Source organism: Pseudophryne corroboree, chromosome 4 (genome assembly GCF_028390025.1).
Source record: "Pseudophryne corroboree isolate aPseCor3 chromosome 4, aPseCor3.hap2, whole genome shotgun sequence".
NCBI lineage: Eukaryota > Metazoa > Chordata > Amphibia > Anura > Myobatrachidae > Pseudophryne > Pseudophryne corroboree.
Window position 1 is genome coordinate 541,207,612 of NC_086447.1, and position 72,089 is coordinate 541,279,700.

Sequence of the window (72,089 nt, forward strand, 5' to 3'; positions counted from 1 at the left end):
CACGCCTGTCAGCAGAAACAGAACGAGTGTGGAAGTGGGTGAAAAGAATTGAATACTGCCCACTAAGGAGTGTCAAATGGAGTATATCAGGTTTCCATCCATTAAACCAGCTCATAAAAAATATTTATATAAGCAGCATTATGCTCATATAACAATGCATTATGAACGTATTTGTTGGTATAACTGAGAGAAGTATGGATTTTGGTAATTGTTGCGTATGATCAGTTGGAATGATCTTCTTCCTTCATTTACCTATCTCTGTGCTGCTGGTTCTGGATCTTCTTGGGATGAGATGTTATAATGTACAGTAGTGACGACATGATGATTCACTCCATGTCACACAACCACTAAATGTCGGTTTTAGTCCCTAAAACACAACATTGATTTAGAACAATTTGTGTAGAACTAAAATTGCTAAAAAATTGATTACAAATTACCTTTAGTAAATATACCCCCTAGTGTTCTGTGTCAAGGAAACAAATTTGTATTTACTATTTTTGTGTAAACTGAATTCATTTACTTGTATCTGGGTATATTACGGTGGTATTTTATAAGAAATTGTCTAGTTGTTTGTTTATATTTGTGTATAGGATTGTTTAGGGTAGGTTATATAAAGGGCTTTTTGGAAATTTCTCTCTTTACAGTTTTGGATTCCCCCCTGTCCAATGCTCTTTGTTTTTGTTTGTGTTCTTTGTTGGAAGCACTGCTATCAGCAGCCATATGTGCTTTTCCCTAGCTGTAATGCACTTTTCCCTTGCAGTGTCAGCTACAGTACAGAAGATAGTCTGACCTTTGCAACTTGGTGACTCAGTGGGAGGATGCAGTTCTTACTTTAGTAAAGCTGTGACCACTGCTTAAAGTGGTCCTAGAGATGTGGTGGTTTAGTCCTCCTGTCGTTTAGCCCCCAGTGGTAATGGCCCCTGTAGTTTAGCCCCCATTAGTTATGCCCCCTGTAGTTTAGCCCACAGTAGTTATGTCCCCTGTAGTTTAGCCTCTGTAATTATGCCCCCAGTAGTGTAGCTCCCTCTGGTAATGCTTCCTGTAGAATCCACTTATGCACACAAAAAACAAAAACACAATACTTACCAAGCCCTGCTCCTGCTTCCAGACCGCTGCCCTCTGCCTGGCCGCCCACTCCTCGGAACTATGGGAGAGACGTCATGATTGCTCTCCCATAGTGCCGCATAGCCGCACACTGCTGGAAGCTGGAGCTCAGTAGTGAGATCCTGCCTCCGGCTGCCGGTGTGGAAAGGAGCCGGGCGCCCACTGGTAACACAATCTCAGCGGGCACCCGGCATCTCATCGGGTTAGGGGAGCCGGAGGAGGCGGAACTGTATTCCATCTCCAAATGGAACAGACGGAATGCAGTTCTGCCCTGTTTTGGCTCACTTTAACCCCTGGCTATGATTATTGGGCAATTCTGGTGTCTATGTATTTATTTATTTGTTTTAAATCTATTGTATTAATATTTAAAGTTGTTTAGTTTGGGTACATACTGTAGGTGATCTATGGAGGCATCAGCCAGTAAGAGGCTTGCAGAATCTACTGTTTGGTAAATAAAATCAGTTTCATTCTTTGGTATTTATTTGTACATAAAACTGAGACTTACTTTAAAACTGGCTGCACATTTTGTGACAAAGTATGTTGCTCAGAGTACAGCTGTTAAAACTGAAATTAGTGTATGTTGCCAATTCTATTCTCAACACATTGATTAATGAACAAACTTCAATTTTTCTCACATCTACTTTGATCTGTCAGAAGAACTATCTGTTCAATACACAGAGCTGTTATTGGGATTTTAACAATAACATGTTTATTTTTCCTTTATTTCCTACTTATTTAGTTAATACAAAAACACATGAACTTGTACCATTGTTCTTTTCATGTTTTTTTGGTAGCTGAAACCTCCACCGCATAAGAAGAAAGGTTAGGAACAAATGGAAATTCATGCGGAATACAGCAAAAATGTATAACAATAATTTGTATTTTGAAAGAATTGGTTCTATCTTTTGATTTTTTATTGTGTGGTCTTCCATTTTACAAATTTAGTTTGATTACTTTCCCAATCTGCAAGAATCAGTTCCTTTACATGTGCATACAGTTCACTTGTATTGTTTATTTGTCCTTTGTGACTATTGAAAGAATGAGGACATAAGGTGGCTCCTTTTATTTTACTAATTTTAATTTTAATATTTTAAGCCTATTGGTTTATTTGACAGATCTTGACAGCAAATTCAACTATTAAGATTATTATAAGTGTAGATAACACCAGCTCCAAGATGATAATATAATCTGAGCCTTTGGCATTACTAAAAGCTTGGCAGCACATTGGAATTGTGTTGCAAATTTTGACAACATATGTAAAATGATATCTTATTTTAGAGACTCTGTCAATAATCACACCCATACTCTTTTTAAAAAGCATGCTGACGCCATCCATAACTATCCATCAACAAAAGAAAATAGAACATACTGTATGCAAAAGAAAACATCTTGCCATGTTAAGCCATGTTTGAGGAAAATACAACGAAAATAGTCCAAATATACAAGAGACGTATGAGTTTTCTAGTGGTCTTTGTTAGAATTATAGAAAAAAGGGGAAAAGGAAAACTGTTGTGCTGAAGGATAACTGCAATGAGTTTGTATTTGGAGATGACACTCTATCTCCGGTAGGTGGTTACAAGAAAAATAAAAATACAACCTGTTTTGCGCTACCTTACACAATAGATGACAATAAACATGTAAACCACAATCAATGGTGTCATATGACCATGAATAGTCCAATTAGAAAAGTGTTGGGAAAAGTTCCATGTTCATATATGGATGCTTCCATCATCAACAATTTCTAAATGGACAGCAGAATTCCTAGGTACGCACCGTACTCACGTAAAGGGTGTGTGTCTGTTACTGATAAAGGTATCTTTTCCATGGGGTCTTCATATGGATTGAGAGTCATCGGTGGTCTTCTATGTAGGATTTTTCTCTCTTGTGAAATGTAAAGAGAAAAAATAAGATCCAATAGTGTAGTAATTTCACAATATGGACAGCGATCTGTGCAAGAAGGGAGGGTGTTATCCTTATCCTCTAATTAGTGATTGTTAATGTACCAAACTTACATGGGTACGTGTATGGATCCTCTTATAAAGGTATCTTTTGGGGAGTGAGAAAGAAAGACCCCGTGTTGGCGCACTCTGTCTTTCTTTCTTGTTCTTGGTGTTGTGATTATCAGTAGGATTCTACTGTACCCTGATGCACCACCAACCAATTATAACTGGCAATTTCAACACTTAGAATACTCAAAGTTGGCCTTATTAATTTAAACATACACATTTATTTTGATTGTTTATTGGTGCGGAAACATATCTGCATTCTAGTAAATCTTTTGGGGAGTGCAAACTTCTAAACACAAAGTGATGGCAAATGGTAAGGCATACCCCAAAATCACATGAAATTGGATGTCAATTTGCCCGTAAAGGTTTCTTTCAGAATCCTTCTCCTTTCAGTGTCATCTTCCATGGTCAAAACTACGGATCCTCATGTACCAAAGCCAAATAGTGAGAAAACATAAAGAAGGACTGATCAGGGGTAGTTTAAACAATTAATTTATTCAATAAAACTCAATAAAATAAAAAATAAAATACATAAATGGAGGGAAACCACTCAACTTGAGGGAAAAGCTTTAATTCATACACAGAACCTGGAGTGTGGTAAAGTCCGGACTGCCACGCTCCTGGGATTGAGACCCTGTATGGTAGAGTGTCCTCCTTTAAAACCAAAGCATTTCAACGTACTGTCTTTGTCAAGGTAGAGCTTACATACTAAACAGTCAATATTTAAACCCTAATTTGTAAGCCAGCTCTTGTAGGGGGCGTGACTGGGAAATTAACTAGAATGATTGAAAAATACCTTAAAAACTGGACTGGGGAGACTGTGTCTAATAATCAAATAAACCCCTATGTACCAGAAAAGAAATCCTGTGTTTAATTAGCCACATATATCTCTAAAAACACCTTTAAAAGTTTCTAATTGCCGTTTGCGTTCCAGCACCCTTGGATATCCGGTGGTGTCTTCTTCCAATCCCGGAAGTTACAGGCTGTAAGAATAATGCGCCTTTGTGTCTCACATATCTGACACGCTGGCACACACAGCGGTGCTTGCGTTCCAAAGCTCCGGAAGTGGAGGGGTCATCCGTTCCCAAGAAGGGGAACTTTAGTTTTGATGGACCTATTAGCACTTGCATTGAGAGGACAGGAAATGGCACTTAAAAAAACTAGGCCCCAAACAGCACATCATGCAAAGAAGTAAAAGAGGTACAATGGGGTAGCTGTATGACTAAGCTAAGCGACACAAGTGTGCGGCACAAACATCTGGCACATCTAGGAGTGGAAAAGAAAAAGAGAAAAGAATGTCTCTTTGCTGGCGCACAATTGATAATTTAAAAATTAAAATTAAACTATTTTTAGCATTCAGCTCATAAATATCTCCTTCATAAGGAGATACACTAGACGTTTTTCTCTTCTCATCAAAGCTGTCCCCGGTAACCATACTGTACTATATTATAATAAGAATAGTTACTGTAGGGAATCACATTACTTGGCTTAGAGTAAGGGAAATTATTGTAGAATGCTGAAACTATTGCCAGATTCCTGATCTTTGATAAATGAATTATGAGAATATACTCAATTAATACTATACAGCGGTCAGTATTTCAACACTAGATTAACTGATACATTCATTTTGGACCAAATAAAATACGACACAGGTAGCGTACCTTGATATTAACAGATTTATTTCCATTTACTATATATGGTAATTATATTTCATAAGTACAACATATATCTTATTTCGTGTTAAGACAATTTTAATGAATTTATTAAAGGTTAATTTTTAAATTATCAATTGTGCGCCAGCAAAGAGACATTCTTTTCTCTTTTTCTTTTCCTGTATAACACAATTTGTCTCTGGTAGCACCCCCGAACGTCCTATAATTAATATATAATGTAATTGATGGACATTTGTTGGGGCCTCTTCTCATAAATACCCAGGATTCAATAGCTTGTGCAGAGCATATCCCCTTTCCCCCTTTCCCTGGATATCTACATCTAGGAGTGGCACTGCAGTTGCAGACAGGATGGCACTTAAAAAAACTAGGCCCCAAACAGCACATCATGCAAAGAGGTAGCTGTATGACTAAGCTAAGTGACACAAGTGTGCAGCACAAACAACATGGGACATGCTGGAATTGGACCAGAAGTAATACATGCACAATATTGGTGGCACGTGGCACAGGACAGCATACCCCTAAACCACACACACACACACACACACACACACACACACACACACACACACACACACAGCAGAGCCTGTAAAATTAATTTGGATAATAATAACCATTTTATTTGGAGCTATTATAATGATATGCAGTACAGGCGAGTGTACCCCTACACCACACAGGGCAAACCCTGTAAAAATTATTTGGATAAGAATATAAGTAACGTATATAACCCTTTTATTGGAGTAAATAATATACAGCACAGGACCCCACCACTGGACTTATGACAGCACAAGACACCACCACTGGACTGATGCAGCACAAGTTAGCACCACTGGACTGGACTTATATGTCAGTACCTCTGGAATTATACGGCAGGATCAGTGGACTTATACGGCAGGATCACAGGACTTATACGTCAGGATCACAGGAATTATACGGCAGGATCACAGGACTTATACGGCAGTACCACAGGACTTGTTCGGCAGTACCACTGGACTTATACGGCAGTACCACTGGACTGGACTTATACAGCAGTATCACTGGACCTATACACCAGTACCACTGAAATTATATGGCAGTATCACTGGACTTATACGCCAGTACCACTGGAATTATACGGCAGTATTACTGGAATTATATGGCAGTATTACTGGAATTATACAGCAGTACCAGTGGAATTATATGGCAGTACCAGTGGATTTATATGGCAGTACCACTGGACTGGATTCATACGGCAGTATCACTTGACTTATACGCCAGTATTACTGGAATTATACGGCAGGATCAGTGGAATTATACGGCAGTATCACTGGAATTATATGGCACAACCACTGTGACTGGACTGATGCAGCCCAAGACACTACCACTGAACTGATGCAGGACTCTAATGGCAGACACTCGTCCTCTCTCTACACTCTCCAATGCCGGAGTGAAATTGGCGGTGACGCACAGCTCCTTATATGGAATCCAAACCCTGCGAGAATCTGACAGCAGGATGATGAAGTTGTGCCTTGTTCTCATTTCTGAGTCAGGTAAGAAACCCAGAGCTTGACTCGGATCCGGGCTCAGGTAGTAAAGTACGGGGGGGGGGGGAATTTGGTTCTCAGGGAACCACACACGCTCATCTCTACCTCAAACCTTCCTTTCTAACATTCCTGTGAGCAAACATGGTGTGTGTGAGGTGCAGCAGTTTTCCTACTTGAATGACTTATATGATGAATGGAAAAAGGGGAAAAAGAAAACTGTTGCACTGAAGAATAGCTGCAATGAGTTTGTATATGGAGATGTCACTCTCTCTCTGGTAGGTGGTTACAAGAAAAATATAAATACAGCCTGTGCTACCTTATATATGACACTTACATATAATTTCTGTCACAAGTGCACGTAACAGTATCTTTGGTTCTTCTAATCACAGAAACGTTGATCCTCATAAGGATTTTTTCAAATGAATTTAATAACAAACAGGGTTCCACATAAAATCACAAAACAGAGGAGCAGAGAATGTCAGTGTGTGCCAGATCCCTTGGAGCGTAATTGACTCACACATACGTCCCGGCTGCAGACTCGGATTCGTAGTGAAGAGGACGAGAAAAGTCCAAATCCTTCTGGGTATTAGTCTGATACACATGTTCCTCCTCACACGGACAGTTTCAACGCGTTTCCGGGATCACTATCCCCTTTGTCAAGAAGTGCTGTCCCACTAACAGAGCAGGGATTTTATCCCTCCTCACTCCTGTCACATGACATCCTCCAATTAAAAACACCTGATCATATCATCTCGGCACCATACAAATCTCGTTTTAGCTTCTTTTCAAACCCTAGTTTGATTTGATGCCAGTTTAATCATTATTTAAAAATGAGAAATACTCTGTAGTTAACCCATTAAAATCATAGATACATTAATATTCCCACTTCTAGTAAAAATAATATACTGCATCCTCCTACATTTATAACAGGAGGTGTAGAGAGATTTATTAATACTATTATAAAAGTTTGTTAGGAAAAAAGTTTTTTTGTTGTTTTTTTTAATGGTAAGTCTGCGCCTGATATAATGCTCGGGAGCCGATACCACATGACAACTGGCAGCCAAATCATCAGGCTTGAAAAAAAATTTACAGCATCAAATACACAGTATAAATACAAGTAAAACATAATGTATCACTTTTAAACAAATTACATTTTTTTATTCATTCCACACATATCCAAATATACACCTGTGTCGAATTAAAAAACCTGCCCACATAGCAGGACTAGGGGTAGTTCATCGAGTAGTCAAAACAGCCACCCGTGAGTCTCCCCGGGACCGATAGTAACATTAGTCCCGATCCACTTTACTGATGGTATAAAGAAATACTGATTCCCTATTCAAAAACAGGATATCCATATAACATAACCTGATTTCTTTCAGATGTGTATTTAATCCGCCAGCCTGCTACAAACTTAGTATGTTCTTCATAATGGACATATAGTGTCCCAAACAAAAAACGGTTGATTTATAAATAGGGGCCAAAAAAATATATGCCGTAAAAAAATCTATATTTTTGTTTTAGCTGGCTTGAGGAATACATATCCATACATGATATTGCATATACAAACATTAGCTTGGATATTACATTTTCAGGATATATGATCTTAATATCCTTTTCCAAATATGGCGTATCGAGTTCTCAGTCCATTAGAATGATGCACCTGTAATTAGCTCATTTGAGCATGAAAATATTGACAGACATACATATAAAAAAATTCTGTTATTACACAGTGGTAAAATAAATTCATACAAAGAATATTTTACAAGACCCATTTTGTCTCAAAATCCATGTTCAGGTCATGCGGTGTAAGTGTCTTTAACTCATAAATAGTTTGCATTTCTAATTTGGCCAATGTTTCTTCTGAACTTTTAACCCTCCAGTTCCCTTTAGCAATTTTGATCCCACAAAAACTGATTAGGTCCTTTATATCGCAATTATGTTTCTCTCTAAAATGTAGATAGACACTATGTTGCTCTAAACCTTTTTTAATATTTCTGACGTGTTCACTAAGGCGCTCTTTGAGCATCCTCCCAGTCCTGCCCACATATTGTGAGCTGCATTTGCATTCTAGTAGGTACACTACATTTTTACTCCCGCAAGAGATAAATTCCTTAATGGGAAAACTTTTTTTTTTGTTTGATTGGATGTAAACTGAGTGATTTTACTATCTGTCATTCTTTTGTCAACTGGTAGGGCGCTTTTAACCAAAAGATTTTTTAAGTTGTCTGCCCTTCTATAAACAAATTTGGGTTTATCTGTAATATGGTCCTGTAATAAAGGGTCCCTTGTCAAAATGTTCCAATGTTTTTTAATATTTTGTTCTAATTGTTTGTATTGCGATGTGTATTTGGTAATGAATAATACCCCATTTCCTTGTTTTTTATTTTCTTTATCTTGATTCCTCAAGATTACATCTCTATTTGTATCATGGCTTATTTGTCGTGCATTCTGTACTATCTGTGGATCATACCCTTTACTCAAAAATTTCTGTTCCATAATATCTGCATGTTTGTTGAAAGAATCTGTATGTGTACAATTTCTTCAAAGTGAATGAAATTGACTGTTGTTGATGCTCCTCACCCAATTGGCATGATGGTTACTATCATAATTGACAAAAGTATTACTATCAGTGGGTTTTATATAGTTCTCTGTACATATAATGTCTCCCAAAGGGTATATTTTTAAGTCTAAAAAATTCACCTCCGAATGACTAATTTGGAAGGTAAGATCAATATTTTTATTGTTTGAATTGAGATATCGGCAAAAAAGATCTAGTGAAGTTCCATCTCCCTTCCATATAAATACAATATCATCAATATATCTAACCCAGAGCACTAGTTTGGCACCCCATGGGTGTCCCATCCATACGGACTGGTCTTCCCAATGTGCTATGAATAAATTAGCATAGCTGGGTGCCAACCTAGTGCCCATAGTTGTCCCAAGGAGCTTTTTGGTTTGGGACAGTATATGTCCATTCTGAAGAACATACAAAGTTTGTGGTAGGCTGGCAGATTAAATATACATCTGAAAGAAATCATGCTATATGTATATCCTGTTTTTGAATATGGATACTATCGGTTCCGGGGAGACTCACGGGTGGCCGCTTTGAGTTACTCGATGAACTTTCAAGAGTCCTGCTATGCGGGCAGGTTTTTTAATTCGATATAGGTGTAATTTTGGATACATGTGTAATGGAATTTGTTTAAAAGTGATACATTATGTTTTACTTGTATTTATACTGTGTATTTGATGCTGTAAAGCTGTTTTCAAGCCTGATGATTGGCTGCCAGTAGTCACGTGGTACCGGCTCCCGAGCATTATATCTGGCGCAGATTTACTTTTTTTTTTTTTTTAAATACCTTTTCCCTCTACACCTCCTGTTATAAATGCAGGGGGATGTAGTATTTTTACTAGAAGTGGGAATATTAATGTATCTATTGATTTTAAAGGGTTAATTCTGGAGTATTTCCGTTCTAGCTTGTCACAAACTGACACTACAGTAAATCAAACTAGGGTTTGAAAAGAAGCTAAAACGAGATTTGTATTATGCCGAGATGATATGATCAGGTGTTTTTTTTTTGAAGGATGTCATGTGATGGGAGTGAGGAGGAATAAAATTCCTGCTCTGTTAATGGGACAGCACTTCTTGACAAAGGGGATAGTGATCCCGGAAATGCGTTGAAGCTGTCCGTGTGAGGAGGAACATGTGTATCAGACTAATACCCAGGAGGATTTGGACTTTTCTCATCCTCTTCACTATGAATCCGAGTCTGCAGCTGGGACGTATGTGTGAGTCCAATACGCTCCAAGGGATCTGGCACACACTGACATTCTCTGCTCCTCTGTTTTGTGATTTTATGTGGAACCCTGTTTGTTATTAAATTCGTTTGAAAAAATCCTTATGAGGATCAACGTTTCTGTGATTAGAAGAACCAAAGATACTGTTACGTGCACTTGTGACAGAAATTATATGTAAGTGTCATCTATTTATGATATCTTCCTGTTGTATTCCAAGTGTAGAAGTTTTGAGCTGAGTGAAAGATACCTTTATGTGCATTCGTGGAAGGAACGCAATGTAAGTTCCACTCCAATAAGAAAAGAACACAGTGTTTGTCAGCTAATGAGGATAATTGAATCCACTTCTCCATCTCAGTGTGACTCATTTCTTCCACTTTGTATCCAAAGTTTCTTATAGATCATTAGCCTCATTATAGCGCTAGTTTCAAACTTTTTTGTTTTTCAACTTGTTCTTAGAGTTTCCGGTGTACTCTATTTTTGTTTGAAATCTGCTGCTTTTGTTTGTTATAGGGGCGCAAGGTTTTTTCCATTGTTTTTGTGAATACTGAAATCCCAGAGCAATATCCTCCACACCTGGTGGCAGTGGATGCATTGTTACTTTTTAAAAATAGATAATTATGTTGTACTTTGCAGGCAGACTACAGGTACCAGTAAACCTTTCCCGGTATGCTGGCACTTGTTGAACAAGGATCCACTGGCACCTGTAGCCAGTGTCAGACTGGGGCATGAAGGGCCCACCAGGGGAACAGAGAAGTATCGGCCCATGGTTAGGGGTGTGGCCAGTCTCCAGGGGTGTGTGGCCAGCCACCACATTTTGCCTAACCATTAGAAAGTGCATGAGCTGGGCCCCTGGATAAAAAATAAATTATATATATATATATATATTTATGTATACAGTATATATACATATATATCATGTATGATGTATAGTTTACGAGCATAGTCTGAAACCTTATTCCTAGAGGTGGAGGTTGGGCCTTAGGCAGTGGGGCCCACCGAGGGTTTTTGCCTGTACCCCTGTGGGCCAGTCCATCCATTCCTGTTGCCCAACTGTAGAGAAAATTTGAAAATAAACACAGGTTGTTGACACTGAAGGTAGTAGTCTTATTTTTTTTTTAAAAATCACACTCCCATTTGGGGACACAGTCATAGGACTGAATCTGGATGCACTGAATGGCTGAGAGAGTGTTAAACCCTTTCATTGCCTTTTAAAGTAACAAAGTCTAAACAGATCAGTATAGAGAAAATGTGAGGTTCCACTGACTTTATTACTACTATTATTTAGTGCATGAAGAATTATTAAAACCCTTAGAATTGTTTATTTTGCCTCCCCAAATCTGGTGTACATGTTCATGTGCACAAATTACTTAAATGGGTGATTCTACTTAAAAAAAAAATATATATACAACAAATATTCATCAAGAGATCTACCCACCCAGAGCCGGCCCTAGCCAATTTGATGCCCTAGGCAAAATTTTGTCTGGTGCCCCCTAGCTCCGCCGCTAGTTCTGCATCTGTACCTGCAACGCTCAGGTAGTGGGGCCCACCGGGGGGGTTACCCTGTGGGCCAGTTCAACTCTGCACAATGCCACACAGTAATGACCATAATACATATAATTCCACACAGTAAAGGAACCTTACACATATGCCCCACATTAGTAATGCCCATAATATACATAATGCCACACAGTAATGCACCTTACACATATGACCCACATTAGTAATGCCCATAATACACATATACTGCCACAGATACTGCCACACTTGCTGGTTATACAAAAAGACCAGTATCAAACATGTAGAAACTGTCCATTCTCTTCACTATTCAGTGTGTTTGCTGGTGTCTGTTACTGCATGCCCTTTACTTTATACTGTGGGAGTGATATGCTCTGCCCTCCAGTCTGATGTGTCCGAAAGTCACGCTGCACTGATGTTTCATATAGAAAAGCACAACGCAACTTACTGACCACGTTACAGTGCTGGGTGGCAGGGGAATTTTACAGCATGGACTGACTAGGAAATAAAGTGTGGGGAGAACACTGCCCATGTTATGTCCCTGCAGACACCTGGGAATTGCACAGGGATAAGGGACACAGGATAACAGGGTCCCCCTCCCCTATGTGCACAAGCAGTATAGGTGATGTCAGGTTTCTGTGAAGCAGTCTTCCAAAATACACATGTGTTATAGAAGCCATCCAGTAATAACCTTATATAGTCAGTGAAAATGTCACAGGTCCAGGAATTGCATTTACTTGGCTTCTGCTGTCTGTCTGAGGTCTCACAAGTCAGGGGCATTCAAGCATGTCAGAGGAAGTTTAAGGCACAGTGTGCATTTTTTTTTTACAAATGTAAACAGCAGTGTATACAAGTACTGATTGAATACATTTGGAAAGTAAGTTAGTTTGTGGACTGTCCCTCCCAGCATGAGATACTGCAGGGACATGCTTGGATGCCCCTAGACATGCTTGGATGCCCTAGGCAAATGCCTAGCCTGCCTATTGCTAAGGCCGGCTCTGTACCCACCACTCAGAAAATGCTTCTGCAGTTCCTGCCACAGTATATAGGATATACGTGTATCAATTTGAGAACCTAAACACAGAAACAGAGAGACAAAGCTGGAGACCTAATATTTATAACAATGTTTAACACATTACCGCAAGATTATAATCTTTGGTCAGGGTTCACGAACCATTATACACAAAGTCTTTTAAGTAATTGAAGGATGCTAGACCTCTGGGATTTTCCATCCTGCATCTTAGGAACAACCATTAACTTGGATGCTTTTTTATTTGTTGAATTTTCATCTTTATATCTTATTACTTTGTATCTCTGAAAAAGAGGAAACTTCTAGACAGGTTCTTCAATCAGGTAAAAATGAGATAAGCTCTCATTCAGTGCCAAGGGATTTTAACACATCATTCATTTACCAGCATTGATTCACACAGCTAGAAAAACTTTCAGAGTGCAGCAACAAATACTGTGGTACTCTAACAGTATACAAACATTTTGTTTGTATACTGTACATTTTGTGACCACTATAATCCATCGTGCAAATGAGTTGCATGTGTGGTCGCAATGCAATTGAGACTAGTCGCACACGAGTGCAACCCATTCACGGGAGCATATGCAGCCATGCTATCCTATGGATCATGGGTGCATACACATTTGCTATTTTAGACCTGATCGCTGCTGTGCGTTTTTGCACAGCGGGCGAATAGATCTGAACTGCACATGCATAGGCACTGCAGTGCACCGGTGCATGCCGGAGATGCGATCGGCATCTCAGCCCAGCGATCGCCTCTGCCTGATTGACAGGCAGAGACGTTCACTTGGAGGGAGGGGGCAGGCCAGGGGCATTGAGCCGCCGTTTTGGGGTCGCGGTCTGGGCAACACAGGCGCTGCGACCCAGAGAGCGATGGGTAGCTCCCCGCCAGCGCGCAGGTGCTGCGTTGGTAGGGAGCTACTCTTCAGGTACAAAAGCATTGCCGCCGTGAAATGCTATTGTACCTGTGCGTGGGGGGGGGTGTAGAACCAGACATGCGTGGCGGACTAGCCCTGTAATGGGTGTCCCCCTGCATGTCTGTGAAAGTAATCGTAGATTTGCTAAATTTAGCACATCTACGATCAAGTCTGAATTACCTCCACAGTCCAAATGGGCATGCTAGCTGCGGCAAACAACTTTTGTTTGCTGTGGCTATCGACAAAAATTAGGTAACATAAAAAAACATAGTAACATAGTATCTGAGGTTGAAAAAAGACAATTGTCCATCGAGTTCAACCTATTTGTGGTCTCCTATGCATGATGATTTGACTAAAATTTCTGACTGATGCTGCTGTCAGCCGTTGCATTTTATCCCTATTTATAGTAACTATAATGCATGACTATGCACCATACCCCTGGATATCCTTATCCATTAGGAATTTATCTAACCCATTCTTAAAGGTGTTGACAGATTCCGCCATTACAACTCCCTCGGGCAGGGAATTCCAAACACGTATTGTCCTTACCGTGAAAAAGCCTTTACGCCGTATTGTGCGGAATCTCCTCTCCTCTAACCTGATCGAGTGTCCACGAGTCCTCTGTGTTGATCTAACCAAAAACAGGTCCTGTGCAAGATCTGTATATTGTCCCCTTATATATTTGTAGATGTTGATCATATCCCCTCTTAGTCTCCGCTTTTCCAATGTAAACATGCCTAGTCTTTCAAGCCTTTCCTTGTATTCCATCGTCTCCATGCCCTTAATTAGTTTGGTCGCCCTCCTGTGTACCTTTTCTAGCTCCAGGATATCCTTTTTGTAGTACGGTGCCCAGAATTGTACACAGTATTCAAGATGTGGCCTCACTAGTGATTTATATAACGGGAGTATAATACTCTCGTCCCTAGCATCAATACCCCGTTTTATGCATGCTAATATCTTATTAGCCTTCTTTGCTGCAGTCCTACTTTGGGTACTACTGCTTAGCTTGCAATCTATGAGGACACCTAAGTCCTTTTCCAGTACAGAATCCCCTAATTTTACCCCATTTAGTAGGTAGGTGTAATTTTTGTTCTTGTTACCACAGTGCATTACCTTACACTTGTCTGTGTTGAAGCGCATTCTCCATTTGGCTGCCCATGCTTCTAATTTAACTAAGTCGTTCTGAAGAGACTCGGCATCCTCCTCTGTATTTATAGCCTGACACAATTTGGTATCATCTGCAAAAATTGACACCATGCTCTCTAGACCTTCTGTTAGGTCGTTAATGAAAATATTGAACAATAGCGGTCCTAATACTGAGCCTTGCGGCACACCACTTAGCACTTCAGTCCAAGTTGAAAAGATCCATTAACCACAACGCGCTGCTCCCTATTATCTAACCAGTTTTTGACCCAAGTGCATATTGTGCTTCCTAGCACTGATTCTTGTAGCTTCTACATAAGTCTCATGTGTAGTACAGTATCGAATGCTTTGGCAAAGTCTAAAAAGATTACATCCACGTCTTTACCCTGATCTAGGTTTGCGCTTACTGTTTCATAAAAGCCAAGTAAGTTGGTTTGACAGGATCTGTCCTTCATAAACCCATGTTGATTCCTTTTAATGACCTTATTGACTTCAAGGAACTTCTGAATACTATCTCTTAGAATACCTTCCAATACTTTCCCCACTATAGATGTAAGACTAACTGGTCTATAATTACCTGGTTCAGCTTTACTTCCCTTTTTGAATATAGGCACTACTTCCGCTATACGCCAGTCTTTGGGAACCATACCTGATATAACTGAATTCTTAAGGATCAAAGATAGCGGTTTTGCCAGTTCAGAGTGAAGCTCCATTAGAACCCTTGGGTGAATACCATCGGGCCCTGGTGATTTATTAATCTTTAAATTTTTTTATCGGTCACAGACTACTTCCTCGCTTAAATAAGTACCTATCAGTGGGATATTCTCATTATTGAGATTGTTTGTCAGTCCCTGAATTGGGTCCTCTCTAGTGAATACTGTTGAAAAAAACTCATTTAGTGTGTCAGCTATGTCATTATCATTTTTGCTTAAGACTCCCAACTTTTAAAGGGCCTATACTCTCCTTCTTTAATCTCTTGCTATTAATGTATTTAAAGAATTTTTTGGGATTCGCTTTGCTTTCCTTTGCTACTAGTTTTTCAGTTTCTACTTTAGCCGCTCTTATTTCCTTTTTGCAAATTTTGTTACATTCCTTATAGTACTGAAATGACTCTGCTTCCCCGTCAGATTTGTATTTTTTTAATTCTCGCCCTTTCTTGCCCATAAGTTCCTTAAACTTTTTGTTAAGCCACATCGGTTTATGATTTTTATTCCTTTTTTTGCTGCTCATAGGAATAAATTTGAGTGTATTTTTAGCTAGCAGGAATTTTAGTACCTCCCATTTCTCCGTAGTATTTTTGCCTAAAAACAAACCTTCCCATTCAATATCCCTGAAAAATAGCCTCATCTTTTCAAAATTTGCTTTGCTAAAGTTTAAAGTCCTAGTTGAGCCAGTATAGGGCTGTTTATGGAAACTGATATTGAATGTGACCATATTGTGGTGGCTGTTTCCTATGGGTTCCCCTACTATAATACCTGATACCAAATCCCCATTGTTTGTTAATACCAGGTCTAAGATTGCATTGTACCTAGTTGGTTCCTCAATTAGTTGGACTAAGTAGTTATCATTAAGTGTGTTTAAAAACATATTGCCCCTAGCAGTATCACATGAATCGTTTTTCCAGTTTATCTCTGGATAGTTAAAATCTCCCATCACTACTATGTCTCCTACTCCTGCTGCTCTTTCAATTTGCTTTAGTAACAATTCCTCATCAGATGTGTTGATACCAGGCGGCCTATAGCATACACCCAATACTAACTTTTTTATTCCTTTTTCCCTGCATGCAATTTCTACCCATAATGTCTCGACAGTGTCTACAGTCCCCTCCTGAATATCTTCCCGTATATCAGGTTTTAAAAATGGCTTTACGTAAAGACACACCCTTTTTATTTAGTCTGTCTCTCCTAAACAGTGTATAGCCCTCTAGATTGACTGTCCAATCATGAGATTCATCCCACCAAGTTTCAGTAGGTAAGACATATATGTATATAAAACTTCTGTCTTACAGTTTATGATGGTATCAATCAAAATTATTCTTAGTCTCCATTTTAATGTTATATACTGCACTATTATGCATTGCTTATCTGAAACAAAGGAAAGACTATAAAATCTAGTGGGTCTTTGGTTTAACTGAAAACAGTATTTGTTTGTTCCATTGCTTTTGCACCTGTTTAAGATTGTGGTTAAAACTAGTGATGTGCACCGGACATTTTTCGGGTTTTGTGTTTTGGTTTTGGATTCGGTTCCGCGGCCGTGTTTTGGATTCAGACGCGTTTTGGCAAAACCTCCCTGAAAAATTTTGTCGGATTCGGGTGTGTTTTGGATTCGGGTGTTTTTTACAAAAAACCCTCAAAAGCTTAAATCATAGAATTTGGGGGTCATTTTGATCCCATAGTATTATTAACCTCAATAACCATAATTTCCACTTATTTTCAGTCTATTCTGAACACCTCACACCTCACAATATTATTTTTAGTCCTAAAATTTGCACCGAGGTCGCTGGATGGCTAAGCTAAGCGACCCAAGTGGCCGACACAAACACCTGGCCCATCAAGGAGTGGCACTGCAGTGTCAGACAGGATGGCACTTCAAAAAAATAGTCCCCAAACAGCACATGTGCAAAGAAAAAAAGAGGCGCACCAAGGTCGCTGTGTGACTAAGCTAAGCGACACAAGTGGCCGACACAAACACCTGGCCCATCTAGGAGTGGCACTGCAGTGTCAGGCAGGATGGCACTTCAAAAAAATAGTCCCCAAACAGCACATGATGCAAAGAAAAAAAGAGGCGCACCAAGGTCGCTGTGTGACTAAGCTAAGCGACACAAGTGGCCGACACAAACAAATGGCCCATCTAGGAGTGGCACTGCAGTTTTCTAGCGAGAGGATGAGTGCTTCCATCCTCATGTGAATCTGAACCACTAGCCATGAACATAGGCCAGGGCCTCAGCCGTTCCTTGCCACTCCGTGCCGTAAATGGCATATTGGCAAGTTTACGCTTCTCATCAGACGCTTTCAATTTTGATTTTTGGGTCATTTTACTGAACTTTTGTTTTTTGGATTTTACATGCTCTCTACTATGACATTGGGCATCGGCCTTGGCAGATGACGTTGATGGCATTTCATCGTCTCGGCCATGACTAGTGGCAGCAGCTTCAGCACGAGGTGGAAGTGGATCTTAATCTTTCCCTATTTTAACCTCCACATTTTTGTTCTCCATTTGTAAATGTGTGGAATTATATGCCAGTATCAATAGCAATGGCCTACTACTATATATACTGCGCACAACTGAAATGCACCACAGGTATGGATGGATAGTATACTTGACGACACAGAGGTAGGTACAGCAGTGGCCTACTGTACCGTAATGCTATATATTATATACTGGTGGTCAGCAAACTGTGCAAAACTGAAATGCACCACAGGTATGGATGGATAGTATTCTTGACGACACAGAGGTAGGTACAGCAGTGGCCTACTGTACCGTAATGCTATATATTATATACTGGTGGTCAGCAAACTGTGCAAAACTGAAATGCACCACAGGTATGGATGGATAGTATACTTGACGACACAGAGGTAGGTACAGCAGTGGCCTACTGTACCGTAATGCTATATATTATATACTGGTGGTCAGCAAACTGTGCAAAACTGAAATGCACCACAGGTATGGATGGATAGTATACTTGACGACACAGAGGTAGGTACAGCAGTGGCCTACTGTACCGTAATGCTATATATTATATACTGGTGGTCAGCAAACTTTGCAAAACTGAAATGCACCACAGGTATGGATGGATAGTATACTTGACGACACAGAGGTAGGTACAGCAGTGGCCTACTGTACCGTAATGCTATATATTATGTACTGGTGGTTAGCAAACTGTGCAAAACTGAAATGCACCACAGGTATGGATGGATAGTATACTTGACGACACAGAGGTAGGTACAGCAGTGGCCTACTGTACCGTAATGCTATATATTATATACTGGTGGTCAGCAAAATGATGCACTGTACTCCTACTATATACTACAATGCAGCACAGATATGGAGTGTTTTTCAGGCAGACAACGTATACTTGTGGTCACTGGTCAGCAAAACTCTGCACTGTACTCCTCCTATATAATACTGCTGGTCCCCAGTCCCCACAATAAAGCAGTGTGAGCACAGATATATGCAGCACACTGAGCACAGATATGGAGTGTTTTTCAGGCAGACAACGTATAAAGGTGGTCACTGTCAGCAAAACTCTGCACTGTACTCCTCCTATATAATATACTGGTGGTCCCCAGTCCCCACAATAAAGCAGTGTGAGCACAGATATATGCAGCACACTGAGCACAGATATGGAGTGTTTTTCAGGCAGACAACGTATACTGGTGGTCACTGTCAGCAAAACTCTGCACTGTACTCCTGCTATATAATACAGCTACTCCCAAGTCCCCACAATTAAGCAGTGCGAGCACAGATATATGCAGCACACTGAGCACAGATAAGGAGCGTTTTTTTCAGGCAGAGAATGGATAAAACTGGTGGTCACTGATCAGCAAAACTCTGCACTGTACTCCTCCTATATTAATAATACAGCTGCTCCCCAGTCCCCACAATTAAGATATAAGCAAGCACAAATATTTGCATCAACAATGAATAAACGGAGAGGACGCCAGCCACGTCCTCTCCCTAACATTTCCAATGCACGAGTGAAAATGGCGGCAACGCGCGGCTGCTTATATAGAATCCGAATCTCACGAGAATCCGACAGCGGGATGATGATGTTCGGGCGCGCTCGGGTTAACCGAGCCATACGGGAGAATCCGAGTATGCCTCGGACCCGTGTAAAGTGGGTGAAGTTCGGGGGGGTTCAGTTTCCGATGAACCGAACCCGCTCATCACTAGTTAAAACTGCTGAAAATGTTTTTACCAAATATGTACATGTTTTTATCACCCGGTGTCTTTTTCAGGGCTATTTAAGCCAAAATTCTCCTTTCCAAAGTAGTTTCATTCTGGGCTGTCTGTAGCTGTGCCAGCATTTTGATGTGATATTCCAGCTTGTGAAATCTAGATCAGGACTCCTGAAATATGTAAACTGACCATGCGGTACAGCATGACTACCTGTAGCTAAGTACCCATTATTTAAATGAATTATTTTGCACGTTATTAACAAATTGCTGTTTGCTTAGACTTCTGTGTTATGCTTCTGTGTTATGCAGGCCATAAACCAACAGATCTATTGTCCAATCTGGCTGGTTGGAACAAAAGTCTGGTAATGGATGGGGGCAAATTACAATTGACAATTTGCTCCAAACACTGGAAAACAAACAAAAATGGTCAATCAGACAAATCGGTTAAATCCATTTGATTTAACCAATTTGTCTGAACGACTGTTTTTATCAGTTTTCCAGCATTTCATTTGCTCCCATCCATTACCAGATGTCAGTTGCCATTTGCTCCCCTCCATTACCAGATTTTCGTTCCAGCCAGCCAGATCGGACAAAAAATCTTTAGGTGTACGGGCAGCTTAAGTCTCCATAATTGACCCATGTATCCCAAACCTGGCTCCACCATGAATACAGATGCTAAAGTTCTCTCATTTCCTTCTAACTTTCTACATCTACACCTGCTGGCATGATGGGAATTTCAGGAAATGGTAGGAACCAAGATAGTGGATTCAACAGAAGTGGTTTCTAATGGCACAGAGCTGCAATCTGAAATAAAAATTTGGGAGAGAGATGTATCAAAGCTTTGAGAGAGTAAAAGCAGAGAGGGATAAAGTACCAATCAATAAGCTTCTATCTGTCACTCCACTTTTAAAAAGGGGAAAGTATTAATATTGAGCATACTCGGTGTGTTATGTTCTAATTATGCTAAGGGTGTATTTGGTGATTTGCAGAACCTGAAATTGCCCTTGTCCTGACAACCCAACTGTCTGGTATCTTAAGTCTGTATGGGTGTCAGGAGAGCAAGGAAGCAATCAAATGTTCCTTCATAAGATTTATGATGGCTAACAATTAAGGTTTTATAGGCCTTAACTGAAACACAGACAAGACAATGCACTCTTTTTGGTGAAAAGCATTATTGCAGACATATTCTATCATCAAAACATACTTTCGTGCCTGTCTCCAGCGTCTAGTAAATGTCCCTCACAAAGGTGCTGCCGCCTCCTCCAGGTGGAAAATTTTCAACAGTGTTCCATACATGTGGTCAGTCCGCATGGAATACTGTCTGAAATAGACAGTGGCCATGGCCGCAGGAGCCCCATGCTATTGCAGTCAGACTAAGACCCCGATTCGTGACATACCCTTTCTATTCTAACATCTGTTGCCACCCTGGTTCAGAATAAATCACTGGTAATAAAGGCTTCAATTGTTCTTTAAGAGTTGATGCAAACTGACAATTGTTAAAGTCATTTTGGCTATGAGTTGTATCTCAATAAGCATAGGTTTCAACAAACTTGTCCAGAAGTCACACTGGCTTCAGAAATTCTAAGTACTATGATTTGGAGCTGCACTTTTATAGGGCAATGTCACCATCAGAAGTTCTTTAGTGCTACACTTGGCAAGACCTCAATAACAGATGACTAACTGCAGTCCAAGAGAGCTAGAGTTTTTGCTTCTTTTATAGATTTTAAAGACTGTTGGGCAGCAATGGACTGGTTCAAAGCAGTTCCTTGTTGGTCAGTGTTTTGCACTGGTGTGCGTTGAGCTAAATGGCTGAGGAGGCACTAGCTAGTACCAGAGGCAGATTTACACACAATATATGAGCCCAAGCATTTATGTGGGCATTATTCAAAGGTGCAGCAGTATATACTGCTGGAAATTTGGCTAATTTTTCCAGAGTTTTGACTATAAAAATGATTAGAATAACACAAAGAAGATATTTATTAGAGATGAGCGGGTTCGGATTTACTTGGTTCTTTACGCCAGAATTATCGCCATTTCTTATTTTATGGATTTTTCTTATTGGCTATCCAAAACACGTGACGTCCGATAGCCAATAAGGAGATTCGAGTAAATCCGAGCAAAACCGAACCTGCTCATCTCTAATATTTATAATATATTCTTTGTATATTTCATATCATTTTTATAGTCAAAACACTAAAGTATACTGGAGTATGACAGGAAAGGCTCTGCCTCACCCCACTGCACGTCACTGGTGTATTTGCAGATATATTCAAATAATAATTTCTACAGGAGTTACTTATAAAACCCATGAAGTGATGAACTGCTTCTAAATCTTTCTGTACTAACCATTGAGCAATTGCTTTGTTTATTGAAAGGTCAATGTAATGGAATATGCTGCACTATATAAGAAACTATTAATAATAATAATAATAATAATAATAATAATGTGACAATTCTAGCATTTTTTCTTGATGGCAAATAGGTTATGCTGTCTGAGAAGTCCCAAAACTGCATGAACATTTTCTCTAAAGTGAATAGATAAGTACGTATATCATTATGTTAAATTACCAAAATTGGTCCAAGAAGTTTAAAAAATATAATTAATTAAATATTGTAACTAGTGATGAGCGGGTTCGGTTTCTCGGAAACCGAACCCCCCCGAACTTCACCCTTTTTACACAGGTCCGAGGCATACTCGGATTCTTCCGTATGGCTCGGTTAACCCGAGCGCACCCGAACGTCATCATCCCGCTGTCGGATTCTCGCGAGATTCGGATTCTATATAAGCAGCCGCGCGTCGCCGCCATTTTCACTCGTGCATTGGAAATGTTAGGGAGAGGACGTGGCTGGCGTCCTCTCCGTTTATTAATTGTTGAGTTGATGCAAATATTTGTGCTTGCTTATATCATTGTGGGGACTGGGGAGCAGCTTTATATTAATATAGGAGGAGTACAGTGCAGAGTTTTGCTGATCAGTGACCACCAGTTTTATCCGTTCTCTGCCTGAAAAAAACGCTCCTTATCTGTGCTCAGTGTGCTGCATATATCTGTGCTCACACTGCTTAATTTTGGGGACTGTAGAGCAGCTGTATTATATAGCAGGAGTACAGTGCAGAATTTTGCTGACAGTGACCACCAGTATACGTTGTCTGCCTGAAAAACACTCCATATCTGTGCTCAGTGTGCTGCTTTATTGTGAAGACTGGGGAACACCAGTATAATATATATATATAGGAGGAGTACAGTGCAGAGTTTTGCTGACCAGTGACCACCAGTATATAATATATAGCATTACGGTACAGTAGGCCACTGCTGTACCTACCTCTGTGTCGTCAAGTATACTATCCATCTACATTCTATACCTGTGGTGCATTTTAGTTTTGCAGTTTGCTGACACAGTGACCACCAGTATATATAGCAGTACGGTACGGAAGGCCACTGCTGTACCTACCTCTGTGTCGTCAAGTATACTATCCATCTACATTCTATACCTGTGGTGCATTTTAGTTTTGCAGTTTGCTGACACAGTGACCACCAGTATATATAGCAGTACGGTACGGAAGGCCACTGCTGTACCTACCTCTGTGTCGTCAAGTATAATATCCATCTACATTCTATACCTGTGGTGCATTTTAGTTTTGCAGTTTGCTGACACAGTGACCACCAGTATATATAGCAGTACGGTACGGAAGGCCACTGCTGTACCTACCTCTGTGTCGTCATTAAGTATACTATCCATCTACATTCTATACCTGTGGTGCATTTTAGTTTTGCAGTTTGCTGACACAGTGACCACCAGTATATATAGCAGTACGGTACGGAAGGCCACTGCTGTACCTACCTCGGTGTCGTCATTAAGTATACTATCCATCTAGATTCTATACCTGTGGTGCATTTTAGTTTTGCAGTTTGCTGACACAGTGACCACCAGTATATATAGCAGTATGGTACGGAAGGCCACTGCTGTACCTACCTCTGTGTCGTCAAGTATACTATCCATCTACATTCTATACCTGTGGTGCGACCTTGGTGAGCCTCTTTTTTTCTTTGCATCATGTGCTGTTTGGGGACTATTTTTTTGAAGTGCCATCCTGCCTGACACTGCAGTGCCACTCCTAGATGGGCCAGGTGTTTGTGTCGGCCACTTGTGTCGCTTAGCTTAGCCATCCAGCGACCTTGGTGCACCTCTTTTTTTCTTTGCATCATGTGCTGTTTGGGGACTTTTTTTTTTGAAGTGCTATCCTGCCTGACACTGCAGTGCCACTCCTAGATGGGCCAGGTGTTTGTGTCGGCCACTTGTGTCGCTTAGCTTAGCCATCCAGCAACCTTGGTGCACCTCTTTTTTTCTTTGCATCATGTGCTGTTTGGGGACTTTTTTTTTTGAAGTGCTATCCTGCCTGACACTGCAGTGCCACTCCTAGATGGGCCAGGTGTTTGTGTCGGCCACTTGTGTCGCTTAGCTTAGCCATCCAGCGACCTTGGTGCACCTCTTTTTTTCTTTGCATCATGTGCTGTTTGGGGACTTTTTTTTTTGAAGTGCTATCCTGCCTGACACTGCAGTGCCACTCCTAGATGGGCCAGGTGTTTGTGTCGGCCACTTGGGTCGCTTAGCTTAGCCATCCAGCGACCTCGGTGCAAATTTTAGGACTAAAAATAATATTGTGAGGTGTTCAGAATAGACTGAAAATGAGTGGAAATTATGGTTATTGAGGTTAATAATACTATGGGATCAAAATGACCCCCAAATTCTATGATTTAAGCTGTTTTTGAGGGGTTTTTGTAAAAAAACACCCGAATCCAAAACACACCTGAATCCGACAAAAAATTTTCAGGGAGGTTTTGCCAAAACGCGTCCGAATCCAAAACACGGCCGCGGAACCGAATCCAAAACCAAAACACAAAACCCGAAAAATGTCTGGTGCACATCACTAATTGTAACAAGACAAGACCATTACAAAGTCCTCATGTCCTCGTGGGATCAACAATTGCAGGAAAACACATAGTCAAACTTGAGGATGAGAGCTTGTAGCATCTTGTATTTGAGAAAAACAAAGTATTTTGGATTCCAAAATAAAATGAGTATTGGGAACTAATTGTTTTTCTACCTATTATTTTGGACTTCTTTTTATGAGCAGACATGATGATAGACACTGACACTATAGAAACAGAGCTTCTCTACATGGGTTTGCTCATAGTGTTTTAAAATGAGGTTTGAAAAGTAATAATGGATTATATCGTTTAGGGGCTTTGTAGGCAAGGGTGTATTTGGATTATGAATGATTGTGAAAGCCAATTTATCTATTTGCACAGTAGTGTAGTGGACATGGATCAACATTAGAGACAGATTCATTTTGCTAAAGCATTTATAGTGGATTCACAGGTGAGTGGATGGCCAGATAATACGACTTTGCAGTAGATGAGGCAAGAGATGATGAGAGAATTGATAGGATTTTTTCTTTCTGTAAGTACAAATGTGTCCTCATGCACCTAGCCTCTTTTTGCCATACGGCGTGAGACACTCGGAATAACTAAAAAGAGTAGCAAACTGTATTTTTCTTAAAATCACAGACACACCAAAATGCCGCTCACTAGAGATGCTCGGCTGAGACATTAACTGCATAGAAATTGCTTTTACACATGTACAAATTTGGAAAATTAAGCACAACAGAACTTTGTGTGGGTCCTTTTTACAGATTCAGGGGTCTAGCCTTTGAGAGAGATATAGTGGACAGAGCTAAAGTACCAGCCAATCAGCTCCTGACATTTTTCAAACACAGCCTGTAACATACTGTAGCAGTTATGAACTGCTTGGCTGGTGCTTTATCTCTGTAAAGTTTATCTTTCTCCAAGGCTTATTCCATAGACAGGTGCACAAATTTCACACATCAAATTGATCAATCTAATCTAGCAATGTAGTTTTGTCACTCCCAGTTGTTTCATTTATGCAAATTAGACGCACATTTTGGAAGAGAAAGATACTCGGATCGGTGCCAATTTGGTGCAACTGAAGCCACAGTGTACAGTATAAAAATACATCTGTAGAGCACTGCCCTCACTTTTGTGAGGGCAGTGCTCTAAGATTCTTATACGCTTTTATTTATGAGGTTCCACAAATTCCAACTGAGTAAAAGGATAACTGAGTAAAAGGATAACAAATATACCTAGTAGCAAATGTGAGCATAATACTGAAACATAATAAATGTACACAAATACATGCACATAGATTCAAGTCTGGGAATCTCTTAACAAATATGGGCGTAAAACCGATATATAATGAATGTAGCTGGAACTATTTTATCTACGGTTGAAATGAGTATGTCTTTGTAGAAAGTGAATCAAGATCAGAACTGTGAGGAGTTGTTTTAGAGAAGCTAAGAAACAGATAAGACTAGGAGTATATAGATGTTCCTCTGTGCAAGTGGATTAAGGTGTAATGGGGAGGCATGAGGTTGAAAGTAAGTAGGTTGCTTAGACAGGGAGAAAAGGAAAATTTACAATAATTAGAGATTGGAAGAAAATTAGGTCAAAATTTTATCACACTATCATGAAGTCTACTAGAGAGATCAAAGGAGGAATCAGGTAAAAAAAAGTTGTTTGTCATTAATGGGAATGTTGTAATCACCTGGTATGTGAGTAGGTAGAACAAATGATAGGAATTATTTAGATAGTCAGGGCAGTTTTCAAGATATTGGAGACAACCTCGGTATTAACAAATGAGAGCAACACAAAGGTAGAATGGAAAAAGAGATTGATGGTATGAGCTTCAAAGAAATAGAAGGAAGGGCAGGTTACGGATGTAAGACTCAGAAGTTGATGCATACAGAACATAAGTTGCCACCACCATGGCTGTCTTTGTATCTGAAAATGGTTGAGTATGTTTCCCCCATAGAAATACTGGGATTAAAGTGTGAGAGAAGGTAAAAAAGGTTTCAGTAATGGCAGGAAGTTTATGACAAAACTTCTGTTCTACAAAGCATCAGAAAAGACAGTGCAGAAATCTGGATCTGGTTGGAGGGACTGGAATTATGTAGTGCAGTGGACATTTTGAGTGCAAAGAGGAACATGGGTAGTTTGGGGATTAAATGTAGCCTGTATTGGAATAGATGAGGCAGTAATAAGACTGAGCAGGACGAGAAAGTAGATAAGTGGTGGGTGATGGGGGGATGATTTGTCAAGGTTTGTTTGTGCTTCTGTAGGTGGGTGAGTGAGGTAAGTACAGTAAGCAATAATTAAATGATATTACATGCAGCAAGGGAATTTGTGTTGGGCACTGTACATAATATAGAATAAATAGATAGATGATGCATGCAGGAGATAGGAGCTTGAATAGAAGTGCACGTAAATTGAGAAAGTGCATAGGGGGTGGGCTATTAGATCTAGATTAATGTGTATGTGTTTTAGATGGGGCAGATTTCAAGAGGGTGGGGTGGAACAGTAAAATAGGTTAAGACTCGTGTCATCTTAAATAATAGAATAGCCATCCTCCGTTTGCCAGCAGTTGAAAATGTGGAGTATTTTCCCTGACACTGAAAAAGGGCACATGAACTTTGAAATATAAACTGCACAAGTATGGCAATTTGAATATATAATTTCCTGCCAAGAAGAAGAATGCTGTATTTAACAGCTACAGAACATCGTCATCCAGGAGTGAAGTTGTCTCAAGCAGAGAGAAGCAAGATAAGAGACTATCCCGATGTTGACAAATACTTAAATACTTTTTTGTTGTTATTATGGGATGTCCAAGAAGATTTGAGCAGACAAACACCCATTTTACAGACACAAACAAGAGTATATTGGTTCTTTAATGATTCATACCATTCACAAAACTGACATCAGTATGATTGAAGGAATGGATGTGTTGTTTAGGAAACAGGAATGTTCATGCATATGCAAATTGGTGTTTAGAGCAGACTGTATGTATATATGCTTTATTAACCAGAGGGTGGTAAAAGCTTGAATTTTTTGGGAATATTTTCTGGGTTTTTTTTCACAAAAACACACAGTTATGATAAGATTGTTCTGTAGAAATGTTTAGAAATAAAAACAGGAAGAAGAGATATTAGTAGTAGGATAAAGAAATGTTTATTTTGTTTTAATGTGATGGTTTATCTCACACTGTCTATTGTTCTTAAGCCAACAGGCTGATTACTTCTACACTCGTTGAAAGAGGAGATGAGAGGACTTCACTTGAGAGGTGCCTGTGATGACTATGGCTAGAGAGAAGTTTCTTATACAAGAAAGAGACCATGAAGATAATACATTTGCACAAGATGGATGACACAGCATCTACATAATTATGGAAAATTGAACTTGAACCATATATTGCATGGATTCATACATTCAGCAATATCCCAAGACTTTATTGAACTAGACTTTACAGACATTATTTACCCTTTGACAGCCCATATCAAGCGAGTACCAAAGTTAAAGGAGGAGTAAATAAATACTGACAATGATCCAGAATATGATATCCTGGTTTAATACAACAAATTGATTCTCTGGATTAAAAATGTTACTCATAGGAATCCTACATCTAAAAGGATGCTTTGCTTATGTTTTTTAAAATAATATTTGGTGATTTAAATGTGGTATATAGTCAATAGGTAAATGTTGTTCTTGTTTAGAAAATGTTAAGATGATAACTGATACAGGATATAACTTGCAAGGTATATGGTGCAAAACCACTGAGAGCAGGGGATGGAGTGTAAGGAGTGATACAAAAATATAAGTTTCACTATTATCAATCTCATCAAGATCATGCTCTCATGTGTTTTTAGCACCAAATACAAAGAACAGAATGAGTAAACATTCTGAAGATAGTACTTGTTACCCATTACATGCCAGGTTGCATACTGACTATATACAATTCATGTTTTTAACTTCATTGGATTATAGGAGTGCTTTATTTTATATCTTTAGAATGGTGGTTGGTGTTTGTTATGAATATAATATGGTGTTTTTAATAGGACAAGAAGGGGGAAATATATATATATATATTTAATACAAGGGATATATATACATATTTATTACAAACTATGTTCTGTGTGTGTCAGTATTCCTGACACAGGTATATTTTACAAGCAAGGGCAATGTCCATTGTCTGGTTATATGAGACAGACAAAAACAAGACAAGTGTTTGGAGTTGGACATATGTCAACATTGTAATGTTTGCGTCTTCATATTAAGACAATGGTGTTTTCACCTTGTGTGTTAATCTATATAATCCATGTTACACATTGGTATTTTTATGTTATTTCTAACACTCAAAATTGAGGCAACAGTGCCCCCTACTGTTTCTTAGCATTTATGTATATGTCATAATATGAACTTTGGACACATGAAATACCCTTACTCAGGAGTTCTTCAGCCTATATAAGATAGAAATTTTCAATGTTAAAGTAGCCTAGATAGCCTGGATGAACCAGGATGATCTGAAAATAACTCAGCCACTAGACGAAGAGGGCGAGGCTCCTGAGTATGATGATGTGATTGCTGTATCGAACTGGATCTACTGAATTCATCAATAACCTTAGCTAAGTATACAATAAGTTCATATTTATATATTCAAGTTATTTTGTTGAAGTACTTTTCTGGGAATCCACCCATCTGGGTCTCCTCGAACTTAACCCACCTGTAACATACACTGTGGACACTTTTGGAGTTTTGATTTAAATAAAACGGTACAGTGGTGTGGAATAAGTTTAAATTAATAAAGCATAAGTGTTTGATCAAAATAACTACAACGGTACAGTTTGATAATAACAGTGGTGCAGGTTTAAGCCTTATGTAATTAGCCATATGTAACGAGTCCCACTCATACACATAATTGTGAGAGGACAACCACATGATCTGTTCTATGGAAATTTTGAACAGACCGCAATAAAAGGGAGTACATACAAACTCCAACATTCTATAATTGTTTTACTTTTATTGTAATTTTTGGTGGAGGAGACAGAGTGACCATATCCCTAATACACCTATTGGTAGGTAAATCTATGTCAGGGATACCCGGATACGGATATTTATATTGAGATCTTCGCTTGATATTTGGTAATTTTTTATGCCTGATTGGATTAAATTATGATAAAGCCTAGAATTTTTTAATAGTGACCAATAAAGATTTACTTTTAATTACAACAATCATTTCATGAAGCGTGCCCCAGAAAAAGATAAGGTCTTCTTTTTCTCAGTTTTCTCTGCAGTTGCAGGGAGAACTTTTCCCTATCACGCCACTCTCCTGTCCCCTCTGTCCTGTCCATATCCTCTCTGTCCTTGCCCTGTCACCTCTGTCATGTTCCTGTCACTCCTCTCTCCAGTCCCCTCTGTGCTGAACCTGACACCTCTGTTCTAGCCCTGCCCATGTCACCTCTGTCCTGGCCCTGTCACTTCTGTACTGTCCCTGTTACCTCTGTCCTTCCTTTTGTTCTGCCATCACTGTCCTCTCCCTTTCACCTCTTTCTTGCCCTTTCACCTCTGTCTTTGTCCTGTCCCCACTGTCATGTCCCTCTCACCACTTTCTCCGGTCCCCTCTATTCTGTCTTGTCCCTGTTCCCTCAGTTCTAATCCTTTCCCTGTCAACATTTGCCTCCCCAGTCACCCACTATCTCCCTGTTACCACCCCCCTGTCACGCCTGCTTCACCAGTCACTCCCCAAAATCTCCCTGTCTCAGTCTCTCAGTCGCCCATTATCTCCATGGGAGGGGGGGCACCAGTCAGAATCTTGCCTAGGGCATCAAATTGGCTAGGGATGTCTCTGTATGTGGGCTCAGGTAGAACAGTATATCAGCTGAACAGAGGTGGTAGCACTCAAAACAACATTTTTTTCTGTGCAATGACCCTCCTAGGGGTATAGGAACAGCTTTGCATTCTGTTTGTTAAACTATACAATTTTCTTTGTTCTTAATTGGCAATATTACTCATAAAGTACATTAATTCAAGTACCAACCAATCAGCTTCTGTAATTTTTTCAAACACAACCTGTAAACAGAATCTGATTGGTTGGTACTTTATCACTCTTCTCTTTATCTTTCTCCAAGGTTTGATACCTCACCCTCTCTGAGTCTCATCTTGAGTTTGAAGCAAATCCAGCTGAATGGTACAAACATAGACGAGCCATATTGCAGTGCAAAAGTGAGAAAAAAATGCATTTATTTTATGTATGCATACACTTGGGCACATTCCCATTTTGTCACTTATAGTGCATCCGGAAAGTATTCACAGTGCTTCACTTTTTCCACATTATGTTATGTTAAAGCCTTATTCGGAACTGGAATAAATTAATTTTTTCCTCTAAAATTCTACACACAATACCCAATAATGACAATGTGAAAGAAGTGTTTTTGAGATTTGTGCAAATTTATTAAAAATAAAAAACTAAGAAATCACATGAAGTTTGTGGGTATCATATGAAGTCTGTAATACCCAGAGAAGCAAAAAAGTGACTTTACAATGATGTCTTCTATATTTTTGGACCTCCTCAACAGTACCTTTTTTCTTCCAAAACTGTGGTCACGTGAGCCCATTTATGTCTTGACATTTTGGGTACATTTAGGTTGTCTTAATTGTATGTCACATTTGTGCAATTTATTGTTGTCATTACTGGAATCTGTGTGCATGTATATGACACACTTTTCCTAAATCAGTTTTTGTTTCAAACCATTGAAGTTTATTAGACCATTAGTAAAATGGATCTAGCATACACCAGGTCACCCTAGCTTGTTTTGTCCCACCTTGCCCCCATCCCACCCCGCAACTGTCTTATCTATGTTACCCAACACTGCATTGGAATCCATTAGCAGGGAGGGGAGGACGCACACCCTCATTTAGAATGCACAATTCAATCTCAGAACACACTCTGCATTATTATATAGATTTCATGCCCAGGTAGTGAAATCTGATTGTTTCACCTTGATTGATATTCATGTGCATTACTGTGGCTAGCATTGGTGGATTCAGGAGGGAGGTGAGTCAGGATACATGCGCTGCTGTTGTATTAAGGAGAATAAACACAGGGGTGGGAAGGTGGGGAAGGCCAGGAAAAGTATGAGGTCCAGGCTGGTTCTCTTCTCTGTTGAATGCTAAGGGCTACTGAGGTTTACCCCACCAAATTGACTTAAGACCTCACTCTAGGCCTCTGTCTGTGGCACAACATTCCTTTAATCTACTGCCTGATGCCCTGCCTCCTGAACTACATGGGTGAGCCAGTGATCCTGGGGCCACGCCATGCTAGGAGTAGAAAACCCAAGAACAGACCAATATGAAAACCAGGACAAAACATTTTAAAAACAGGAAGACATAGAAAATTGGTGCATACACTGTAGTCCTCTGTGCACACCATAGGGTGCATGGCCTAGTATAAAGGGGTTGTTGCCTCAAGGGAAGCCCCCATTTTCCTCAAGCCAGGGTCATAGCCTCACTGAAAGGGGGTGTGGCCTAAAGGTAATTCCCCCGTTATATCACTCCGGAGAGTGCCTGGCATTCCCAGAGATACTGGTCTGCCCTTGAGTCTCTGCCTGCACTACTGGCTCGTCCTCAGTGACAGGAACTGGGCACTGCACTTTAATGTCACCATGCTTTACCTATTTCCTAGTCACTGTGGAGGAGCCAGCATTTTGGTGTTACCCCATTTGAGGGTGACACCCAGGTGTTGCCTGCCCCCTCATAGTGACTACTACATTCATTTATTTTTTACTGTTGCAACATGGCATTTCAACTGCAAAATATTTAAAACTGCATATATTATTGAAAATGTTTACTCTAACTTAAATGTAACTTAAAATTCCATCCTAGAGTGATAATCTTAAAGACATAAGGTTGACATAAACACAGTAGTACAAGTTCATTCATCAGCCTATATTGCTTGCTACTGTAAGTTGTAATGGTGTTTCCTCCAGTTTAGCCACTTAATCACATTATGCAGGTGCTAAATATATAATATTTACTATTTGAATCTGGTGTCCTAACGAGGCACTGCCATTTCCCCAACAAATTATGGCCATGCCCAACTTGTAGTACCATAGCCCACGATTTCACGCAGTGGCACATATTATGGTCTTTTTTCCGGGTTACTAGCTTGCTTTCACATGGAGTGCCTTGATTCATCCACATCCTGCCAGCTTTTCCCATCATAAGGAACAAATCTCATAAAAAATGATCTTAGCCAACATTATTTTGACATGCTAATCCAGGTGCTTGCCTGTTAAAATGGTCAGAACTGGTCAAAGGGGGTAATTCCGAGTTGATGTCTCGCTAGCAACTTTTTGCTGGCTTGCGATCAAATAGTCGCCACCTATGGGGGAGTGTATTTTCACCTTGCAAGTGTGTGAACGCGTGTGCTGCTGAGTGGGCCGAAAACATTTTGTGCAGCTTCTAAGTAGCTCTAGACTTACTCAGCCTTTGTGATAATTTCAGCGTGTTTGGTCCGGATTTGATGTCAGACACCCGCCCTGCAAACGTCTGGACATGCCTGCGTTTTTCCAACTACTCCCTGAAAACATTCAGTTGACACCCATAAATGATTCCTGTCAATCACTGTGCGTTCGGCTGTGCTAATGGATTCTTCGTTAAATCCATCACTCAGCAACGAACTGCTTTGTACTCGTACAATGCGCCTGCGCATTGCGGTGCATACGCATGCACAGTTTAGCCACGGTTGAGATGCAAAAAGTTGCCAGCAAGCTATCAACTCGGAATGACCCCCAAAATTAGGCAAATGATTTAGCAAAACAAGCACAATCAGCTACATCTCTCCAATTTTCCACATTTTAAAGGAAACTTTTATGTCTGCGGTTTGACTAAACAGCATACTGTAAAACTGATCAGTCTAAAAAAATGTAAACACAACACTAACAATAAAATCCAGTGTTTAACTACATTTTATTTGATAAAACAAATTAAATATTTGCATGTGCTGTATGTAAATGATAGTTTTTCTTTAAATTGCCAAAATGTATCCATTCGGATGTGAACTGTAGGAATAGTTCCTGATGAAAAATAATTTAGAAGCCTGTTCAGTAGATGGATCATTTTAGAAAATGAACATGATTATTGAGTGATATAATTTGAATGTCACAGTATATGGCTTTGATCCTCATAGACCAAAACAAAGCTGATGCAAAAGAAAAAGTCATAAATTCAAATCAGTATTATTTCATTCAAGGTCTAGTTTGTGTGGGATTTAAAGCTATTGCATATTGTACCTTTTCTTTGTAAATCACTTGGGGATCAGAACCGAGTTGCCTGCTTACAGAAGCGTTGCAAAGAAAATTAGATTGAAAGAAATAGAATGTATTCAACCAGAGTAATTGAAATTAATTTGTATTTTATTTTATTTTTTGCTGGTGACTATATAATGACCACATACCTCTTATTATAAAATTTAAATGCAGGCTTGTATCTTGTAGCAATTCTCTAAAGATATAAAACCGTGTTGTAATGCAATGCTAGCATTGTGTTCTACCTAGATTAATTAAGAAAATATACTGTACTTATTTATACTTTCTGGTATATATTTTATATTCAAATAGAGAGACAAAGATACTTTACAGCTTTTGAAAAATATTATGAATTAAGAATATTAAGAATATAAAATGGAAAGGACATTATAAATCAAGAAAAAAAAAGAATTATAATGATAATTCTAATTAAAAATATGTAGTAATGAGATGATAAGTGGAAAAATATACAAATGCTGAAATTAGACGGACAAGTATTGTTATGAGGTCCTGATTCAGGCAGATGCAGAGACACATCTGTTATGTCTAAGTATGCAGCAGCTATGCTGAGATATGCAATAGATACAGTTGCAAGAAAAAGTATGAGAACCCTTTGGAATTTCCTGAATTTGTGCATAAATTGGTCCTAAAATGTGTTCTGATCTTCATCTAAGTCACAACAATAGAAAGACACAGTTTCCTGAAACTAATACCACACAAACAATTATATGTTCTCATGTTTTTATTGAACACACCATGGGGTATATTTACAAAGATTCGTGTTTTGGCCGTTTTGAAGGGTGTTTGAACTCGAATGGTATCGGGTGCATTTTACTGTAACTTTTTGAATCCTGATACGATCATTCACTAAGCTGCCGAGTTTTGCACAATCGTTTTTTCTGATGTCGATGTGATTCGTAATATCAGGCAGTGTTTTACGGGAGTGATGAGTAAAACACTGCCTGACAAAACACAAGGAATCCCGGCCGGATCTGTGAGATTGTTGTGTACCTTAAAAAGTTGATTAAAGTCGTTAAAAATCCGAAAAAAATTGCGTGGGGTCCCCCCTCCTAAGCACAACCAGCCTCGGGCTCTTTGAGCCGGTCCTGGTTGAAAAAATATGGGGGAAAAAATGACAGGGGTTCCCCCATAGTTAATCAACCAGCACCAGACTCTGCGCCTGGTCCTGGTTCCAAAAATACGGGGGACAAAAAGCGTAGGGGTCCCCCGTATTTTTGAAACCAGCACCGGGCTCCACTAGCCAGGTACATAATGCCACAGCTGGGAGACACTTTTATACTGGTCCCTGCGGCCCTGGCATTACATACCCAACTAGTCACCACTGGCCGGGGTACCCTGGAGGAGTGGGAACCCCTTAAATCAAGGGGTCCCCCCTCCAGCCACCCAAGGGCCAGGGGTGAAGCCCGAGGTTGTCCCCCCCATCCAAGGGCGGCGGATGGGGGGCTGATAGCCTTTTGAAAAAATGTGAATATTGTTTTTAGTAGCAGTACTACAAGTCCCTGCAAGCCTCCCCCGCAAGCTGGTACTTGGAGAACCACAAATACCAGTAGGCGGTGGAAAACCGGGCCCGCTTGTACCTGTAGTACTACTACTAAAAAAATACCCCCAAAAAAACAGGACACACACACCGTGAAAGTATAAGTTTATTACATACATGCACACCTCCATACATACATACTTACCTATGTTCCCACGAGGCTCGGTCCTCTTCTCCATGTAGAATCCTTGGGGTACCTGTGAAAAAAATTATACTCACATAATCCAGTGTGCATGTATGTAATAAACTTATACTTTCACGGTGTGTGTGTCCTGTTTTTTGGGGGGTATTTTTTTAGTAGTAGTACTACAGGTACCAGCGGGCCCAGTTTTCCACTGCATGCTGGTACTTGTGGTTCTCCAAGTACCAGCTTGCTGGGGAAGTCTTGCTGGGACTTGTAGTACTGCTACTAAAAACAATATTCACATTTTTGACACTTGGCTATCAGCCCCCCATACGCCGCCCTTGGATGGGGGACACAGCCTCGGGCTTCACCCCTGGCCCTTGGGTGGCTGGATGGGGGGGACCCCTTGATTTAAGGGGTTCCCACTCCTCCAGGGTACCCCGGCCAGGGGTGACTAGTTGGGTATGTAATGCCAGGGCCGCAGGGACCAGTATAAAAGTGTCCCCCAGCTGTGGCATTATGTACCTGGCTAGTGGAGCCCGGTGCTGGTTTCAAAAATACGGGGGACCCCTACGCTTTTTGTCCCCCGTATTTTTGGTACCAGGGCCAGGTGCAGAGCCCGGTGCTGGTTGATGAACTATGGGGGAACCCCTGTCATGTTGTTCCCCATATTTTTTAAACCAGGACCGGCTCAAAGAGCCCGAGGCTGATTATGCTTAGGAGGGGGGACCCCATGCAATTTTTTTCAGTTTTTACACTAAACAGACCCTTTCCCATAGATAACCATGCACAGATCTCACTGATCCGTGCATGGTTATCCAAACTCGACTGGAAAAAGCAGGTCTATTTTTTTGCTGCTTTTTTAAACGAATTGAAAAAAACAGACCCGCACTTAAGCACTCAGAAACTAACACCCAAATACGAATGAATAGTGAATGCCCGTATTGTATGAAATAACAGCCGTGTTTGACCGATGGTCTATTCATTCGTATTTCGGAATTTTGCAAATTAAACCATTACGAATAGTCCAAACACTGCCGAGATTGGTGCTTAGTGAATTCCCGGATTGGGACTTAGAAAAAAAAACACAAATCGGACAAACTCGAATTCTTAGTAAATATTGACCCATGTAAACATTCACAGTGCAGGGTGGACAAAGTATGTGAACCCCTAGGCTAATGACTTCTCCAAAAGCTAATTTGAGTCCGGAGTCAGCCAACCTGGGGTAAATTTACCAAGATGGGAGTTCTATTTAAGATGAGATGTCCATAGCAACCAATCAGATTCCAGTTATTATCTTCTAAAATGTGCTAGAGAAATGAGAAGGAGAATCTGATTGGTTGCTATGGGCAACATCTCATCTTAAATAGAGCTCCCATCTTAGTAAATTTACCTCCTGGAGTCAAATCAATGAGATGAGATTGGAGGTGTTGGTTAAAGCTGCCCTGCCCTATAAAAAACACACACCCTATAAAAAACACAAGAATCATTGCCTGATGGGAACCATGCTCGCAGAAAAGAGCTCTCAGAAGACCTACGATTAAGAATTGTTAACTTTCATAAAGCTGGAAAGGGTTACAAAAGTATCTCTAAAAGCCTTGATGTTCATCAGTCCATGGTAAGACAAATTGTCTATAAAAGGAGAAAGTTTAGCACTCCCTAGGAGTGGGCGTCCTGTAAAGATGACTGCAAGAGCACAGCACAGAATGCTCAACGAGTTGAAGAAGAATCCTAGAGAGTCAGCTAAAGACTTACAGAAATCTCTGGCACATGCTAACATCTCTGTTGACTAATCTACCATATGTAAAACACTGAACAGGAATGGAGTTCATGGGAGGATACCATGGAGGAAACCACTGCTGTCCAAAAAAAACATTGCTGCATGTTTGAAGTTTGCAAAAGAGCACCTGAATGTTTCACAGCACTACTGGCAAAATATTCTGTGGACAGATGAAACCAAAGTTGAGTTGTTTGGAAGGAACACACAACACTATGTGTGGAGAAAAAAAGGCACAGCACAACAACATCAAAACCTCATCCCAACTGTGATGTATGGTGGAGGGGGCATCATTGTTTGGGGCTGCTTTGCTGCCTCAGGGCCTGGACAGATTGCGATCATCGACAGTAAAATGAATTCCCAAATTTATCAAGACATTTTGCAGGAGAACTTAAGGCCATCTGTCCACCAACACACCTGTTTTACAGTGGACAGATATGAGTCTTAAACTTATGAACCATGTTTCTACACTGGTAAGTAAGGAATAACACCTGAAGGTCTTAAGAGAGATTGTCATTAACTGCTTTAAATACCTTGTGTAAGCTTAACCAATTCTGCACAGTGGGGGTAATTCAGAGTTGATCGCAGCAGCAAATTTGTTAGCAGTTGGGCAAAACCATGTGCATTGCAGGTGTGGCAGATATAATATGTGCAGAGAGAGTTTGATTTGGGTGGGTTATATTGTTTCTGTGCAGAGTAAATACGGCTTGCTTTTTTTTACAATGCAATTTAGATTTCAGTTTGAACACACCACACCCAAATCTAACTCTCTCTGCACGTTATATCTGCCCCCTCTGCAGTGCACATGGTTTTTCCTAACTGCTAACAAAATTGCTGCTGCGATCAACTCTGAATTAGGCCCAGTGTTCATTGTATGCAGTACGCTGTATGTGTACATTCTTATCCGCTTAGAAATCACATGAATATTGAATGTATATATAAAAAAAAATGATAGAAACCTGTCCATGTGTATCCCTTACAACTACCCTAATCATTGCACAAAGACACATGGGGTAATATGTACTAGGGTCTGAGTTTGCTGGTGGTGCAGGATTCCGGCCAATATTGGACGTTTTTCCAAAGCGCCAATCATTTACATGGCATGGTTTTGCCTTATACAGTACATGATTGCTGCTTTAAAAGACGTCCGAGATTGGCCGGCATCCTGCACCTCTGGCAAACTCGGACCCAATTACATATATGCTCTCTTGTGTTCATTTGTAGTAACTGTATGTTAATATGTTTTAGACTAAATCTTCCCCATTGTTGCCCATTGTTTCTTTCAAGGTGGTTAGTTCATCCTGAGCCCTGTCCACATTTGCTCAATGCAGCATTATATGAAATAAACCAGCTGACCACTTCCCTTCAGTTATTTGTAACAGACTTACAGAAATTCCTAAGGGATACAAGTCCAAAATGACAAAGAAGGCAAGCTGTTATGAATACAAGCACTGCCAAAACCAAAAGAGAACAATCAAAAATGAAACCGAATGCAGTATTTGCCAATGTTCTCCAGATTGCTCAAATGAAATACATAAAAGCAGTATGAACAGACAACTTACTGTAGCTACCTGTGATACAATATACAGTAGTCAAATCAATTCTCAAACTAAAATATTGTCTTTTTTCTTTCAAGTTTTCTTCAATACCTACAGAACATAGGGGCTAATGCATGTTTGTATGCTGTGGCTGATGTTCACGCAACAGAGCGTTTATCAGTAGACTGGGCATGTGCTGCAATCACAATGCGCATGTGTTAAGGTGCCCCTGCGATCTTGCTAGCAATGAGGATTTCAAGGAGAAGTGATTGACAGGAAATGACCATTTGGCGGTGTCAAAGGGAAGTGGTTGGAAAAATGAAGGTGTGTCATGGCTGTTTTCAGAGCATGCATCTGCCATCAGCAGCGGACTCGTATGTGCAAAATGTGGCACCTGCATTACTATTGCCATAGCCAGTCTGCATAGTCATAGGCATAGCTTTAACCTAGATGTTCCTCATTTTTCCATACAGGCTGCAAATGTGTATGAGTTTGCAATGGCTGCTGTGGGTGCCTCTTTACATTTCTGGGTGGCAGCTTCACATGCTAACGTTAGTAGCTCCATAACCTAGAAAATCGCAATTGCAATTACATCTGCATACAAACCTGAAGTAAGCCCATAGTATCACATACAGTTAAATAAAATATATTAACTAGAATAATAAAGTATGAAATGCCCAGAGTAATAAAAAGTATTAATACATCAGTCTAAATTAGAAGTTATCACTTTACTGCAGTTTAATTTTATATACAGTAATTAAGTTAACCAGACAGTCTTAACCACTTAACTGGCATGGTCAGATTTCATGCAACTTCGCCGTCCCACCCTGTCCCCCCGTTTTTGACGAGGAGATCCGTTCTGCAGATGTGCATAATATAATGTTTAAATATTTAAAAAAATACTTTTTCAACTTTATTAAATAAAATACATTTTAAAAAAACTATGTTGTTAACGCGTTTGAAGTGAAAAATCGTCAGTTAAGTGGTGGTGGAGCACTGAAAGTCTTAGATGCCATAATAAGGAGAAAACACTTAGGTGCTCATGAAAAGTTGACTGCAAGTTGGCAGTAATTTTCCCACATTGCATGCCAAGAAATAAATCTGTTCATTTGTCTGTATGCAGAGTTGTGCATGATGGCATTGAGAAGTGTGGGGGGGGAGCAGGTACTCTTTACCCAAGCCCGGGCCGGATGGAGGGGTCTGGGTCCCATTGCCCCCCTTCCCACTTTGTAGACAACGACATTTGCAGTGGGTAGAGAGAGGAGTGACTGCTGCAGCAGGCTCTCTTCCCAGCCCAGCACACATGCTGCTGTATGTTGCGCTGGGGAGAGAGGCAGAAGCAGTCACTCCTCTCCTTGTGTGATATATGTGGGGGTGGGTTGAGCTAATGCCCCATCAGTCCTTATTCCGACACCCCCCTGTACACCACGTGCCTGCTTTGTGACCGCAAAAAGAATAATATTTTTGATTATTTTCTAAGGAGCGGGGCTGGTCACACCTCCCTGCATTGGCCACACACCCCTCCCCAGTATCTGGGGTCTGCACAGCTGTTGGTGCCCTGGTTGTACATGTCTTTGTGGCCGGACTACTCCTGTCCTTATGCTTGGTTGTCATCATCAGTAGTGTGCATTACCCCTATCCTTAACACAAAGATCCATTTTAAAATGTGTATTTACGTGTATGACATGTACAGATGTGTCCTCATGCAGCTAGGGTCTTTGTGACATAAGATTTTCTATTTTGTTCATAACATATTACATACTGAGGGCCTGATGCAGATTTACAGGGAAGCCAAAAAATAGCAAGAGGGGCAGAGTTGAAATGTGCAGAGAGATTTATAGTATAGTTGAGATTTAGGGGTCTATTTATGAAGCAAAAAAAGAAGAAGTAGAGAAGTGAGCCAGTGGAGGAGTTACCCATGGCAACCAATCAGCTTTGAAGTAAAATTTATAAAGTGCATACTATAAAATTATACAGAGCAGATGATTGGTTGCCATGGGCACTCTTTTCACTGCTTCATGAATAGACCTGTTAATGCCCAGTGTTGGATCATTAGATACGAAAATAGCCCATATTTTCCCTGCTAATAAAAAAAAATGCATTTGCACCTCTTACATTGCAGCATGCTTTCCTCCATAAGCAAATTACATATATTTGCTCCTTCACTGATTTGCTCCTAACTCTGAATTAGGCACAGATCTACAGAACCTACAGTATCTATGTAATCACTATGAAGTTGGCCAGCTTAGCATTATATTAGAAACCAATGAGCCCAGATTTATCAAGCATTGGAGAGTGATAACGTGCACGGTGATAAAGTACCAGCCAATTAGCTCCTAGCTGTCATTTTTCAAACAAAGCCTGTAACATGACAGGAGTTGGTTGGCTGGTACTATCACCATGCAATTTATCACTCTCCAATGCTTAATAAATCTGAAGAGTCCTTATATATGTACTGTACCTATTTTGAACATGTCTGATGGACAGTTTAGTTAAATACTCTTTCATGCAAAAAAATAAATAAAACAAAATGAAATCGCTACAAGAAGAGCATATTCAAAATGTTCAATTATATTTCATTTCGTTTTAATGCCTTGTTTTAAGAATTAACAAAAAATAAAAATAAAAATAATGGTGCAGCGGAACTCATAGATATCTGCATGAAATCAGCAATATAAATAACTCACAAAACATGTCAAAATGTAAATAACTCATATGCAGATCATTGATCTGTATGTTTACCTTGTTAATCAGGTTAATCAGTTGTATTTGTGTTTACTTTAAATTATAAAAAGTAAAAGCATGTGTAAATGAACTCTAAAGCAGAGGGTTTTTTTTTTCATTTAAAATCTTCCTTTTAATATCGGAAAATTTATATTTGTTAAGAAAATTATCAGGAGCTTGTTCTTACATTTCTACCAGAGCACATATCAGTCTCGGTATCTACAGACCAGTCTGGAAATCTGGCAGCTAAAAAAAGGGGCACCAAAAAAGATGAATGAAAACACCCAAAAGGAGTATAAGTTAGTGTTGTGGACATAGGCGGATCCAGGGGGGGGGGGGCACTCGGACCCGTGCCCCCACTGTCGTTTCGGACTTCTTCTTTTTTTCAAAAGGAGAACAGCAGCAGCTACTGCTATTTCCGTCAGTCAGATTTGATTAAAAGAGCCAGCAGGCACTAGGACCCGCCACGGCTCTAACAGCAAGTCCGTGTGGTAACCAATGGGGGGGCTGGAGCTGCAGCTCCAGCCTCCCCCTGCTCACACCACAACCTACCTCCCCCACTGCCAGCTGGCAAGAAACCAGCTTAGGCGCGGGGTTCAAATGCCAGCATCGAGTAAAACTGTTACTTATAAGGGCGCAGAAGGCCCTCACTGCACTGCAGTTTCCCAGCTTCATCAGCCCTCACTGCACTGCAGTTTCCCAGCTTCCTCCTCCACTTCCTTTACCACCATTCTAGGTGCAGTCAAACTCAGCCTCAGCTTTGAGAAGGTGGCCCGTGTGATTGTGACAGGGCTGTCCTGCAGATGTCTTATGCTGCTTGTTGGAGATCCAGCTGGCTGCTTCTGCTAATCATAGATGGGCAGTTCGTGTCCTGCAGCCTGAGTCTCAGTGCAGTGCCCAAAACAAGGTATGCTGCACCTGCACCACCAACTAAAAACTTTAATAATTATATTGTGCTGGGGTGCCTTCCAGGCTCCCATAACTAATAGAACAGGTGACCAACATTTCAAGGCCCAATCAGCCTTTTCATCAGGGTGAAACATTGGCAATAAACCTGGGTGCGCTTCTACAGCCAATCATTACCTGATGGCGTATTCTGTGTGACCACGCCCCCTGTGATACCACACCCCTTATGTGGGCGCACGCGTGCCTTAGGTGCATGTAAATATAACTTACTGTTCTCCTATCATGGTGCCCCTACTTTCATTTTCTTCTGGATCCGCCCGTGGTTGTGGAAGTATTTTTGACAGGGCAATATGATATGTGTAATTAGGTATGGCCAAAAGGTCCTTATTTTGTATTCAGAAACATTAGCAGGTATGCCATTTTATAACCTGGCCAAACTACTATGTTGTGCTAGTAAATTGCTTTGTTACCTAACATTTTTTATGTTTGTTTTAACTATTTTTCCTGTATATCTAAAAGTATTTATCAATGCAAAGCATTTTTTGTATAAACTTTTTTTTTTTGCATGCCATTTAGTAGGGTTATATTTTAGAGATTATCACCGCAGCTCCAAGTTAGCAAACACATGTATGTAAATGTATACCACATGTGTATACCACATCCAGTTAAAGCTTGAAAGGAAAAAAATATATACATTATTGACAAATAAACTGTTTGCAATCCATAGTCTACTACACTGTAAGTGCAGCAGCCCTGAAACTGTCTTATTGCCTAAGACATGTACACACGGCCCGATGCGCCATACAGCCCGACATTGACTATTCAACGGAACCGGAGCCTGGCCCCACCGATATAGTCAATGTTAGGCTGCCTGCACAGTCTTGCAATGCTGATCCCGCACACACGATGCAATATGCACTAACTTTACTTAGGATTTTGACTATATAGTCATAATCGTAAGGAAAATTAAGTGCATATTGCACCGTGTGTATGCACCTTTAGATGTATACTATTCACTAAGGTGACTAGTGTCTATTTTCCATCTTTCTTGCCAGTTACAGTATGTCCTGTATAAGTGTTTGTGTTTGTCTATTAAAGTAAATTCCTGTAACAATCAGATAGCTGTATCCACATGATTTTAGTATTGAGTCAATTTAACAAATGCCAAATTCAGGTGCAGAGCTATCTCCTGCAACTGGCAGGCTAACAAAAGCTTCTGCATTCCCCATTACTTGCAATGATGACTGTGGTCTGAAGCAATTTACCAAGCTAGTGTGGTCTGATTCAGATACGGCCACAATGCTGATGCAGTGGCAAACTTTTTAGTGACAGAACTGCGAGGCATCGCAAGTGTAGCAGCTGCAGACAAGTGAACACAGACACCCACTGAAACCATCGCAACATGCTCAGCAACTGTGTACCCCGTCACAACTGTGAAGCAGATGTGAGGAACATTGTCCCTCTGAAAGCCTCCATGGAGTCACAGAATAGCCACAGGAGATGAGACACTGGCGCCATGTTTCATGCGTACGAGATCGCAGTTGCGCACTGAGACATGCCCCAAAAATGGTCATGACACACATGCATTTTTGTAGACATTCCCCGTTACCTCCCCCAAATGGCCTCTACCTGTCAATCACTCTGTGATTGATTCCTCACTGCGAGCTGCATCCACAAGGTACAAGTGCACGTGCACTGCAGCCGTAATGCTGCTGATAATCACTTTGTTGCAACGGGTGTAGTATGGTATGCCGGCGGCCGGGCTCCCGGCGAACAGCATACTGGCGCCGGGAGCCCGATCGCCGGCATACCGATAGCGTGGCGAGCGCAAATGAGCCCCTTGCAGGCTCGCTGCAGGCACAATGGCATGCTACGCACGCCACACTATTTATTCTCCCTCCAGGGGGTTGTGGACCACCACGAGGGAGAATATCTGTCGGTATGCCGGGTGTCGGGATTCCGGCGCCGGTATACTGTGCACTGGGATCCCGACATTTGGCAACCTGAAGACCACCCGTTGCAACACCATCGAAGTTGCATTTGAATCAGGCCCACTATCAGAAGGATCCCTCTCATGTAATTGCTGGTTACACATTCTTAGCCCATTGCAAATGTGCTTTAAGCCAGCTAGGTCCAAACCAAGAAATAAACTGATAGAGTTAGTTGTCACTTTATCTTATACCTTTTGCCAAGATGACTCTTTCATAGCCCATGTCCTGTCTTGTCTGGAGACAAAAATATCCTTGTAAATAAATTCTGAATGTGTAACAATATCTGGTGATATGGAATACTAATTTTCTGGGGGAGTTCAGCATGATTTCCCCACAGCCGGCATGACGGCCGTCAGTATACCGACAACAGCATCCAGGCCGCCAGTATGCTGGCAGTGGAGTGAGCAGAAAGAGTCCCCTTGTGGACTTGCTGTGCTCACCACAAGTTCTATTCCCACTCTATGGGTGTCGTGGACACCCACAAGTGGGAATAGACCCTGAGCACCGGAATTATGGCTGTCGGCATTGCCAGCTGTCGGGATTCTGGTGTCAGTATCCTGACCATCGATATCACGACAACTGGCAAATTAACTGCATCCCTTCTGGGTGGGTTTCTGCAAAATAATAATAAATAGAACTGAGTCATGAGAGAAATCCCCCAGGGGACATTGAAGCATGAGTCCCATCATTACAATTCATGAGACAATAGACATTTTTAATCTTTAAAATTTTGGGTGATGAGTTGTAGATGGGTGCAAGGGCACGCTGGGCCAGTGTCCTGGTGCAATGGACATCAGTGATGTGTGGTGAGGTCCATGGCTGGGGAGGCGCTGGCTAGTATCAGAGCAAGATTTACACACACATATATCATTTGGTGGTGAGTCTTGACTAAAAAGTTATTAGAATAATGCAAAGATGGTAACCAAAATACAAAATGATACAAAAAATACCAAAAAATACAAATACAATATGATATAAATACAAAATTATATAAAAAATACAAAAAAATACAAATATGATATTTATAAGATATATATACTTTGTATTATTCTAATAATTTTTATAGTCAAAACTCTGGAGTGTACTGGAGTATGACAGATGAGGCTCTGCTTCCACTGCCTAACCTGACCGCATGTCACTGCATGATACCATGATGTCACGGAACAGTGCATATTTCCAGGGAGCCAGCTGCAAAAGGGTTCTGCCAAGGTAGCAACTGTGCCACCTCCTTGGCTGTGCAACTTGGCCAGTGGTGCTATTGCACTCCCTTTTATACAGCACTGGGTGTAATAACAACTCACAAATATTTGTTCAGCAACAGTGTTCTTTTACACTTGGTATTGCCCCTTTTATAGTTAACATTTCAAAATGTATTTATTTAGGTCATTTACATTTAAATATATTGTTATTTCTTATTTGTAATCAAATCAGCCATTTAGATTACTTTCCACTTTAAGTACCATGTAATCTAGTAATGAACAAAAGGAAATGAATTACTAACTACATCATTAAAGTTATGATTTTTACTTGTTGTCATTGTAAGATTATATTTGCTGCAGATTTTTGGCTTAGTTCAGATGAACTGGTTATTAGTATGTAGCTGGAGGAATGCGGTTTTCCCTCTTTACTGAAAGACCTATTGTCTCACAAGGATACACAATGTTCTCATTTTCCCCAAGTTAAATTGATACAACACACATTGCTGACGTCCTAAAAATACATTTGTATTTTATATTTTTTATAAGATGGAAAGTCTGTGTTCCTTGCTTTCATGATTAACAACAGCTGAAATTAAAATGTTTTTGAAAGTGGATATTTCTTGTTTCACGGAATATATTGTAATTTATATATTGCCTACTACAGTGACACTGCTTTTTTACACTCATTTTATTTGCATTTTGCATGGATGTTATATATGAATGGATGGTATTTGTGGTGGTGCAAAACGTCACATCTTCTGTTAGAAATGGTTGGGCATATATTACCATTTATTGCAATGTGTGTCTAGACACATAAATGCACCTACTGTAGTCATTCAGAATGTAGTACAATGTTTACAGTCAAAAGTTTGACACCATAATGTTAAATGTTATAATGTCTACATGGTTAAAATGTCGACACCCAACATGTGAACACCTGCAAATTGTCAACATAGTCACAATGTTGATACAGTTAAAGTGCTGAGAATAGAAATTTAGTGTTAGATTTAGTATTGGGTTAGGGATAAAATTTGGTGTCACCATTATTTACAAGTTGACATCGTGGCTGTCTTCATTGTGAACGCATACATTTTGTCAGTGTCAACATTTTGCAAGTTGACATAATGAATATTGACATTTTGATTAGAGTCTGATTATGTAAGACACATTTATAGGGATTTACTTATTGGGAAACTACAGTACATTTTTTCTCTTCACTATTTTTTATTCTGTCCAAATGATACTTTCCAAGGGACATTGTATGCTTCCAGGTTGAAAAGAAATGGAAAACAATATTTTTAGGCACATTTAGACAAATATAAGAAAATCACAGAAAAACACTATAAAACACACAAGTAGCATATATATATTAAAGACCACCATGATATTCCATTAATCTTGCAATTACAATTACAATTATTTTATAGTAAGAGATAAGAGGATTGATTTAGAGTTCTAAATTTTGAGTTGCACACATCTTAGAATACAGTACGTACAACCTTAAATCTAATATATTCTATATAAGGCTACTTATAAAGAATGTTGATGCCAGATAGTCTGGAAATAATTGGCATCAATGTAATTTCTAAGTATCTAGTAATACCTGTTATTGAGTTATTAAGATAGTGCCCACCTCCCACATATATTTTGCATTGGCACCAAAAAATACCATTTGGAATTATGACCATAGAAAGTCATAGAAATAATGGTGAAAATCATTAAAATATAATATATATTCTCATAGTATTGCCAAAATATATTTCATATGCTAATTGTTGAGATGAATGAATACACTATGAGACCTGGGCTAGAGATACAAATGCATTTGATACATCTAACATTGTATATAATCAAAATAACAATGTTACTTTAAATACTAGTTAGGATGTGATGCATCTTCATGAAAGCGAGAGGAAAATAAACAGTAGTCAATTGGACAGAAATTATTTGATTTGACTCCTTGCATATAGGAGATATATGGTGAGAGATTAATTTCAAAATACATATAACAGTGTATTAGATAACAATTATCATTTATACAAGGGCTATTATGCCTTTATTGTTGAAGAATTAAATAATAAGATAGCATCCTCAGTTTAAGATTTTTGAAACACATTTCTGTTTCTCTATCACTCATTAGTTTAACATATTTCACAGACAGCTTATATAATTTATATATCATTGTAATATATATATCTATTGTTGCACCCACACAATTCATTTCTTTATCTTGTGTTGGTGCTTTGGTTTCGTTAGAGAAGTGTGTAGCACATCAACTAGTATTATACAGGAATTTATAGTTTGATACCAAATCACATATGACTGAGAGATGTGCCTCGAGACCTGGAGATAGTGTGCTATATGAATAAAATGATTATTATTATAGTCTATCTATCTATCTATCTATCTATCTATCTATCTATCTATCTATCTATCTATCTATCTATCTACCTATCATGTATAATTATGGAATAGAAAACTGGTGCAGGATTAACTCTGTTTGTGCTCAGATCTGGTACTCACTCCTACTTGGAGTTTCTATGGCCTCATGGGGCCCTATTAGGTCTCACCAGTTCTCAGTTTTTAATGAACTGCTATTTAATTAAATTTTTGAGTATTTCTAGCTTTTTTATATGCAAATCTGTAAAGATGCTTATTGTGATAGATTGCTCTGTGATTTATGGTCCTACAATTACTGTATATTCACATATACAACTTTTATATGCTCAACTATTTTTAAGATCTACTGCCTGATATACATTAAATAGCTGATACATTCTGATTCATTGATACAGTACTTTTATTGTTTATTACAATATTTAGGTACTACTAACAGTGTAATACATTTTGCCATCCCCACTTTCTAATGGTGACATTGTGAATCCTGAAAGGGTTAAATTGCAGTTAGGGTTAGGACTACAATCACCTGAAAATGCTTATTCAACATGTTGAATTGTGAATGTCAACATTTGACATATTGACATAATGGCAATGTTGACATTCTGAATGCCACCCGTAAGACCATGTTGCCTTTCTTGTGATGACATTCTGAATGTTGACATTTTGAACCATGCCATTAGTGAGCCTCTGGCCTTAACCCTGATTTGGACTCAATTTGACCGCTCAACTACATTATAAGCAACTGGGATCCAACACCTGAAATAACACCACTGCAGTCTTGCAACTGTAAGTCTCATTACATTATGTTACTACAGTTAAAATGTGTATAGTAACAAATGATATAAAAACAATCTAAATCTTTTATTGTTCAATCTAATTATCAGTATACACCATAAAAAACAATTATGGTTCTATACTAGAAATTCCAGATTTTTTTTTTTAATGTATATGTGATTTACTGAAGGAGAATTTTTTTTAAAAGATTATATGTATAACAAAGTTGTCATTGAGTTTGTTATTGTATATTGCAATGCATATGGTACATACACAGATAAAGAAAAGGAAATGTTAAATAAAGGTGAAGTTATTTTTATTTCAAGAAAATTGACAGCTGTGAAGTTATATTTGATTGATGGTCCGAATTATATTAAAGGCCAGTAGAAAGATCTATCTTCAGGAGCTTCCATTCCCTGTACTATGTAACTGCACAAATAAATCCTAAGAGAAAAATAAAATTCATTATGGGGAATAATTATGGCACTTTTAGAGGATTCAGTATGATTTTCCGGCGGACAGGATACCAGCTGTCAATGTCCCAACAGTGGCATCCTGCCTGCCAGAATGCCGGCAGCGGGGCTGCGCTAACCACAGGATCTATTCCCACTCTATGGGTGTTGTGGACACACACAAGTGGGAATAGTCCTGTTGCACCTGGATTCCAGCTGGTGGCAATGTCACAATTTAGCATTAGATCTGCATTCAATATCCACAATCGATGCATCTGGTTTTAGACAGTTGCGGTCACGTTTCCACACTACCAAGTTCCATCTCCCATCCATCTTACCAGAACAGCAATTCAGTTACCAGGACTTTAAATAAAAATGTATTCTTTGCCTAGAAAATGCTTTTATAGTGACTATCAACTTAACTACACATATCCGGACATGTGGTACTGGTTAAACTAAATATTACATAACTATGACAACCCACTGGGTGAGTGTATTGCCAGCAGCAGCAGTGTCTACAACACAAGTTGCACAATGCCAGCCCATTCACAGACAGACTTCTATCTGTCTCACTGGCTTCTCTAAGAGGCATGCCTGCATCAATTTGTTGGGAAAATTCAGGAATGTGAAAGCAAAATGGCTAAGTCTTGTATCAGGATATGTCATTTCCGATAATGCAAGTAACATCGTACAAGCAATATGACTAGTTGAATTGCAAGATGTAGTGTACCATGTTTGTGCACACAATAAACTTGTTGGTTCTGAAAGTCTTTAAAAATGACGTCCATGCAGGAAATGCTGGCTGTGGTCTGCAAAATTTCTGGGCATTTTCTTCCCAACTGCATGTAGAACATTGTGGCTGCTGCAAGAAAAGTTCCTCTACTAAAGCAGGTAACCAGGCACAACCAGGTGCAATTCCACAATCCATCAAAATGTATACCTTTCTGCAGCACTCTGGAGAATAGACTCTGTTTTATCAAGCTACTGAAATTGTTTCAAATTGTACCTAAGGATGTGAGTTCAGACACTGCCAAACTGAGTCAGGTCATACTCTTAATTAAAGTACTGGAAAAGCAGCTAGGGAAGCTGAAGAAAGAAATAAAACAAAGTGAATCTACTAAGTATGTTGGACTTGTAGGTCATGTTCTTTTTCTCTTACGTCCTAGTGGATACTGGGGTCTTGTACTTTAGTACAGGCATTCCCAACCACGGTCCTCAAGGCACACCAACAGTGCAGGTTTTAGTGATATCCAGGCTGCAGCACAGATGGTTAAATCAAAATAACTGAGGTACTAATTAAGTCACCTGTGCTGAAGCCTGGATATCACTAAAACCTGCACTGTTGGTGTGCCTTGAGGACCGTGGTTGGGAATGCCTGCTTTAGTACCATGGGATATAGATCAGGTCAACTGGAGCCTGGCACTTTAAAATCTTTTAGTGTGTATGTGTATGCTGGCTCCTCCCCTCTATGCCCCTCCTACCAGACTCAGTTTAAAAAACTGTGCCCAAGGTGCTGGGCGCACTTCTCTGGAGCTCCAGAGATTTTTCTTTACTTTTATTATTTTCAGGTAGCTCTGGTTGGCAACCAGGCTTACCTGCTTCATGGGACTTAGAGGAGGGACTGAACCAACCTCCTGAGGGTTAATGGTTTGAAATCCCAGCTGACAGGACACTGAGCTCCTGAGGTACTGATCACACATCGTTAGTATGTGTGCCACTCCAGCAGCTAGCCGCCACCCTCTAACAGATGCCAAAGATCGTCAGTAGTGAGTGTTCCACCAGGGTCCCAGTTAGCTGGTCTCCGGTGCAGTATTGGTGGCAAGTCGCATGGCGGTCACGGGGATGTTGCTCTCAGTGCTCACTATCACAAAGGCTTTGTGTGTATTGTATACATATTTCTAATGTTTTTCTGACATAGCCAGTATAAACTCTCTATCAAGGACCGCACGCCATTACAGGGGGTGGGGCTTCCCAGAGTGGGACCTGAGGCGGAAGGTTCCTTTTCCTGCTGCTACAGATAATGGCTGCATACACGCTGCTCCTCTAGAGACCCACGCTGCTACAGGACTCTGTACTAGTACCAGGGGGTCATAGACAGGGGGGGAGCATGCACTGTTATCAGGTCATACACTTAGTTACACTCTTACTGCTGTGTTTTTCTGTGTGCTGGTGTCTGCTCCTTGGTGTCACTCCAGGGGCTCTCTAGGGTCTGTGTAGAGGTGTTTGGTCAGTGGGCTGTGCTGTCTTACATTTGTGAAGGATGTCTGTGGACATGGTTATGTATACTGCCTGTAACGCAACCCCATCTTCAGCGGGGTCACTCATGTGTAAACAATGTTCCCTATCTCTGCAAGGACACAGTTCACAGGCACCTGACTGGCTGGATAGCTTTAAAAACATGATTCAGAATGTTAATTCAGAATTAGCTGCAGCTAAAAAAGAGATGGGTTTTGAAGCATTCTATTGATTGTGTGGCCAAAGTAGCAGATACCAAGAAGGCTTCTCAGCACCATCTAGTGGTTTCACATAAACGCTCACTGCCACAGGTGCTCCAGTCTGATTCTGATCAGCCTGATGTAGATAATGATAATGATATGAATGAGGACAGCTATCTGTCCCCAGGGGTGGAGGCCCTCATCTTTTTTGTGAGAGAGGCTCTTCACATACCAGATCAGGAGTCAGAGCCGGATGAGGAGTTGTATTTTAACGTTAAACCAAAGACCACAGCAACTTTTCCTGTGTCTAAAGAATTAAACTCCCTGGCCAGGGAAGCATGGTTAAACCCCAATAAAAAATGTAAAATTCCTCAGAGGTTTTTTACTACTTTTCCCCTCTCTGATGAAGACAGGAAGGTATGGGAAAAAACCCACCAGTCAATACGTCTGTGTCCAGACTGGCTAAGAAATTGGTACTGCCGGTGCCAGGGGCTATATCCCTAAAAGAGCCAGCTGACCGTAAGATTGAGACCACACTAAAGGCAATCTATACGTCGGCAGGTACTGCACAATGCCCCACTATTGTTTGTGGGTGGATTTCCAGGGTGATAGTCAAGTGGTCTGATAACATTATTGACAGTTTAGACACTTTGCCCCAGAATGAGGTTGTTACTCTGCTGCAACAAATACAGGAAGCTGCAAATTTTATAAGCAAGGCTATTAAGGAGTTGTGTAAGATTAATGGCCGTACTACTGCTATGTCTGTTTCAGCACACAGAGCTCTGTGGTAATGTCAGTGGTCAGCTGATGTTGATTCCAAAAAGGGTGTAGAAAATCTTCGGTTTACAGGTGATGCCTTGTTTGGCGATAAATTAAATAAATGGATCTCCCAAGCAACAGCGGGTAACTCTACCTATGTGCTGTCGGCTGTGCCACCTGCTAGACGTTCCACAGGACACAGGACCTTCCTTGCAGTCCTTTCGTGTGGCAAGGTTCAGAAGCAGGGGCCGAGGGGTCTCCACCACTACCAGAGGATCTTGTGGTAAGTCCCGCAAACCTGCAACTGCTGTCTCTGTGGACCAGACCACCAGATCCCCAGCCGCTAAGCCTTCCGTGTGACGTTTGGCTCCAGCAGCAAGGTGACTTTCAGGTAGGTGCTCGCTTTCAACACTTCGCTCACGTATGGGCGGAGTCCTGCTGGGATCTTTGGGTGAAGGACCTCATTTCCCAAGGATACCAGCTGGAATTTCAAATGCTCCCTCCTCACAGATTTTTCAAGTCGGGTTTACCAGATTTACTCACAGCAAGAGTTACCTTGCAAGAGGCTATTCAAAAACTTTGCAGACAGGGGTGGTCCCAGTACCTCTTCCTTTACACAACAGGGGTTTTTACTCCAGTATTTTTGTTGTTCCCAAACCAGACAGTTCAGTGCACCCCATCTTGAGCCTGAAGCCTCTGAACCCATATTTGCGGTGTTAAAATTCAAGATGGAATCCCTGTGGGTGGTGGTGTCTGTTTTGGAGGAGGGGGAGTTCCTGGTGTCTCTGGATGTCAAGGATGCTTACCTACACATTCCCATGTGGCCCCCTTATGAGGCTTACCTCAGGTTCACCATATTGGATGACCATTTCCAGGTTCAGGCCTTACCCTTCGGATTATCCACAGCTCCGAGGGTCTTCACCAAGGTCATGGCGGAAATGATTCTGCAACTGTGCATGATGGGAGTAAACATAGTCCTCTACTGGACAATCTCCTGATAAAGGCTGTGTCCAGAGAACGTCTGCTACACAGCATCGATCTGACGACTCGCCTGCCTATGGATAATGGGTGGATCCTAAATTTTAATAAATCTCACCTGGAACCAACCCAACATCTTCAGTTCATGGGAATGATACTGGATACAGTGTCTCAAAAGGTGTTTCTCGCGATGGGCAAGGCCTTGACTATCCAGGCTATGGTTTACTTGGTGCTCAGTCCTCGCAGGGTATCCATACTTCTTTGCTTCCGATTACTGGGCAAGATTGTGGCTGCTTATGAGGCAATCCAATACGGCAGATTTCATGATCTAACATTTCAGATGGATCTGCTTGACAAATGGTCGGTGCTCACCTTCACATGCATCAGGAAGTGACCTTAACTCCAAGTGCCCGGATTTTTCTATTCTGGTGGCTACAAGTTCCTCACCTGGTAGAAGACATGGGTTTCAATATCCACTTGTGGATTCTACTAACAACAGATGCCAGCCTCAGGGGTTGAGGGGCTGTGACCCAGGGGGCCCAGTACCAAGGGATATGGTCAAGACAGGAATCGGCTCTGCCGATAAACATCCTGGAACTCAGGGTAACTTACAATGCTCTTCTACAGACTTCTCATTTCCTGAAGGATCAGGCGATCCAGGTCCAGCCGGACAATGCCACAATGGTGGCGTGCATAAACCGTCAAGGAGGAACAAGAAGCAGGGTGGCTATGCGAGAGGTGTCAAAGATCCTCCTCTGGGCATTGGCCAATGCAAGGGCCATCTCAGCCATATTCATTCCAGGGGTGGACAACTGGGAAGCAGTCTTCCTCAGCAGGCACAACCTCCATCTAGGGGAATTGGGCCTACATCCCCAGGTGTTTCAACTGTCAATTCTCCGGTGGGGCTGTCCACAGATAGATCTGATGGCTTCTCGACTCAACAAGAAGCTATGCCGTTTCTGTTCCAGAATGAGGGATCCACAGGCTGTTGCAGTGGATATGCTGACGACTCCGTGGATGTACAGTACCAGTTTGTTTTACTGTTCCCTCCTCTACCGCTAATCCCAAGGGTTTTCAAAAGACTAAGAAGGGAAATCATTCAAGCAATTCTGATTGCCCCGGATTGGCCTCGACGGGCGTTGTACTTGGACCTCCTGACCATGGCTCTGGAGGATCCCTGGCCTCTGCCACTCCAAATGATCATCTTCAGCAAGGTCCGTTTGTCTATCCAGACTTACAGTGGCCACATTTGATGGCTTTGAAGCTGAGAGGGAAATTGTCGCTAGAAAGGTTCTTCCCTCCCAGGTCATTTTCACCATGGTCCAGGCCAGGGAGATGGTTACGTAAAAACATCATCATCATATCTGGAAAAAGTATGTTTCCTGGTGTGAAGGTAGAAAGGTTTCTCCCATGGAATTTAGAATTGGTCATTTTCTACTTTTCCTGCAAATGGAGTGGATATGGGCCTACGGTTATGCGCCATCAAAGTCCAGATTTCTGCGCTCCTTTTTGTTCCAGAAACAATTTGCCATGTTGACAGAAGTTCAGACTTTTCTGAAAGAAGCTCTTCATCTTCAACTGCCCTTTGTGCTCCCACAGCTCCATGGGACCTCAATGTAGTTCTGTCCTTTCTCCAATAGGACTGATTTGAACCCTTACATAGGGTGGAATTAAAATTTCTCACCTGGAAGACAATGATGTTATTAACATTGGCGTTTGTGAGACGTTTCTCTGAATTGGGGTCCTTGTCCTGTAAGAGCCCTTATTTGATATTTCATGCAGACAGGGCAGAACTTAGGACCCGTCCTCAGTTTTTGCCAAAAGTGGTGTCAGCTTTTCATGTGAATCAACCTATTGTGGTTCCAGTGTTGTCTGACACTTCCGTTGGTCCTGAATCCTTGGATGTGGTCAGGGCTCTGAAGATTTATGTCAAAGGGACGGCCTGTCATCAGAAATCTGACTTGCTGTTTGTCCTTTACAATGCCTCCAAGATTGGTTGACTGGCTTCTAAGCAATCTATTGATAGCTTGCTCAGGCCTATACTTCGGCGGCTCTGCCCTTGCCGATGTCTATTCAGGCCCACTGGAAGAAGTCGGTGCGGTCTTCCTGGGCGGCTGGCTGGGGTATATCGGCCCTTCAATTGTGCTGAGCTGCAACTTGGTCTGGTTTGAACATGTCTGTTAAAGTTTATAGGTTCGATACCTTGGCCAAGGATGACCTCCAGTTTGGTCAGGCAGTTTTACAGGGGTCTCAGCACTCTCCCACCGATTTGGGAGCTTTGAGACTTCCCCAATGGTTCTAAAGTACAAGACCCCAGTATCCACTAGGACGTAGGAGAAAATAGAAATTGAATACCTACCAGTAATTCCTTTTCTCCGATTCTGTAGTGGATACTTGGTGCCCGCCTCAGTGCTTCGTTCCTGCTTACCTGCATAAGGATCTTGTTGGACCGCGTTGTGGTCCCTTATGTTGTTGAGGTGGCTGTGCTATCCTGATTAGGTTGGTGTTGCTATCCACTGTTCTGGTTAGTGCCCTCCTTTCGTTCCTGGCTGTGTGTTGGCTTGTTGCCTCACTGCTGTTGTATTGTCCTTCTCTTATATTATGTCCGATTCCTCGGGCACAGTTTTCCTAGACTGAGTCTGGTCGAAGGGGCATAGAGGGGAAGAGCCAGCACACACATACACACACTAAAAGGTTTTAAAGTGTCAGGCTCCAGTGGACCCGATGTATACCCCATGGTACTAAAGTACAAGACCCCAGTATCCACTACAGACTAGGAGAAAAGGAATTACCGGTAGGTATTAAATGCCTATTTTTTTTGTTTTGCCAGGACCTAAGGGTTCTTTTGGCAACAATGCTAGATTCTAGGTTTAAACCCTATAAGTACATCTTTTTTCCCAAATGACACAGATCTTAAGAGATGCAAAAATTTCCTTGTAAGTTGTCAGCCCAAGTGGCACATGACATGATGAAATTTCCTGCTTCATCTTCTCCTGTAAATGCTGCTGTCAGGAAAAAATGGACCACTGGTGATGACGGTGATGAAGTCACCTCAGTGCACCAGAGTTAAGTCATAATGCCCATAATTATTGACCCACCCATATTCTGACATCAATAGAATGGTGGAGGATTACATTGATAATAATGTACAAATTAGTAACTGACACAGACCCTTTGAATACTGGGAGGAAAATAAAACAATTTGGAATACCTTGTACAAACTCACTTTGGAGTGCTTAAGCTGCCTACCCTCCAATGTTTACTTGGAATGAGTTTTAAGCAGAGGGATCAGTGTAGGAAACTGCTTCCAAAAATGTAGAAAATAATTATTTTCACTAAAATGAAGTACAAATTCTGTGAGGCAGCATATAATTATAATAATATTCATATCATATTATATTATCTTATCATATTATCAATATTCATATAATTTCATGAGGCTGCCATGAATCTCTTGTATTATCCTGACTATTGAGGCCTAGTAGCTATAAACTTTGACCAGGGTGTGACTCTGTCTTGACTAGAGATGAGCGGGTTCGGTTCTCCGAGAAGCGAACCCCCCCAAACTCCACGTGGTTTACACGGGTCCGAGGCAGGCTCGGTTGTTCCCATTTGACTTGGAAAACCCGAACGAGGGAAAAAGTTCATCATCCCGCTGTCGGATTCGTGCGAGATTCGGATTCCATATATAGAGCCGCGCGTTGCCGCCATTTTCACTCATGTATTGTAGAGAGAGCAGAGAGGACGTGGCTACGTTCTCTCAGTGGAAATCTCAATATCAGTGCTCAGTATCAGTGCTTACTTATTGCTGCTCAGTAATACTAGTAGTGTCTCTTTTTTGTGCTGCATCTTGCTGCTCAGTGTTAGTTTTCAGTAGTATCCTTATCAGTGCTCAGTATCATTGCTCATTGTCTTGTGCTGCATTGTGGTGCTCAGTATACTACAGTACATTACTAATAGTCCAGTGTCTTGTGCTGCATCTTGCTGAACAGTGTCAGTTCTCAGTATTATCATCATCATCATCATCATCAGTGCTCAGTACCACTGCTCATTCTCTTGTGCTGCATTGTGGTGCTCAGTATACTACAGTACATTACTTATAATAATAGTCCAGTGTCTTGTGCTGCATCTTGCTGCTCAGTGTCAGTTTTCAGTATTATCATCATCAGTGCTCAGTATCACTGCTCATTGTCTTGTGCTGCATAGTGGTGCTCAGTATACTTCAGTACATTACTAATAGTCCAGTGTCTTGTGCTGCATCTTGCTGCTCAGTGTCCGTTCTCAGTAGTATCCACATCAGTGCTCAGTATCAAGTTCATTGTCTTGTGCTGCATTGTGGTGCTCAGTACACTACAGTACATTACTAATAGTCCAGTGTCTTGTGCTGCATCTTGCTGCTCAGTGTCAGTTCTCAGTATTATCATCATCATCAGTGCTCAGTACCTCTGCTCATTGTCTTGTGCTGCATTGTGTTGCTCAGTATACTACAGTACATTACTAATAATAATAGTCCAGTGTCTTGTGCTGCATCTTGCTGCTCAGTGTCAGTTCTCAGTATTATCATCATTAGTGCTCAGTACCACTGCTCATTGTCTTGTGCTGCATTGTGGTGCTCAGTATACTGCAGTACATTACTAATAATAATTAGTGATGTGCACCGGACATTTTTCGGGTTTTGAGTTTTGGTTTTGGATTCAATTCCGCGGCCGTGTTTTGGATTCGGACACGTTTTGGCAAAACCTCCCTGAAAAGTTTTTGTAGGATTCGGGTGTGTTTTGGATTCAGGTGTTTTTTTTACAAAAAACCCTCAAAAACAGCTTAAATCATAGATTTTGGGGGTCATTTTGATCCCATAGTATTATTACCCTCAATAACCATAATTTACACTCATTTCCAGTCTATTCTGAAGACCTCACACCTCACAATATTATTTTTAGTCCTAAAATTTGCACCGAGGTCGCTGGATGATTAAGCTAAGCGACCCAAGTGGCCGACTCAAATACCTGACCCATCTAGGAGTGGCACTGCAGTGTCAGACAGGATGGCACTTCAAAAAAATAGTCCCCAAACAGCACATGATGCAAAGAAAAAAAGAGGCGCAATGAGGTAGCTGTGTGACTAAGCTAAGCGACCCAAGTGGCCGACACAAACACCTGGCCCATCTGGGAGTGGCACTGCAGTGTCAGACAGGATGGCACTTCAAAAAAATAGTCCCTAAACAGCACATGATGCAAAGAAAAAAAGAGGCGCAATGAGGTAGCTGTGTGACTAAGCTAAGCGACCCAAGTGGCCGACACAAACACCTGGCACATCTAGGAGTGGCACTGCAGTGTCAGACAGAATGGCACTTCAAAAAAATAGTCCCCAAACAGCACATGATGCAAAGAAAAATGAAAGAAAAAAGAGGTGCAAGATGGAATTGTCCTTGGGCCCTCCCACCCACCCTTATGTTGTATAAACAGGACATGCACACTTTAACAAACCCATCATTTCAGCGACAGGGTCTGCCACACAACTGTGACTGAAATGACTGGTTGGTTTGGGCCCCCACCAAAAAAAGAAGCAATCAATCTCTCCTTGCACAAACTGGCTCTACAGAGGCAAGATGTCCACCTCCTCCTCATCGTCTGATTCCTCACCCCTTTCACTGTGTACATCCCCCTCCTCACAGATTATTAATTTGTCCCCACTGGAATCCACCATCTCAGGTCCCTGTGTACTTTCTGGAGGTAATTGCTGGTGAATGTCTCCACGGAGGAATTGATTATAATTCATTTTGATGAACATCATCTTCTCCACATTATCTGGAAGTAACCTTGTACGCCGATTGCTGACAAGGTGAGTGGCTGCACTAAACACTCTTTCGGAGTACACACTGGAGGGGGGGGGAAACTTAGGTAAAATAAAGCCAGTTTGTGCAAGGGCCTCCAAATTGCCTCTTTTTCCTGCCAGTCTACGTACAGACTGTCTGACGTGCCTACTTGGATGCGGTCACTCATATAATACTCCAACATTGTTTCAATGGTGACAGAATCATATGCAGTGACAGTAGACGACATGTCAGTAATCGTTGGCAGGTCCTTCAGTCCGGACCAGATGTCAGCACTCGCTCCAGACTGCCCTGCATCACCGCCAGCGGGTGGGCTCGGAATTCTTAGCCTTTTCATCGCAGCCCTAGTTGTCGGAGAATGTGAAGGAGGAGCTGTTGACGGGTCACGTTCCGCTTGACTTGACAATTACAATTTTCTCACCAGCAGGTCTTTGAACCTCTGCAGACTTGTGTCTGCCAGAAAGAGAGATACAACTTAGGTTTTAAATCTAGGATCGAGCACGGTGGCCAAAATGTAGTGCTCTGATTTCAACAGATTGACCACCCGTGAATCCTGGTTAAGCAAATTAAGGGCTCCATCCACAAGTCCCACATGCCTAGCGGAATCGCTCTGTTTTAGCTCCTCCTTCAATGTCTCCAGCTTCTTCTGCAAAAGCCTGATGAGGGGAATGACCTGACTCAGGCTGGCAGTGTCTGAACTGACTTCACGTGTGGCAAGTTCAAAGGGTTGCAGAACCTTGCACAACGTTGAAATCACTCTCCACTGCGCTTGAGTCAGGTGCATTCCCCCATCTTTGCCTATATCGTAAGTAGCTGTATAGGCTTGAATGGCCTTTTGCTGCTCTTCCATCCTCTGAAGCATCTAGAGGGTTGAATTCCACCTCGTTACCACCTCTTGCTTCAGATGATGGCAGGGCAGGTTCAGGAGTGTTTTCTGGTGCTCCAGTCTTCGGCACGCAGTGGCTGAATGCCAAAAGTGGCCCGCAATTCTTCGGGCCACCGACAGCATCTCTTGCACGCCCCTGTCGTTTTCTAAATAATTCTGCACCACCAAATTCAATGTATGTGCAAAACATGGGACGTGCTGGAATTTGCCCAGATGTAATGCACGCACAATATTGGTGGCGTTGTCCGATGTCACAAATCCCCAGGAGAGTCCAATTGGGGTAAGCCATTCTGCGATGATGTTCCTCAGTTTCCATAAGAGGTTGTCAGCTGTGTGCCTCTTATGGAAAGCGGTGATACAAAGCGTAGCCTGCCTAGGAACGAGTTGGCGTTTGCGAGATGCTGCTATTGGTGCCGCTGCTGCTGTTCTTGCTGCGGGAGGCAATACATCTACCCAGTGGGCTGTCACAGTCATATAGTCCTGAGTCAGCCCTGCTCCACTTGTCCACATGTCCATGGTTAAGTGGACAGTGGGTACAACTGCATTTTTTAGCACACTGGTGACTCTTTTTCTGACGTCTGTACAATTTCGGTATCGCCTGCCTAGAGAAATGGAACCTAGATGGTATTTGGTACTGGGGACACAGTACCTCAATCAATTCTCTAGTTTCCTGTGAATTAACGGTGGATACCGGAAACACGTTTCTCACCACCCAGGCTGCCAAGGCCTGAGTTATCCGCTTTGCAGCAGGATGACTGCTGTGATATTTCATCTTCCTCGCAAAGGACTGTTGGACAGTCAATTGCTTACTGGAAGTAGTACAAGTGGTCTTACGACTTCCCCTCTGGGATGACGATCGACTCCCAGCAGCAACTACAGCAGCACCAGCAGCAGTAGGCGTTACACTCAAGGATGCATAGGAGGAATCCCAGGCAGGAGAGAACTCATCAGACTTGACAGTGACATGGCCTGCAGGACTATTGGCTTTCCTGTCTAAGGAGGAAATTGACACTGAGGAAGTTGGTGGTGTGGTTTGCAGGAGCTTGGTTACAAGAGGAAGGGATTTAGTTGGCAGTGGACTGCTTCCGCTGTCACCCAAAGTTTTTGAACTTGTCAATGACTTCTGATGAATGCGCTCCAGGTGACGTATAAGGGAGGATGTTCCTAGGTGGTTAACATCCTTATCCCTACTTATTACAGCTTGACAAAGGCAACACACGGCTTGACACCAGTTGTCCGCATTTCTGTTGAAATAATTCCACACCGAAGAGGTGATTTTTTTTTGTATTTTGACCAGGCATGTCAATGGCCATATTCGTCCCACGGACAACAGGTGTCTCCCCGGGTGCCTGACTTAAACAAACCACCTCACCATCAGAATCCTCCTTGTCAATTTCCTCCCCAGCGCCAGCAACACTCATATCCTCATCCTGGTGTACTTCAACAGTGACATCTTCAATTTGACTATCAGGAACTGGACTGTGGGTGCTCCTTCCAGCACTTGCAGGGGGCGTGCAAATGGTGGAAGGCGCCACCTCTTCCCGTCCAGTGTTGGGAAGGTCAGGCATCGCAACCAACACAATTGGACTCTCCTTGGGGATTTGTGATTTAGAAGAACGCACAGTTCTTTGCTGTGCTTTTGCCATCTTAACTCTTGTAAGTTTTCTAGCAGGAGGATGAGTGCTTCCATCCTCATGTGAAGCTGAACCACTAGCCATGAACATAGGCCATGCCCTCAGCCGTTCCTTGCCACTCCGTGTCGTAAATGGCACATTGGCAAGTTTACGCTTCTCATCAGACGATTTTGATTTAGATTTTTGGGTCATTTTACTGAGCTTTATTTTTTAGGATTTTACATGCTCTCTACTATGACATTGGGCATCGGCCTTGGCAGACGACGTTGATGGCATTTTATCGTCTCGGCCATGACTAGTGGCAGCAGCTTCAGCACGAGGTGGGAGTGGATCTTGATCTTTCCCTATTTTACCCTCCACATTTTTGTTCTCCATTTTTTAATGTGTGGAATTATATGCCAGTAATATATCAATAGCAATGGCCTACTACTATATATACTGCGCACAACTGAAATGCACCGCAGGTATGGATGGATAGTATACTTGACGACACAGAGGTAGGTAGAGCAGTGGCCTACTGTACCGTACTGCTATATATTATATACTGGTGGTCAGCAAAATTATGCACTGTCCTCCTACTATATATATATACTGTGCAAAACTTAAATGCACCACAGGTATGGATGGGATAGTATACTTGACGACACAGAGGTAGAGCAGTGGACTACTGTACCGTACTGCTATATATATATACTGGTGGTCAGCAAAATTCTGCACTGTCCTCCTACTATATGCTACAATGCAGCACAGATATGGAGCGTTTTTCAGGCAGAGAACATATACTGGTGGTCACTGATCAGCAAAACTCTGCACTGTCCTCCTACTATATAATACTGCTGGTCCCCAGTCCCCACAATAAAGCAATTAGAACATTGAGCACAGATATTTGCAGCACACTGAGCACAGATATGGAGCGTTTTTCAGGCAGAGAACGTAGATATTTGCAGCACACTGAGCACAGATATTTGCAGCACACTGAGCACAGATATTTGCAGCACACTGAGCACAGATATTTGCAGCACACTGAGCACAGATATTTGCAGCACACTGAACATAGAAACTGAGAGGACGCCAGCCACGTCCTCTCACGATCATCTCCAATGCACGAGTGAAAAATGGCGGCGATGCGCGGCTTCTTATATATAATACGAATCTCGCAAGAATCCGACCGCGGGATGATGACGTTCGGGCGCGCTCGGGTTAACCGAGCAAGGCAGGTGGATCCGAGTCTGCTCGGACCCGTGCAAAAAAGGGTGAAGTTCGGGGGGGTTCGGATCCAGAGGAACCGAACCCGCTCATCACTAATAATAATAGTGCAGTGTCTTGTGCTGTATCTTGCTGCTCAGTGTCAGTTCTCAGTATTATCATCATCAGTGCTCAGTATCACTGCTCATTGTCTTGTGCTGCATTGTGGTGCTCAGTATACTACAGTACATTACTTATAATAATAGTCCAGTGTCTTGTGCTGGATCTTGCTTCTCAGTGTCAGTTTTCAGTATTATCATAATCAGTGCTCAGTACCACTGCTCATTGGCCCTCATTCCGAGTTGTTCGCTCGCTAGCTACTTTTAGCAGAAATGCAAGCACAAAGCCGCCGCCCTCTGGGAGTGTATTTTAGCATAGCAGAATTGCTAACGAAAGATTAGCAATTCTGCTAATATTAGCAGAATTGCTAATGAAAGCAATTTCCCTGAAGTTTCTGAGTAGCTCCAGACCTACTCCTATATTGCGATCACCTCAGTCCGTTTAGCTCCTGGTTTGACGTCACAAACACGCCCAGCGTCCGAACAGCCACTCCTCCGTTTCTCCAGACACTCCTGCGTTTTTACCTGGCACGCCTGCGTTTTTTAGCACACTCCCTGAAAACGGCCAGTTTCCGCCCAGAAACTCCCACTTTCTGTCAATCAGCAGAGCGATTGAAAAGCTTTGTTCGCCTGTGAGTAAAATAGCATAGTTTTGTGTAAATTTGCTTAGCGCGTGCGCACTGAGATGCATACGCATGCGCAGAACTGCCGGATTTTAGCCTATTAGCAATTCTGCTAAAATTAGCAGCGAGCGAACAACTCGGAATGAGGGCCATTGTCTTGTGCTGCATTGTGGTGCTCAGTATACTACAGTACATTACTAATAGTCCAGTGTCTTGTGCTGCATCTTGCTGCTCAGTGTCAGTTCTCAGTATTATCATCATCAGTGCTCAGTATCATTGCTCATTGTCTTGTGCTGCATCGTGGTGCTCAGTATACCACAGTACATTACTAATATACTAGTCCAGTATCTTGTGCTGCATCTTTCTGCTGTAGTGTGCTGTGGTAGTGTCCTGTCGCTGTGCATAGGTCATCATCATACCAGTCACAGTGGTATCTGGTATTTATCTAGTGGTATCTAATTCCAGACATTACTGCCATCTAATTCCAGATATATTACTGGCATATAATTCCACACATTAAAAAAATGGAGAACAAAAATGTGGAGGGTAAAATAGGGAAAGATCAAGATCCACTTCCACCTAGTGCTGAAGCTGCTGCCACTAGTCATGGCAGAGACGTTGAAATGCCATCAATGTTGTCTGCCAAGGCCAATGCTAAATGTCATAGTATAGAGCATGTAAAATCCAAAAAGCAAAAGTTCAGTAAAATGACCCAAAAATCTAAAATAAAATCATCTGGGGAGAAGTGTAAACTTGCCAATATGCCATTTACGATATGGAGTGGCAAGGAACGGCCAAAGCCCTCTCCTATGTTCCTCATGACTAGTGGTTCAGCTTCACATGACAATGGAAGCACTCTTCCTCACACTAGAAAAATGAAAAGAGTAAAGCTGGCAAAAGCACAGCAAAGAATTGTGCGTTCTAAATCACAAATCCCCAAGGAGAGTCCAAATGTGTCGGTGAGTGCAATGCCTGACTTTCCCAACACTGGACGGGAAGAGGTGGCTCCTTCCACCATTTGCACGCCCCCTGCAAGTGCTGGAAGGAGCACCCACAGTCCAGTTCCTGATATTCAAATTGAAGATGTCACTGTTGAAGTACACCAGGATGAGGATATGGGTGTTGCTGGCGCTGAGGAGAAAATTGACAAGGAGGATTCTGATGGTGAGGTGGTTTGTTTAAGTCAGGCACCCGGGAAGACACCTGTTGTCCGTGGGATGATTAAGGCCATTGACATGCCTGTCAAAATACCCCCCCAAAAAATCACCTCTTCGGTGTGGAATTATTTCAACAGAAATGCGGACAACAGGTGTCAAGCCGTGTGTTGCCTTTGTCAAGCTGTAATATGTACGGGTAAGGACGTTAACCACCTAGGAACATCCTCCCTTATATGTCACCTGGAGCACATTCATCAGAAGTCATTGACAAGTTCAAAAACTTTGGGTGACAGCGGAAGCAGTCCACTGACAGCAAAATCCATTCTTCCTCTTGTACCCAAGCTCCTGCAAACCACACCACCAACTCCCTCAATGGCCCTCATTCCGAGATGTTCGCTCACTAGCTGCTTTTAGCAGCATTGCCCACACTAGGCCGCCGCCCTCTGGGAGTGTATCTTAGCGTAGCAGAATGGCGAACGAAAGATTAGCAGAACTGCTACTAAATAATTTGCTGCAGTTTCTGAGTAGCTCCAGACCTACTCCTAGACTGCGATCACCTCAGTCCGTTTTGTTCCTGATTTGACGTCACAAACATGCCCTGCGTTCTGCCAGCCACTCCCCCGTTTCTCCAGCCACTCCTGCGTTTTTACCTTGCACGCCTGCGTTTTTTAGCACACTCCCTGAAAACGGACAGTTTCCGCCCAGAAACACCCACTTCCTGTCAATCACACTACGATCACGCGAGCGATGAAAAAACGTCACTCAAGCTTGTGTAAATCTACAAAGTTTTGTGTGAAAATACTTAGTGCATGCGCGCTGTGTACCATGCGCATGCGCATTTTTGCCATTTTTTTACTTAATTGCTGCACTGCGAAAATCGGCAGCGAGTGAACAACACGTAATGACCACCAATGTCAATTTCCTCCTTAGACAGGAAAGCCAATAGTCCTGCAGGCCATGTCACTGGCAAGTCTGACGAGTCCTCTCCTGCCTGGGATTCCTCCTAAGGATCCTTGAGTGTAAAGCCTACTGCTGCTGGTGCTGCTGTTGTTGCTGCTGGGAGTCGATCGTCATCCCAGAGGGGAAGTCGTAAGACCACTTGTACTACTTCCAGTAAGCAATTGACTGTCCAACAGTCCCTTGCAATGAAGATGAAATATCACAGCAGTCATCCTGTTGCAAAGCAGATAACTCAGGCCTTGACAAGTATGTTGGTGTTAGACGTGCGTCCGGTATCCACCATTAGTTCACAGGGAGTTAGATAATTGCTTAAGGTAGTGTGTCCCCCCGGTACCAAATCCCATCTAGGTTCCACTTCTCTAGGCAGGTGATACCGAGAATGTACACAGACGTCAGAAAGAGTGTCCTCAGTGTCCTAAAAAATGCAGTTGTACCCACTGTCCACTTAACCACGGACATGTGCACAAGTGGAGCAGGGCAGACTAAGGACTATATGACTGTGACAGCCAACTGGGTAGATGTATTGCCTCCCGCAGCAACAACAGCAGCGGCACCAGTAGCAGCATCTCGCAAATGCCAACTCATTCCTAGGCAGGCTACGCTTTGTATCACCGCTTTCCATAAGAGGCACACAGCTGACAACCTCTTATGGAAACTGAGGAACATCATCGCAGAATGGCTTACCCCAATTGGACTCTCCTGGGGATTTGTGACATCGGACAACGCCACCAATATTGTGCGTGCATTACATCTGGGCAAATTCCAGCACGTCCCATGTTTTGCACATACATTGAATTTGATGGTGCAGAATTATTTAAAAAAAGACAGGGGCGTGCAAGAGATGCTGTCGGTGGCCCGAAGAATTGCGGGCCACTTTTGGCATTCAGCCACTGCGTGCCGAAGACTGGAGCACCAGAAAACACTCCTGAACCTGCCCTGCCATCATCTGAAGCAAGAGGTGGTAACGGGGTGGAATTCAACCCTCTACATGCTTCAGAGGATGGAAGAGCAGCAAAAGGCCATTCAAGCCTATACAGCTACTTACGATATAGGCAAAGATGGAGGAATGCACCTGACTCAAGCGCAGTGGAGAGTGATTTCAATGTTGTGCAAGGTTCTGCAACCCTTTGAACTTGCCACACGTGAAGTCAGTTCAGACACTGCCAGCCTGAGTCAGGTCATTCCCCTCATCAGGCCTTTGCAGAAGCAGCTGGAGAGATTTAAGGAGGAGCTAAAACGGAGCGATTCCGCTATGCATGTGGGACTTGTGGATGGAGCCCTTCATTCGCTTAACCAGGATTCACGGGTGGTTAATCTGTTGAAATCAGAGCACTACATTTTGGCCACCGTACTCGATCCTAGGTTTAAAGCCTACGTTGTATCTCTCTTTCCGGCAGACACAAGTCTGCAGATGTTCAAAGACCTGCTGGTGAGACAATCGTCAAGTCAAGCGGAACATGACCGCCAATAGCTCCTCCTTCATTTTCTACCACCACTGGAGCTGCCAGGAAAAGGATAAAATTTTAAAAACCACCCGCTGGCGGTGATGCAGGGCAGTCAGGAGCAAGTGCTGACATCTGGCCCGGACTGAAGGACCTGCCAATGATTACTGACATGTCGTCTACTGTCACTGCATATGATTCTGTCACCATTGAAAGAATGGTGGAGGATTATATGAGTGACAGTATCACTGTAGGCACGTCAGACAGTCCGTACGTATACTGGCAGGAAAAAGAGGCAATTTGGAGGCCCTTGCACAAACTGGCTTTATTTTACCTAAGTTGCCCCCCCTCCAGTGTGTAATCCGAAAGAGTGTTTAGTGCAGCCTGTTACCTTGTCAGCGATCTGCGTACGAGGTTACTTCCAGAAAATGTGGAGAAGATGATGTTCATCAAAATGAATTATAATAAATTCCTCCGTGGAGACATTTACCAGCAATTACCTCCAGAAAGTACAGAGGGACCTGTGATGGTGGATTCCAGTGGGGACAAATTAATAATCTGTGAGGAGGAGGATTTACACAGTGAAAGGGGTGAGGAAGAGGTGAACATCTTGCCTCTGTAGAGCCAGTTTGTGCAAGGAGAGATTGATTGCTTCTTTTTTGGTGGGGGCCCAAACCAACCAGTCATTTCAGCCACAGTCGTGTGGCAGACCTTGTCGCTGAAATGATGGGTTTGTTAAAGTGTGCATGTCCTGTTTATACAACATAAGGGTGGGTGGGAGGGCCCAAGGACAATTCCATCTTGCACCTCTTTTTTTTATTTATCTTTGCATCATGTGCTGTTTGTGGACTATTTTTTTTAAGTGGCATCCTGTCTGACACTGCAGTGCCACTCCTAGATGGGCCAGGTGTTTGTGCCGTCCACTTGGGTCGCTTAGCTTAGTCATCCAGCGACCTTGGTGCAAATTTTAGGGCTAAAAATAATATTGTGAGGTGTTCAGAATAGGCTGGAAATGAGTGGAAATTACGGTTATTGAGGTTAATAATACCATAGGATCAAAATTACCCCCAAATTCTATGATTTAAGGTGTTTTTGAGGGTTTTTTGAAAAAAACACCTGAATCCAAAATGCATCCGAATACAACAACAATTTGAAAGGGAGGTTTTGCCAAAACGCGTCCGAATCCAAAACACGACTGCGGAACTGAATCCAAAACCAAAGCTCAAAACCCGAAAAGTGTCCGGTGCACATATCTAGTCTTGACTGAATATTTTGAATCGTCCATACCCTTGAGGCATAGTAGCCATAAATATGGACTAGGTTGTGACTGTATCTTGACTGAATCTCTTGTATTATACTGACTCTTGCCTAGTAGCTGTCAACTTTGGCTAGTGCGTCACTCTGTTCTGATTGAATCGCTTGTATTTAACTAAATCTTGAGGCCTACAAGATATCAACTTGGACTAGAGTATGACTGACTTGGTTGAATCTATTGTGTTGCCCTGACTCTTGAGGCCTGTGATTTGCTGCTAGGATCAGTTTGTTATTACATTAACATCTAAATACATTAGCAGTTAATTATAATTTTCAATGTAACAGTACTAATGAACTCTACTTGGTATCTACTTGGATACTTGGTATTTAAAAGTATGTTAGATATGTCTATTTTGATTTTCTTTATAGTTCTGAATTTTAGTGTAATCAATTAATCAATCATTGATTTACCTGGCCACTAATACATAAATACTCTAGCTCCATTTCCCTGTACAAGAAGTACAAACTCTGCAATTGTGTTAGAAAACTCACATTTGGTTTCTAACAATTTGTTCCTCCATTGACTTTGCTTACTTTCCTTTGATTATCAATCAATCAATACTTAACATGGCTATCAATACATAAATAATCTCTCTGTTTCCTTGTACTGGCCCCAGGCCTTTGATCTATTTCTTGATTAATTAAAACATTCTATGAGGTTCATATAGTTTATTAAACTGCCATCTTGCCTTCCACTGCTGTGCCACTACAGTATGTTTCATAGATGTACTATAATCTTTAAAATTGCTGCGTGTTTGTTGCAGCCTTTGGCCAATATTGGTGAAAACAATATTGCAAGCTGTGAGGTAGTCAAAATTGACTGTAAAAGAATGTTATTGATGTTAATAATACTGTAGGAACAAATGCAGGACCAAAGTACATGGTTGTAGCTGTTATTATCAATTAGTAAGGAAATCCATATCAAGTACCAAAACATTTGAGGGTGGTTTTGCCAAAACCAAAAGCAATACTAAAACACAATGAAGTTTTAAAGCCAAAACGCAGGGGTCTGTGCACATCTCTAGTACTTATTCAAAATGCAAAAATAATAAATATATTTCCACTCTTTGTAGCGCAACATGGTTTGTTCAGGTGCAAAGTTAACTGCTATTTTTGCTATGCTCCCAACTCAGAATCAGCCCCAATGTCCTTGGAAAGTGTTACTACTATGATGTAATGCAGTTAATAAATATATACAATGTAGTGTATTACTGTCTGGAGCATGCACTGCTCCAAACACAATAAACTTCCTCATGAGTTGTGTATGCACTAAAAGTATAATAAACTATATAAAATAGTCCCTGCTGTAATAGAGGGTTGGGTATGGGATACTGGCAGTCAGTATGCCGGCGATCAGAAAACTGATGCCGGAATCCCGACTGCTTGGAATCTCGACAGGGGTGCAGGAGGTAGGGACCACTAAATCTAACCCTCTCAACCCAAAGCCTAAACCCAACCTTCCCTTCCTGTAGCCTACACCTAACCCTCCCTTCACCCAGCCTAAACTTATCCATCCCCATGATACTTATGTTCAGGATCCCAGCAGTCAGGATTCTGGCATCAGCATTCTGACAGGTGTAAGGATTCTGATGCCGGCATTCTAACTACTGGGATACAAAGCGCCTGGATCCTAACTACATCCCGTAAAAGTATGTGACTGTAATCGCACTGTAAATGTGGACGGAGGAAGGAAATCCAAAATACTGTATGGACATTGCTGCACATGGCTCAAATTTGTATTTATACAGAATTCCACTATGCACTTGTTACTAGATGGGAAGAACTCAGCATTGACATCACAACATTATCTTTTACAGAAAATAATTAAGTATAGCCCAGAGGTTCCCAAACTGTGTGCCGTGGCTCCCTGGGGTGCCTCGGGACACTTGCAGGGGTGCCCTGGGTTGGTGGTCCAGGACCAATTCAAATTATTCATAGTCAATATAATAGGCAAAACCAGTGCTGGTGGCTGCCAGTCATAAAATATGTGGCCAAACAGAAGCAAATCTTGTCCCTCACCACACAACTGACCCTGAGGATGACATATAAACGTGATCTACTTAATGTAATACAGGTTGAGTATCCCTTATCCAAAATGCTTGGGACCAGAGGTATTTTGGATATGGGATTTTTCAGTATTTTGGAATAATTGCATACCATAATGAGATATCATGGTGATGGGACCTAAATCTAAGCACAGAATGCATTTATGTTACATATACACCTTATACACACAGCCTGAAGGTAATTTTAGCCAATATTTTTTATAACTTTGTGCAGTAAACAAAGTGTGTCTACATTCACACAATTCATTTATGTTTCATATACACCTTATACACACAGCCTGAAGGTCATTTAATACAATATTTTTTAATAACTTTGTGTATTAAACAAAGATTGTGTACATTGAGCCATCAAAAAACAAAGGTTTTACTATCTCACTCTCACTCAAAAAAGTCCGTATTTTGGAAAATTCCGTATTTTGGAATATTTGGATATGGGATACTCAACCTGTATTTCTTTCTAAATTTTTCAATAAGAAATTTTTGGCCATGGGGTGCCGTGAAAAAAATTCTGATATTCTAGGGCGCCGTGATTCAAAAAAGTTTGGAAACCACTGGTATAGCCCAATTTGCAAGTCAAGTAATGAAAATTTATGTTTACAATGCCAATAGAGTGATTTGTTTTAATATATTCATGATGCCATCTGATCTCCTCCTATTACTGTATCTTCCTTTGTTTTTGCTCTTGTTCAAAACTGTGAACCTTAGGTCTGAAGCCAGAGCATCTGGATTGAAATACACTACTTTTGGTTGTTACTACATATTAGGAAATAATTTCTTTTTTATAATAAACATTTCTTACTTTTGGAATATGATATGTTTTTGAATTATTATTATTATTATTATTATTATTATTATTATCATCATTATACTACGTAAAAAGTTTTATTATTATAAGTTTAAATCACATAATTTAAACTTAGATGTCAAAATATAAACACCTTTTATGATGCAGGCAACAGCAGTGCCCAGACAATATTCTTTATAGTATATAAGACACTTGATCATAGATTACATTATTATTAGAGATGTGCAAAGGCTCCTGGTTTGGGTTTGGCAAAACCACATTCAACTGTTTGGGTTTTGGATCTGGATTTCTTTAAAAAAGTTTAAAACAGCAAAAATCATGTAATGTTGACCTGTTTTTGTTCCTACAGTATTATTAACATGAGTAGCTTTCAATTGCAGTCATTTTCAGAGTGAAATGGCACCTGATACCACGTTGGAGAAACTTACTTGCATTCCAAAACACTCAAGATTTAGCTCTAATTATTATTTATACAGTAATTTGTTTTGCTTGTATAAACTCTTAATGACAATAGAAAAAACTTTTTGTCAATCCTGTGGCTCTGCACTCATGAGCAGCAGAAGACTGAAAAAATAGGTCACCAACCTATACATACATGGACAAGTAAAAAAAGGAACAGTCTTACACACGCTATGAG